Source organism: Budorcas taxicolor, chromosome 5, assembly GCF_023091745.1.
Source record: "Budorcas taxicolor isolate Tak-1 chromosome 5, Takin1.1, whole genome shotgun sequence".
Classification (NCBI taxonomy): domain Eukaryota; kingdom Metazoa; phylum Chordata; class Mammalia; order Artiodactyla; family Bovidae; genus Budorcas; species Budorcas taxicolor.
In genome coordinates, this window is record NC_068914.1 from 31,905,849 (window position 1) to 31,967,585 (window position 61,737).

The window sequence follows — 61,737 nt, forward strand, 5'->3', positions numbered from 1 at the left end:
CCTCTGCCAAGGGACCTGGACTCTGTTGATTGTTTTGCTAGCGCCTAGAACAGTGCAAGTCACATGCTCAGTATGTGGTCACTGAATGGATGGATAAGAAAAATCCACAAGCCAGTTGAATAAAGGGGAAAACCTCAAAGTAGGCAATTTCAGGGCGGGCGGGGGGAAGCCTTTTTAAATCTCAGTCTCACTCATAATTAAAGAAATACAAATTAAGTCTGCAATGAGACCATTCTCAACTATTAGAATGTATTGTCGGGGAATTGGATGCTGTCCTGAGCCTATAACTTGGACCATCTCTTTTTTTCTTTATAAAATAATTGGCGTATAGAATTCATATAAGGGGTTTCCCAGGTGGCATAGTGGTAAAGAATCTGCCTGTCAATGCAGGAAATGCAAGGGAGGCGGATTTGATCCCTGAGTTAGGAGTATCCCCTGGAGGAGGGCATGGCAGTCCACTCCAGTATTCCTGCCTGGAAAATTCCATGGACAGAGGAGCCTGGCGGGCTACAGTCCATGGGGTCACAAAGAGTCGGACACAATTGAGTATGCATACACTGAATTCATATAACATAAAATTCACCCTTTCTTTCAAAGTGAACAATTCAGTGGTTCTTAGTATATTCATGGGGTTAATAGAAGCATCATCACTAATTCCAGTACGTTTTCATTACCCCAGAAAGAAACCGCATACCCATTAATATCTACATCCTCTTCTCCTACCCGCCAGCCCTGGCAACCACTATCTATTTTAGAACTCTACAGTGAAAGTGAAAGTGTTACTTGCTCAGTCGTGTCTGACTCTTTGAGACCCCATGGACTGTAGCCTGCCAGGCTCCTCTGTCCATGGAATTCTCCAGGCTAGAATACTGGAGTGGGTAGCCATTCCCTTCTCCAGGGGATCTTCCTAACCCAAGGATCGAAGCTGGGTCTCTTGCATTGCAGGCGGATTCTTTCCTGTCTGAGCCACCAGGGAAGCCCATTTTTACGTCTATGGATTTGTCTGTTCTGAGCATTTCGTGTAGAGGAATCATGCAGGTGCAACCTTTTATGCTCGGTGTCTTTAACTTGGCATAATGTTCTCAAGGTTCACCATGGTGTAGCGTCTACTTCATTCCGTCTTATTGCCACGTAATACTCCACTGTGGGCTTCTCCAGTGGCTCAGCAGTAAAAGAACCCGCCTGCAGCGCAGGAGATGCAGGAGACGTGCGCTTGATCCCTGGGTTGGGAAAATCCCTTGGAGGAGGGCATGGCAACCCACTCCAGTATTCTTGCCTGGAAAATTCCATGGACAGAGGAAGCTGGTGGGCTACAGTCCATGGACCACAGAGTCAGTCATGACTGAAGCATCTGAGCACAGCAATACCCCATTGTATGGATTTCCCACATTTTGTTCGTCCCTTCATAAGTTGATGGATATTGAGGTATTTCCACTTTGTGGCTAAAATGAACAATGCTGCTATGAACATTTGTGTGCAATTTTTACGTGAGCATAACTCCCAAATTTCTTGACTATGTACCTAAGACTGTAAACGTTGGTAATTCTATGTTTAAAATCTTAAGGAACTGACAGACTCTTTTCCAAAGTGCAAAAAAAAATTTGGCAATGACTTTTCTTTTTTAATTGAAGTATAGTTGATTTACAGTGTTATGCTAGTTTCTAGTGTACAACAAGGTGATTCAGTTATATATGTATTCTTTTTCATATTCTTCTCCATTATGATTTATTATAGGATATTGAATATAGTTTTCTGTGCTATATAGTAGGACCTTGTTGTTTATTTTATGTATAGTAATTGTTCTTGTTTAGACGTTAGGTCGTGTCCAACTCTTTGAGAACCCATGGACTGCAGCACGCCAGGATTCCCTATCCATCACTATCTCTCTGGCTTTGCTTGAACTCGTGTTCATTAAATTGGTGATCTCATCCTCTGTCGCCCCCTTCTCCTCCTGCCTTCAATCTTCCCCAGAATCAGGGTCTTTTCTGAGTCAGCTTTTCATATCAGCTGGCCAAAATATTGGAGCTTCAGCTTCAGCATCAGCATCAGTCCTTCCAATGCATAGTCAGGGTTGATTTCCTTTAGAATTGACTGGTTTGATCTCCTTGCTGTCCAAGGGACTGTCAAGAGTCTTCCCCGCACGACAATTCAGAAGCATCTCTTCTTCAGCACTCAGTCTTCTCCATGGTCCAGTATATAGCAGTGTGTCTCTGTTTATTCCAAATCCTAATTTATCTCCCCCTTTCCTTTTTTGTGGTTTGTAACCATCAGTTTGTTTCCTGTGTTTGTCAGTCTGCTTCTGTTTTGTAAGTCAGTTCATTTTTTGGACATTTTAGGTTCTACATATAAGTATTAGATTCCACATAGGATATTTGTCTTTCTCTTTCTGACTTACTTCACTTAGTGAGATAGTCTCTAGGTCTATCCACGTTGTTGCAGATAGCATTATTTCATTCTTTTTTATGGCTGAGTAATTTTCTGTATTATGTACACACCAGATCTTCTTTATACATCCATCTGTCGATAGACATTTTGGTGGCTTCCATATCTTGACCTTTGTAAATAGTGCTGCTGTGAACATTGGAGTGCATGTGTCTTTGAATTATGGTTTTCTCTAGATATGACTGCACAACTTTACGTTGTCACCAGTATTGTGCTAGAGTTCCAATTCCTTAACAGCTTCATTAAGACTTCTTATAGGAGTCTCTTTATATCCTAGTGGGTGTAAAGTGGTATCTTATTTTGGTTTTGATTTGTATTCCTCTGATGATGTTGAGTTTTACGTGTTTACTTACAGTTTGCATACTGTCTTTAGAGAAATGATATTCAGATTTTTTGCCATTTTTATTTTTTAATTTTTTATTAAAAATATTTAATTACATAGTTGGTTATGCCAGGTCTCAGTTGCAGCCTGTGGGAGTTCTAGTTGCAGCATGCACTCTTACTTGAGTGTGGGATCCAGTTCCCTGACCAGGGGTCAAACCAAGGCCCCTGCTTTGGGAGCACGGAATCTTGGAAGCCATTGGTCTACAAGGGAAGTCCCCTCTTTGCCTGTTTCTAAAGTGAAATTATGGCTAAGGGGAGACTACTCCATGTGATATAGAAATGTCTTTTTTTTCTTTTTTCCATTTTGGAGGTTGTATTTTCAATACCTTTATAGTGTTCTTTGAAGCACAAAATTTTAAATTGTCGTGAAATCCAATTCATCTCTTTTTCATTTGGTTGCTTTTGCTTTTGCTGTCATAAGTAAAAAAAACCGTTGCCTTATCCAGGGTCACAAAGATGCTTTTTCTTCGAGTTTTATGGTTTTCACTCTTATATTTAGATTGAGTTAATTTTTGCACACAGTAGCGAGATAGGGGTTCAACTTCGTTCTTTCAAGTGTGGCTCTTTAATTATCTCGGTACCATTTGTTGAAAAGACTATTCTTTCCCCAGTGAAATGCCTTGCTACCTTGGTTAAAAATCAATTGATTATCAATGCACAAGTGTATTTTTGAACTCTCAATCCTATTCCCTTGGTCTATATATAACTAACCTTATGCCAGTATTATACAGACTTGATTACTGTAGGCTTTGTAGAAAGTTTTAAAATGGGAAAGTGTGAGTCTTCCGGCTTCATTCATCTTCTTAAAATTGCTTTTGCAATCCTTTGTTCTTGGTCCCTTGCGTTTTCCTGTGAATTTTAGGAAAAACTTGTCAGTTTCTGCAAAAAAATAAGAAAAGTAGCTAGAGTTTTGGGGTTATCACATTAAATATGAAGATCAATTTGGGGAGTATTGCCATCTTAATAATATTGCCTTCTAACCCAGGAACATGGCTCCATTTATTTAAGGCTAACTCTTTTCCAACTATGTTTTGTACTTTCCAGTATAAAATTCTTGCACTTCTTCTGTTAAATTTATTGCCAAGTATTTTGTTCTTTCTGATGCTGTTGTAAATGAAATTGTTTTCTTAATTTTATTTTCAGGTTGTTCATTACAAGTATATAGTATTACAATTGATTTTTGTATATTGATCTTGTATCCTGCAGCCTTGCTGAACTTATTTATTGGAATTATTGTTCGGCTGTGAATTCGTTCATAGTTGGAGTTTGCTAGGCAGAAAAGTATGGAGTTCTAATTGTGTGCATTTGTGTGTGTATGTGTATTTTTTAAGGAATTTTCATACAAAAGACCATGTCATCTACAAAAAAGATTATCTCACTTCTTTCTTCCAGTGTGGATGTCTTTTATGTCTTATATCTTTCCTAATCAGTTCCATTCAGTTCAGTTCAGTCGCCCAGTCATGTCCGACTCTTTGCAACCCCATGGACTGCAGCATGCCAGGCTTCCCTGTCCATCACCAGCTCCCAGAGTTTGCTCAAACTCATGTCCATCAAGTTGGTGATGCCAGCCAACCATCTTATATTCTGTCATCCTCTTCTTCTCCTGCCTTCAATCTTTTCCAGCATCAGGGTCTTTTTCAAATGAGTCAGTTCTTCTCATGAGGTGGCCAGAGTATTGGAGTTTCAGCTTCAGCGTCAGTCCTTCCAAAGCATATTCAGGACTTATTTCCCTTAGGAGTGACTGGTTTGATCTCCTTGCAGTCCAAGGGACTCTCAAGAGTCTTCTCCAGCAGCACAATTCAAAAGCATCAATTCTTTGGTGCTCAGCTTCCTTTATAGTCCAACTCTCACATTCCATACATGACTACTGGAAAAACCATAGCTTTGACTAGACGGACCTTTTTAATATGCTGTCTGGGTTGGTCATAGCTTTTCTTCCAAGGAGCACACGTCTTTTATTTTTTATTTTTTTTATTTTTTAATTTTTTTTTTTTTTTTACGTCTTTTAATTTCATGGCTGCAGTCACCATCTGCAGTGATTTTGGAGCGCCCCCAAAATAAAATCTTTCACTGTTTCCTAATAGTCCTGGTTAAAACCTCTAGTACAATACTGAATAAAAGTTGAGATCTCTCTTCTTTATAGACATATATTTACAGTTATAACTATCATTCTAAGCACTGTTATCTGCATCCCATAAGTTTTGGTATATTGTGTTTTCATTTCCATTTATCTTAAGTCATTTAGAATTTCCCCTGTTATTTCTTTCTCCAGTGCTTATATAGTAGTGGTTTGTGTAATTTCCACACGCATTTGTGAATTTCCCAGATTTCTTTCTGTTATTGACTCCTGCTATTCCTTTATGGCCACAGAACATACTTTGTATGATTTTAGTTCTTTTAAATTTACTAGAATGTGTTTTATGGCCTAACATATGTATCTTGGGGAATGTTGCATGGCCACTAGAGGAGAATATGTACTCTGTTATTGTTAAATGTGCTATGCATGTCTGTTAGTTCTAGTTGGCTTACTGTGTTGTTCAAGTCTTCTGTTTACAAAATGACCTACTGTCTAGTTGTTTTATCCATTATTGAAAGTGGGATCTTGAAGTCTCAAGATTTTTTTGTTGAATTCTCTGTTTTACTCTTTAATTCTATCAGTTTTTGCTCTTAAATTTGGGGGTTCCATTCTTGGGTGCATACATTTATAATTGTTATATCCTCTTGATGGACTGGCTCTCTTATCATTATAAAATGTCCTTTGTCTCTAGTAACAGTTTTTCTTCAAGTCTGTTGTGTCGGATGAAGTCTGTGTTGCCTGATATTAAAGTCTATTTTGACTGATCCAGCCATTCCAGCTCTTTTGTGGTTACTATTTACATGGGATATCTTTTCCATCCTTTCTTTCAACCTATTTGTCTTGGAATCTAAATTGTGTCTCTTGTAGGAAACATGGTTAGATAATGGTTTTAAATTCATTTTGCCAGTCTCTGGGCTTTAATCGCAGTGTCTATTTTAATCCATATATATTTCATGCAGTTACTGGTAAGATAGTGCTTGCTGTTTGTTTTCCATATGTTATGTTTGTTCTTCTGTTCCTTCATTATTGCTTTCTTTTGTGCTGAGTAGGTCTTTTGTAGTGCCATTTTAATTTCCTTGTCATTTCTTTTACTGTATATTTTTGAGTTATTTCTTTTATTGCTTGGCAGATTAACATCTTTACTAATAACAATATAATTCTGATTAATATCATCTTAATTTCAGTAGTATACAAAAACTTTGCTCCTCTGTAGTTCTGTTACCTCCCCTCTGTTTATGCTCTTATTGTCATGAATTTTACATTTTTATACATTGTGTACTCCTCAGCAATGCTTATAATTATTGCTTTATACAGTTGTTTTTTAATTCAGATAGGAGAAAAAAAGAGTTACAAACATAAAATACATTTGTACTGTCTTTTATACTTACCTAGGGATTGGGGGCAGGAGGAAAAGGGGACAACAGAGGATGAGATGGCTGGATGGCATCACGGACTCGATGGACATGAGTCTGAGTGAACTCTGGGAGTTGGTGATGGACAGGGAGGCCTGGCGTGCTGCGACTCATGGGGTCGCAAAGAGTCGGACACGACTGAGCGACTGAACTGAACTGAACTGATATAGTTACTTTTACTGATCCTTTTCATTTTTTCATCTGTATTTGAGTTCCTGGGCATCCTTTAATTTCAGCCTGAAGGACTTGCTTTAGTAGTTATTATAGGGTGAGCCTCCTAATGACAGGTTCTGTTTTCATTTGCTGGGCAATTCCTTCCTCATTTTTGAAGGACAGTTTTGCTGCATAAAGAGTTGTTGGTTGACAGCTTTTTTCTTTCAGTACTTTGTATATGTTATCCCACTGCTTTCTGCCCTACCCTTCTCTGGTTTCTGATAGGGAATCTACTTGGAGTGTGCTGAGCTTTTTGGTTGTGTAGATTGATGTTTTTCATCAAGTTTGGGACATTTTAGCCATCGGTGCTTCCGATATTCTTTTATTTATTCATTTATGGTTGCACTGGGTCTGTGTTGCTGCACTGACTTTCTCTACTCTTGCCGAGCAAGGGCTGCTCTTCAGCGTGGTGCACGGCCTTCTCACTGCTGAGCCTCCTCTTGCTGCGGAGCACAGGCGCTCGGCACACAGGCTTCGGCAGTTGCTGCACGTAGGCTCCTTGGTGGCGGCAGGCAGTCTAGTATTCTTGTTGCTCCTTTCTCTCCTTTCTTTCTGAGACTGCCGTTATGTACCTGTTGGTATGCGTGATGGTATCTGAGATGGTATCTGTATTTATTTTCCTTCACTCTTTTTAGTTTCTGTTCCTCAGACTGGGTGACATTAGTTGACCTCTCCAGGTTTATCGGTTCTTTTTTCTGCCTGTACAAATTTGCTGTTGAGTCCCCTAGTTAAATTTTCATTTCAGTTACTGTAGTTTTCAGTACTGGAATTTCTATTTTTTTAAATAATTTATACCCTTTTGTTGATATTCTTTATTTGGTGAAGCATTGTTTCCATACTTTAATTATTCAGACATACTTTCCTTAATTCCTTTTTTCCTATTTTATTGAGATATAATTGACAAAATATTGTAAAAGTTTAAGGTATAAACCATGATGATTTCATAGATGCATATTTTTCAAAATGATTAGCACAAAAGTTTAGTTGATATCCATCATGCCACAGTTACAGATTTAGTTTCTTAAAAAAAATTTTTATTTTCTTTGCCCCAGGTCTTAGTTGTGGCATGCAGGACCTTCAGTCTTCATTGCTGCATGCTGAATGTTTTAGCTGTGGCATGTGAACTCTTAGTCATGGCGTGTGGGATCTGGCTTCCTGAACAAGGATCCAACCTGGGCCCCCTGCCCTGGAAGCATGAAATCTCAGCCACTGGACCACCAGGGAAGTCCCACAAATTGTTTCTTTATGATGATAACTTTTAAGATTTACTCTCTTAGCTACTTTTAAATGTACTCTACAGTACTGTTAACTGTAGTCATCATGTTGTAACTATATCCTCAGAACTTATTTATCTTACTGTGAGTTTTTACCTTGTGACTGCTTTGTCAGGATGGTCACTGTGGTATGTTTGTGGCCACTGCATCACATCACACTTGAGTGCCTCGTGCTAGGGGACAGCCCAGCCACCCAGCAGAATGTCCTGAGACTGGTACAGAACATGAAGAGTTGCCCAGAGAAAAGAGTGAGTTGAAATTAGTATGTGAGGTGTGTGCTTTTTAGTTCAGAAAAAGAACCCCACATGTACATGTAAATCATCTCATGAACACAGAAAATTCTGAGTGGCTGCACACAAGATTAATTAATTGTGGATGTCTCTGGGGAGGAGCTGGGACCTGGGGGGGGCACTTACTCTTCCTTGTGTAATCTTTGCATTATTGAGTGTTTTGTCATGAGCATATATTGCATTTTCAATTTTAAAACAGGTAAAATAAACAAGCAAACCAGGCAAGCAAACATGTGAATGCAAGCGAAGACTCTGCCCCGCTCGGCTTTGGTCTCTTCCTCTCCTCTGGGGCCCCGGTGCTGGCTGGGAGAATGACCACTTCTCTGTAGGCAGTGCCCACGACTCCTACCATGCCCCCAGGACAGGGGTGGGACCTGGAGGGGAGAGGGCACACAGTCTGCTCTCAGCTCTGTGACCTTGCTGGGTGTTCTCAGGACAGGCCTCAGGCAGTGAGGGCCAGGATGGGGGTGCTGGCCCGGGGGCTGCAGCTGTCTGGAGTTAGAGGAGAGGGTAGGTTGGTGGGATCCTGCAAGATGCCACGATTCTGGAACTAACTGTGAGAAACCCCTCCTGGGAACGTTTGTGTCTGCCTAGGGACAGGCACACGCACAGAAGTACACACAGGTCACCTTGTGTCCGTTTGGGGTCGGGTCCCTTCCTACCAGCCTGGAGCATCATTCTCTTTGGCTCCAGACAGGATGTGTCTGTGAGGATGCTCCTGGGCAGGCAGCCATGGCCCCTCCCCAGGGAGGCGCTTAGAACTCCCAGAGGCCCCCTGCCTGCTCGCTCCGATCAGCTCAACCAGCCTTTCCTCTGGACTCTGCTCGGGGTCCCTCAGTGAGCCTCCCCTGCTCAGAGGCCTCCCTGTCCATCACAGGCGGCCTCTTCCTGCCACAGGAGAGAGGGCTGGGAGAGAGCCTGGGAGCCTCACAATGGCCCAGGTGTGTTTTCATGGTCGTAGGGTCTCTGCAGGACCTATGTGGTCATGAGGATGGGACAGTGAGCAAGGAAATCAGAGGAAGAACCCAAACTTCCCTCAATATATAAGTAAACTGTCACAAAGCATAATGTAACTCTCCAAAATATTGAAGTCAGCCAAGTAAATAGAGAAGCTCAAGCGTAGGAGACCATGTGTTCTGCTCTGGGTAAAACCTTTACCCGAAGGTGGAATTCAAACGTACCTGAGTCACACCCTGCACACTTCCACCTGCTCAGCTCCCCGTGCCCTCACTGGGTCAGGGCCTCACCCGGCCTAGGTCGCTGCCTACGGTGTGCAAGGAGTGGGTCCCCTGGTGCCTGTGCCCAAGAATCACGGAACAAGTCTCCACTCTCCTCCACCAGGAGAAAGGCTTGTGGTGGTCCCGGGATGTGTGTCTTGATGGCTTTGGGCTGGGACGTGCAGGTGAGCGGGTTTTCAGGGGCTCCTGCAGGGCTGGCTGGTGGGGAGGGCCCCCACAGAGGAGCAGCTCAGGAGGAGGAGAGCCCAGGCCAGTCCAGCATCCTGCATGGAGCCTCTGAGGCCTTCCCTGGGCTTGGCACCAGCTGAAGCTTGGCTGTAAGCAGTTACGTCCTGTTGAAATCCCGGGCCTGGGTCGCTGGGTGCCCCCGGATGGCCTCAGGTGGCCACAGTGAGGGAAGAGGTGGGAAGACTGTTCCAGAGGCTGAGGGGGTGGGGGGAGGCTCAGGCTGGAGAGTTTGTGCCATACCAGGAGAAAAAGAAGTTGCAGATGCAGTCTGCTTTTTATTTTTTAGAAATGTGGATGATAAGAGATTGGAAGGCAGCTAACAGGGGTCAGGGGTCAGGGAGGCTGTGTTGGTAGGTCCAGAGAAGTGCAGAGCTGAGAGGAAGTGGAGACAGAAGCTGCAGGGGAGAGGGGGGTGGGAAGGAGGAGAGCCCCCCGGGGGGCTCCAAGGACCAGCCCACCTGATGGCTAGGGCTCCATCCAAAGGAGAGGATGAAGTGGGAGGGCAGACCGGGAGCCCCAGGGCCTGGGAAGGGGCAGGAGGAGCTCCAGAAGCACAAGTGGGGTTGGGAAGGAGTTTGGGAGCTGGCCAAGGCTAAGGGGAACCCAGTGAGATGGAAGAAGTCCCTCCCTCATATGCTGGCAGCTCTGAATCCTGGCCATCCCCACCCCTACCCCACCAAGCTGGGCTGGTACTGACTCCCTGTCCCCATTCCCCACCCCCACCCCAAGCAGGTCCAAAGCATCCACCCACCCCAGCACACACACACACAGGTGCTCAGGGGATCTCAGGAATGAGTGCTCTGGCAGTCTTCTCTGAGAAGTGGAGTGAGATAACCTTGTGGGTAGCAGTCACTGACTCAGTCCCACCATACCTTCTCTGTTGTGTTCAGTCGCTCAGTTGTTCTGATTCTTTGTGACCCCATGGACTGCAACACGCCAGGCTTCCTTGTCCTTTGCTATCTCCCAGAGTTTGTTCAAACTCATGTCCGTTGAGTCGATGATACCACCCAACCATCTCATCCTCTGTTGCCCCCTTCTTCTTTCTCTTTCAGTCTTTCCCAGCATCAGGATCTTTTCCAGTGAGCTGGCTCTTCTCATCAGGTGGCCAAAGTATTGGAGCTTCAGCATCAGTCCTCCCAATGAGTATTCAGAGTTGATTTCCTTCAGGACTGACTGGTTTGATCTCCTTGCAGTCCAAGGGACTCTCAAGAGTCTTCTCCAGCACCACAATTCAAAAGCATCAGTTCTTTGGCACTCAGCCTTCTTTATGGTAGAACTCTTACATTCATATATGACTACTGGAAAAACCATAGCTTTGACTATATGGACCTTTGTCAGCAAAGTGATGTCTTGGCTTTTTAATACGCTTTCTAGGTTTGTCATAGCTTTTCTTCCATGGAGTAAGCATCTTTTAATTTCACGAAGCAAGTGTCTTTTAATTTCATGGCTGCAGTCACCGTCTGCAGTGATTTTGGAGCCCAAGAAAATAAACTCTGACACTGTTTCCACTGTGTCCCCATCTATTTTCATGAAGCGATGGGACAAAATACCATGATCTTAGTTTTTTGAATATTGAGTTTTAAGCCAACTTTTTCACTCTCCTCTTTCACCTTCATCAAGAGGCTCTTCAATTCCTCTTCACTTTCTGCCATTAGGGCGGTGTCATCTGCATATCTGAGGTTATTGATATTTTTCTGAGCATCCCTAAGAGGTTGCTGCTGAGTCAGCTCCCAAGGGCTTAAAGCTAGTACCTAGCTGCACTGGGACTGCTCAGGGTCTTGAGGGGAGCATCGAACCTTGAACCTTCTGTTTCTTACTTTCTTTTGGGGAAAGCCTCACAGGTAGCTTGGGTCTCCCTGCCCCGTCTCAACTCAGCTGAGCTTCGGAAGAATTCCCAGGAAGCCATAGTGTGCATGGCGGAACAGTGGGTAAAGAATCTGCCTGCCAGTGCAGACACATGGGAGATGCAGGTTTGATCCCTGGGTCGGGGAGATCCCCTAAAGAAGGGAACAGCAACCTGCTCCAGTATTCTTGCCCGGAAAATTCCATGGGTAGAGGTGCCTGGCAGGCTACAGTCAATGGGATTGCACAGAGTCAGACACGACTGAGCACTTCCGCATGTACGCACGCACGTCTCCCACTGCAGGCCCCCACATCAGTCTTTCTTTGGCTCGAGTGCACTGAGCTCCTTCTGTTCTTGGGAGCGTTTGCACTTACTGTGCCTTCTGCCTGGCACGCCCTTCCTGGTACCTTTACCAGGACATTCCCACCCAGCTTAGCAGCCTCTGCTCCAGGCTCACCCCCCCTGCCCAGGGAGGTGGCCTTGGACCCCCAGGCTCTATGCCATCCCTTTCTCATCACCAGCTGGATTTTGTTCTTTTGTTTACCATTCTTCCCTCCCATAACCCTGAGGGTAAACCCTGAGTGCAGGGACAATGTCTCTGAGAACTTGGCACGTAGTAAATGTTCATTAACTTAAAAAAACAATGAATAAGTGAATAGTTAGGAATGCAACATGCCACTCAGTGGTTGAGGAGCCCACCAATGAGGAGCTGGAGGAGTGGTGCAGATCCAGGGCCTTGGTGCCTCTTTCTCCATGCTCTCACCCGAGGCAGACATCACTATACCACACAGCACACGTGACTGATGGAAACCAGACAGGAACTCAGATCTCAGGGAGGCCCTCCAGGGAGCCACTAGCTCTCCTTAAGAGGTGGTGGGACGAAAACTAGGGTATAAGGTGCCATCCAAGGGCAAGGCCCTCGAGCATGCTCTGAGCTTCAGGAAGGCTTCCTGGAGGAGGTGACAGGGTGGACCCAAAAGGCACTGGGACAGAGAGAGAAGAAGAGCCACAGTTTGGAGGATGGGTGATCATATAAGTCGTGGAGGTGAGAATCAAGTGGATAAATCCCCAAGACAGTAAAAATCAGCCTGTACAGGGAGGAGGGTGCCTGTTTGGCTGGCTCCCACAGATTGTCCCTGCCTGGGACCAAGCAGAGCCTTCTGGTCTGCCAGCTGGAGGGAGAAGCTAGTGGGATGTTAGGAGAGAAGCAGCGAGCACTGCTGAGAACATGCGGCAGATCACACTGTCGGTGAGCGAGGCAGCACAGGGCCCTGTCCTGAGGCTGGAGGGTGCTGCTCCCGTTCAGCTGTGCTGCCTGATGCAGCCTTTCCTGATGCCCACCCAGCAGGGTCCATGGGCTCTTCTGATCCTTCATGCTGCCTGGCTGCCCTGGGCACCCTCTCTTCCTTGGTTACACCCTGGCTGGCAGGAACAGGTCTCCCTTCTCTAGGAGCGGTGAGGATGCTCAAGGGGCGGCACCCCCTGGTGGGCTACTGCCAAGCCAGCCCTGCTTCCTACCAGGCATCCTCAGGAGGAGCACCATAGCATCCCATCCTGGTTTAGCAAAAGAACATGTATTTCAATATGCTGATGACAGAGACAGTCATGTGCAGTGGAGAAATTTTGGGAAGTGTTCGATGAAGACATAGAAGAGGAGGCCAGTGGTGGGCAGGTGCCCTGAGGACCCTTTCAGGGTGGATATGCCAGTCTGTGTCATAGGCACATACTCGTGCACAGGGAGGCCACAGGTACATGCATGCACACACGTGTGCACACGTGTACTCATGATACCCACGCACACTCATGCACAAAGAACACACATGCAAATATTGATACGTGCACACAGGCACACACAAGCCTGTGCACAAGTGCAAGATCACGTGTGTGTGCGTAGACCTGCTATACTTTCCACCAGGCTGCCAAGGAGGGGCTGTTGTCCCGCGAGGTGCCTTGTGGAAACCCACCTCTGTCATCCGCTTCTCGCCTTTCCCACCAATGACTCTGACACTCGTGCTAACACCCTGTGCTACGTTAAAGGGTATTTTTGCAGATGGCACAAGTGAGAATTGAGACTCAGGCTTCTGGTTGCCACAAAGCCGCTTGCTCCTGGTAGATGGGCCTCTCCTGTGTCTTCATTTGCAGGCCCTCTGTCTCTCGCTAGCTCTGAGGTGGAGGCCCTGCAGGGCGCCATGAGGACATTCACACCTTGTCCTGGCCCCACTGGCTGGCCTGTTCCCCAGGCAGTCCTCACTCCTCTAGGGTGGGAGCTTTGCGTGGGGCAGGGTCTTTCCCTTTACACCTCCTGCCTTTGCCACCCCTGTGTATCCTCTCGTCAGGCTCCTATGTCATCCCAGGGAGTGAGTCCCTGTTTGGGGTGGGGACTGAGGCTCACAGAAGTGTGACCTTGGCCAGGGCCATCTGCTAATGACTGCAGAGTCCAGGGGCAGCTTGCTGAGGGTCCTGTGTGCTTCCTCATCTACCACCGCCCAGAGAACAACCATCGTCTTGGACAGAGTGGCCGGCGGGGCTCCAAGGCCATGGGGCTGCCCAGCCTCAGGTCACGGGCCTTCTGGAGGACCCAACCTCGGGATCTTCATCCTCTCAGCATGGCCCTGCAAGACCCAGAAGTCTCACCTTGGTCCTGACCTCCACATGACCCCCCCAGGGTCAGCTTCCCCATGGCAAGGCCTCCAAATGGGAAGGTCATGTTCTCTTGGCCAGAGGACTGTTCTCTGATGATAACCGATACTGGAATGGCCTTTTAACATCAGGGTTGCCCATCAGGTTGCCAAATATTTGACTCGGAGGAATGGAAACTTTCGGGGTGCCATGGCAGGTGGGGTCTTGCCACTCTGGTCCAGGGGGAGTCTGTCTGCCCGGGCCAGTAGCCAGGTTCCTCTGCACCTCCCACCGCTGTCACGTGCTGGGGACTCAGGTCTGGGTTCCTCAGGGAAAGGGGTTTCTTTCTCCTCCTTTGCTCTTGGGAGATAAATGCTGGTGGCTGGTCCCACACATAGACCAGAAAACCGCCTCCAGAATCTGAATCGGCTAGGGAGTGTCGCCAGAAGGGAGGCCTGGGTTGTGAGGAACTAACTTATTTCTTGGAGAGCAGGAACCTGAGTGTGGCCTCTCTGAGGCCTGGGGGTGGGGCCATGGAAAGGGCCAGAGTATGGCCTCGGGTGGTCCTCCTGGTACTTGCTTGCTCCTCACCCCTTCCTGGTCCACCCACCGTGGGCACCAGGGCACCAGCCCAGAGGCTCTGCAGGCCCCGCTGGGCTGGTTGCTCCACCTCTGCCTGGTGATCTCTGCCCAGTACTGCCAGCCTGGATTGGTGGGCACTCAATGTGAAGGGGTGGCAGGATTCAGGGGAGCACAGCCAGGGAGGGTTGCTAGGAACTGGTCCCCATTCACTGGAGGACAGGACCAGATATGCTTATGCCCAGGCACCCCTCTTCCTTTCCTTCCTCCACTGAAGGTCCTCACGGATCTCCTCCCGCCTGCCGTCCCTCCTTCTCTGGAAGTGGAAGCCAGGCTTCTGGCACCAAGCATGGAGGGACGGCTCTCCTGATGTACCCAGTTCCCCTTGCAAAGGGCTGGTTCTCTAACGTCTGGCCCCTCCTGGCACCCTTTGTGAGAGCAGGCCCCCCTGCCCAACCCCATGCACCAGGATCTCTGCCTCCTTCCAGCCCTGCCCACTGGGGCACCCAGGCCCCTCCCCAACCCCTAGGACCCTCTGGGTCTGGCTAGGCCCCTGGGGAACTGTCCCCACCTAGCCCGCCTGGCCCTTTGGTTCCCCTGCACCTGGGCCCAGGGAGGGAGCCAGGCTGCAGTTAATACACAACCCTGTGGCCGCCTGAAGTCCCTTCTCCACCTCCTCCTTTCCCAAGCTTGTTGACAGGAGAGTGATGAAGGGCCCGGGTGCAGGGAGCGGCCGCCATCCCAGGTGGTCTGTGCTGTTAGTCATGGTTAGTTACACGCCCAGTTGCACATTTGTGGCAAGTTACACAACCTGGCGGATGGGTGGCTCTACCTTAATCTATTTTCACATAAGACGAAGGGGAGTGCCACAGTCAAGGCAAGCAGAGGCAACGGGAAGGCTTCTTGGGGGATCCTGCAGGGGGCTGCTCTGTTGGCAGAGCAGTAACCTGTGCGGTGTGAGGGGACATCAGAATGGTCTACTCTCCTCTCATTTGCCCTCCCCTGCCCCTTGGGCTCCGGTGGTACCTAAAACCAAATCAGTGTGTTTGTTTCCAACATTATTCTCCAAAGGGAGTGTCCATGGGACAGGGCTAGGGAAGTGCAGACAGCCATGTGTGTTCTCAGTGGACGTCAGCCTGCCTACCTCCTCTGGGTCCCCTGAGGACAGGGTCAGCAGTCAGGTCCTGCCCCAGGGTGTCAAACACACGTGCCCTGAAGCTCACGGGTTAGCGTGGGTGTGAGCTTGGGCAACCCATGACTGCTCAGACTGCTGACTGGCCCTCGGGGCACACCATATCCCACAGGTTCCTGTTAAACACTGTTAGCAAGGGCGTGGAGGAAACTGGAAAAGGCCTCTCCAGAGGTGGTTATGAGTTCAGATGGCCTGGGCTGCCTCCCAGGCCAGGCGGAGAGCCCCTGGACAGCTCAAGTCCTCGGAACTAGAAACTGAGAAGTTTCCAGGGCTTACCACGTGCTTGATTCTCTGGCTTCATGTTTTGCCGGCTGCCCTGTGACCTGGGGGTCATGAACCCTGCTTTATATCCAGGAAATGATAACTCAGAGAGGCGCCTGCCTCATCCATGACACTCAGAGTTGGAGCCGAAGCTCTGCCTGCACGGCTGCCCTGGGTCATAAGTGGCTGGTGGGGAGGGGGCCTCAGCTGGACAGTGTGGGGAGGGGAGTGTGTGCAGGAAGCAGAATCTGACTGTCACCTGCTCCCTCACCAGTGGCGGTCACCTCTATTGGTCCCTCAGGTCCCATGAGACTCTCACCTGAGCCTGCTGGCACCTGCCCCTCCCCCCCCCCCCATGACCCCCACCCTCCCTGGAGCCCTAGCTTCTGAGGACTTAGCCTCCACAGGGTCTTTGTCGTGATGCTGGTCCACACCCCAGCACCTGGGGCCCTGCTCCCTCTGCTCTGCAATGGGAGTCACCCAAGACGAGGCCCCCTTCCATCTTCCAAAACTAAAACCTTGCAGGCTGTACCTTTTTAAAGGAAGGAAGTTTTTACCCAGAGAGGCCTTTGGTTTTGGAGAGAATGAAGAGAGGGAGGCAGAGACCACCTTAAAATGCCCCTTTCCCCAGTTCTGCTTCTCTGAGTTGCGGCTCACAACACACTTGGAAGGGTCTTGGGGCTCAGACAGCTTTGTCCTGACTGGCATGTTATTTCTTCTTCTTCTTCTTTTTTCTCTCTCCCAACTTTTTTCTAAACATAAATTGTTCTGAAGTGTCATGTACATATAGCAAAGTGCATGATCACAAATGTTGCAGCTCAGACTTCTCTTGGGGTGAATACATGGGTGATCAGTACCCAGCCCCAGCAGACCCCTTGGCTCCTGATTAGATGTTCTTTCGCATCTGGTTTCTTCTGCTCCACGTGATGCTGGTAAGACTGATCCTGGTGTGTCCACTCTTGTTGATGGTGGCGCTCCCAGAGTGATTCTACCTCCTCACTGTGGAGGGCAGCCAGCTGGTTCCCAGTATAGAACCATTGTGGACAGTGGTGCTCTAAACACTGCTGGATGGGTCTTCGGGTGTGAGTATGTAAGCATTTCTGGTGGTTCTGCACCCAGCGAGGAGTTCTGCAGTCTGTGTACACTTGGCTTTCTTAGGCACTATTGGTCCGTCTTCCCACGTAGCTTTACCAGTTCAGCTCTCACCACCAACGATGGGAGTTTCTCTTGTGCCACACCCCTGTCAGCACCTGGAATTTTCTGCCTTTCCATTTTAGCCACCCTGGTGGGCGTACAGCAGTATCACACGGTGGTGTGAAGTTTCCTTCCCCGGATGACTAATGAAATTGAGTGCTTTTTCTTATGTTTATCATCTTTTTGGATATCCTTCTTCAAGTCTTTTGCCTATTTTTAAAAAGTGGGGTCTTCAGACTTTTTGATTTATGTGAGTTCTTCATATATTCTGGACATGAAGCCTGAACTGGATGTATACACCTATGTCTAGCTCTGCACACGTATTCACAGGCATACATACACACACGTGTTCACTCAACAGAGAGGTGTCAAGTGCCCCCGTATGCAAACATGTCCCAGTCCCTGGGGCACAGCAGTGAACAGACCAAGGCCTTGCACTCACAGAGCTCAGTTCTCCCTAGAGGAGACACTGACAAATAAGGAAGTAGAAAGAATATGTCAGACTGAAGTGGCCTTCAGAAGGAAAGTTCAGGGGGAGAGGAAGTGTGGGAGTGGAGGTTAACACTGTAAATATGTCACCAAGAAGGTGACACCTCAGTACAGACTCAAGAGGAAGAATGCTGCACGAAGAGGGCGGGCGAGCAGGGGGCGGATGGGGGGAGTGGAAGGTGGGAGGTTTCCTGTCGGAGCACCCACATGGCCACTAGACCCTGGCTTTCATTTCACTGAGGGTTCTGGGCAGTGGATGGGCAGGACCCAACATAGGTTTTAACAGGGCCAATCGAGCTACTGTGTCAAGGCAGGATGGGTGGAAGCAGGGACATTAATTAGGAGCCTGTAGCCCTGAGTCCAGCCTCCTGTCCCAGTTTCTTGTTGGTCCCAGGTGTCTGTACTTGTGAGGATGTCCAGGGTCACTGTCATCCCGGAATCAGGCTTTGCTGCTCTTTGCTCAGAGCGTCCTCGCATGGTCATGGGATAGATGCCCTGTTCCTGGCCTCATGGCCAGCCCACATCATCTGGGCTGCCTCATCTTCCCAGAAGCCCCCAGCACATGTCTGCTGGCCGCACCACACCTGGTTCCTTTTCTACTTTCTGAAGCCAGCTCTGGCAAGGTTACTGGGTTCCCGTATTGGTCCCCTCAAGCTCTCCCTGTAGCATCTTGCTCCCTGAGCCCAGCCCCACCCACAGCTTCAGGCAGGGGAACAGCCTGGCAGGGGTGAGCCCTGGCAGGCCCATCTCCCTGCCTCCATGGGAACCAGGAAGGATGTGGCTGTGGTCCACGTGCACACATGAATGCTGAGGTCACACCTGTGAGCAGAGGAGAGAGCACCATCCATGTATGTGAGGACATTCCCATCGCAGGGACAGTGGGCAGCGGGTGCTCCTTCCTCCTGGGGAAGCATCTACCTTATCAAGGGGTGCTGGTGAAACCTGTGAGTGAGCATGTATAGAAAGGCGCAGTGGGGCTGTGCATGGGCTCAGCCACCTCCTCTGGACCGCAACACCTAGAGAGGCAGAGGGGAAGGCTTGCTCTGAATGCAGGTGGCAGTAGGGGTGTTAACTGCCCACGTGGACTTTCTGGAACTATACTGTGGCCACCTGAGGGTCTAACTGTCCTGCAGGGCTGTGGGATAGAGCCGAGGACTGTCGGGGGGAGGGTGCCTGGCAGACTCCCTCAGGGCAAAACCCTCCACCCCTCTTGGCACCATGGAGTTTTCTGAAGGGGCAGGGTGGCCAGGCAGGCTCAGGACCAAGGATCCAGGCTGGTCCTGGTGCCATGAGTTCCCTGTGGAGGCCACTGTGAGCTCTGCATCCTCTGACTGGCGTGAAAGGAGATGCAGAAGCAGCAGGGGGAGGATAGTGTGAAAGCTTGTGTGTGTGTTGGGTGGGGGGAGCTGATGTATCTGCAGCCCTGGCCATTTCTGCTGATGTTGCCCCCTTCTACCTAACTGCCCACCCCAGGAGCTGTACAAGACTGTAGCTAATAGTGCAGGTGCTGGAGCAGTGAGATCTGGGCTCCAGTGTTAGAAGAGAAAGTGGAGTGCCTTCCAAACTGCTGTATCCTCTTGCAGGAGACTGGTGAAGGGACTCAGCACAGCCCCTCTTTCCTCAGGACAGAAATAGCCGTCCTCCAGGACTCAGCCTGAGGGCCAGTCTTGCTACTGGTGACAGAACAGGCAAAGGAGAGGGAGTAGCTGAGGCGAGAGATGGCTGTCTCACAGGGCTGCTGCGGTGAGGTGCGGGGCTGTCCAAGGCAGGCTTCCAGCGGAACTGCCTGAGTACTGACAGGGCCAGCTCTTCCCATCCCAGCCCCAGGCTTGCTCATGAGCTCTCCCAGATTCTGCCCTGTTCCCATTCCCAGCTCAGCCTCTGGGCCCTCTGGTTCTAGACCTCCCAGAGAGGACAGCCTTCCCTCGGTCCACCTTTCCCTTTCAGATTCTCAGAGCCTGGGTTGAGGGCAACGCAGGAACCCGGTGGAGGGGCGATCGGTTGCCTGACAGGATTCTTTCTCAGCGCTGGGGCTCCTGAAGGCGGAATGACGCGTCGCTGTGCCGTGTGCCAGGCCCTCCCCGTCCCGAGTCTTAGATTAGTCCTCCCACAAAAGCAGCTGCTGTGTCCCCTGTGTTCACTCAAGGAAACAGGACAGAGTTCCGTGGGACGCTCGAGGCCAGAGCTGTGTGGAGTGAGAACCCCGTGAGGGGAGGCATTCAAGCCAAGCGCTGGCCAAACACCTGCCGTAGCTCTGTAGTGGACATCTAAGATGAGGTGAGGCTGGGGAGGGTGAAGAGAGGCTCGAGGGAGGATACGGGGGCGCAGGGGGCTCTCCGTGAGCTGGATCTCACCAACACGGCCGTTCCCACCCCGCGCGAAGCGCCAACCAGCACGGCGCCCCTTCGCCTAGTGGCAGAGCCCGTCCGGAGCGCCCAGCGCCGACACCCTGCTGTGGCCTCTGTACTGACGCCACGACCCGCTCCCCCTGCACTCCTGGCGCCCCCAAACCCCGCGCCGGGCCTGTGAGCCTGGCCCACGCTGCGCCGGTCCCCGCGCCCCAACCCCTGCGCCTTCCCCACGCCCTCCAGCAGCGCCCCGCCCCGCCCTTGCCACGCCCCCTACGCCACGCCCATTCGAACCCGGGCCCGGCGCCGGGCCCTGCCACGTGGTCCGCTCGGCCCCACCCAAGTCCCCTGCTACCCCTGGGCCCCCTACCTCGGCCCCACCCAGACTCCTAGCTTTCCGGCCCTGCCCCTCCCCGGGCGCCCGCCGCCCCTCGGCCCCGCCCCTGGCCCGGCCCCGCCCCGCGGGAGGAGGCGGGCGTGGGGAAGTCCGCGGGCGGGGCCGGGGTTTGGAGCCGCCTGGGCGCTCGGGCAGAGAGGCAGCCGCACCCGAGACGCCCGGGGCGCCGGGGGACAGCGCTGGCAGCAGGTAGCCAGGATGTTTCTGGAGCCCCAGGTAGGGCTGCGGCGCGTGGCAGGTGCGGGGCGGCGGGTGGCGGAGGCGGTGACGCGGACGCGCTCGCAGGGCAACCCCTTGACTGCAGGACCGCGGGGCTAGGAATTCCTGTGCCGCCGAGCTGCGGAAGCAGGGCTGACCTCCCGGCAAGGAGTGCGGCCACCCGGAGGACATCTTCAGCCAGGCCTGGAAGAAGCTTGCCCTTGGGAGCCACTCCCTCTGTGGGTCCCCGCGGGCAACTGCTGCCAGGTGGGCTGTGCCCAGGGCTCAGAACGGATAGGCAGCCGAGGCTGCCACTACCTTGCCTGGCCCTGCTTGCGGAGGCCAGTGTTAGTCTACAGCTGAGCGGCACCTGCACGGCTGGTACGGACCCCTGTGGGGCGGATAGCGCTGGGGAGGCAGGTGACAGCAGCCCAGCAGCAGGGCCGGCGGGAGGGTGGCTGCCCTAGGCCTGGCACAGTCAGGCGTGTAAGAGACAAGACCACAGTGCATCCTTTTCCCGACTTGAGGGGCACAGAACCACCTGTTTGCCCTGGAGGAGACAGGGGGACTGTAACGAGGTGGGCACGTGGGAGGTGTGTACGTGTGTATGTGTGATGTGTGGGTGAGAGTGAGATTATGTGAAAACCGTGGGATGTTTAAATATGGGATGTGTGTGAGAGAGAGGGAGAAGCACGGAGTGGGGCAGGACACAGACACCTGTGTGTATATAAGGGCAGTGAGCCTCAGGCTAGGGCTTTGAGGGATGTGGGCCCCACGATGAGGGGCAGCTTCTTTTCTATAGGAAGGAAGCTGAGAACCTGTCATGGAATTAATCCTGAGCATGAGGCAGTGTTACATTTCCATGGCTGTTTATTACAGTTCTTCCTTTGAGATGATCGGGTGATGTGATTCAGGTGCTGCTCTTTAAGCCCTCTCAGCTTGGAGCTCATCAGTGTACACCCAAAACCTCAGGGGCCAAGAAGGGGGCTGCAACCGGGACTAATCAAGCCTGGCTGTGCCCAAGAAGCAGGACTCGTTCGTTCTTTCATGTAGTCATTACTCATTTATTGAGCCCCTGCTATGTGCAGGCACTGTGGATTCAGCAGGGAACCAGATACAAACCACAGCTCCTGTCCTCATGGCTCACCTTCTAGCAAGAGAGACAGGGGGAGAAAAAAAGCACAATCAATAAATGAGATATGGAATGTTACATGGTGATACGTGTTAAAAGAGAAAAAGTAAATGAATAGAAAATATCAAGGGTACATCAGGCAGGATAATTTAGATTATCAGCAGTAGCTGAACCACCCCCAAAGCCAGGGGCCGATAACAACACAGTATAATTTCCACTCATTGGCTTGTCTGTGAGGGGTTGGCAGGGCCCCACCCCGAGCCTTCCTCTCTCAAGGACCTGGGCTGACAGGTCCCATGGCAGAGGGGGAGTGAGGTCCTCGCACTGACATTTCAGTGCCCCACTTCACAGTGCCACACATCACTTCCAGTCACTGTTCTTGAGCCAGATGAGTCACATGGCCCCACTCAATCTCATTAGGACCAGCAGTGACAGTTCTCCTCAGCCTGGCGACATGTCCAGTGTGTTTGGTGCCCAGCACATTGACCACCAGTGTGGGGCTGCCTTGGGTAGGGCAGTCCGGGGAGCCTTTCACCTGAGGACCTGCTGGACGAGAGGCAGGGAGATAGTGGCAGGGGGAGCAGCAGTGCCTGCCAGGATGTCAGGCCAAGCTTGGAAGTGGAAGCTGCCCGTGTGTTCAGGCACCAGACTGGAAGCCAGTGTCAGGGGCAGGGCTGGTGAGGGTGAGAGGATAGTCTGGCCAGCACAAGGGGCTCAGGGGCTCAGCTGAGGGAGTGGAGGAGGAGAGAAGGCCCGATTTGATCACACTCTGAAGGTAAAGTGAGAGGCCCTGTTGATGGTGGAAATGTGGGGTGCAGATGGAGAAGAGGCAGCAACTTGAGGAAGGAGTGGTGGGGAAGGATGCAGGTGGGGCAGGAGGGGGCGCAGAGGAGGGAGAGCAGTTTGACACCCCCTGGGGCAATTCACCTGGCACTTGCGGGCAGTATGGAGTCCAGGGAGGGTCTGGCCCAGCTTGCTCCATCCTGTGGGCTCTTGCCGCCTCTTGGCCATGCTGCCTACACTTGTACCTGCCGGTTCAGGACAGCCCGCCCAGGTGCCACGCCCCCATCTTGCTGGGCCTGCCTGCCGCTCGGTTTGGGGGAGCCTCGCGTGAGCTCCACCAGGGGAGGCAAGGTGAATGGAGGGAGCCAGAGCATCTTGTGTCGACCTGGCTGCCTTCTGAGGTGCTGGGGCACTGGAAACAGTCGCATAACCACCAAGACCGGGCCCACAGTGGTGCAGGGTCTGCACAGGCTGGGCCATCTAGGACAGCCACGTGGGGTATCGGCTTTGGTGTGGGTAGGATTTGACCAGGGAGATGGAGCTGAGGTACTTGTGGAAGCCACCTGCACCCTCCACACCTCTGGGCTCCTTGGGAGTCTCCCTCTGGGGAGTTGCAAGTAAGTGAGCAGAAAAGGGCTGGTCCCTCAGGGCTCTGGTGTGAGACCTGTTATGTCTCCCTGTTATTCCTTCTCCTGACCCGCTGGAAACTCCCTGGTTTGGAGTTTCCTTGGAAGCCCACCTCAAGTCCTCCCTGACGTCTCCCTACAGAGTTATACCCCCCACCGCACGCCGTGCCCCCTCAGCACCCAGCACAGACATCTGATCCCGCGTCTCTCATTCACGCTGCGGGGGTGTTACTGCTGCCTCTGCTGGCCGACAGGGTGCTCTGTGGGCTCCTCCAGTCCCGGGTGTGTGGCACAGGTCACAGGACCTCAGGGATGTTTGTCAACTAAATAAGTGGGGGAAGGAAGAAGCAGACACAAGGGCTGGAGCGGCCCCCGGAGACTGCCCAGTTCTGCTTCCTTGTTTTACACATGGGGAGGCTGAGGCCCACAGGGGCTGCGGCTGGCCTGAGTTCAGCCAGGGGTCAGAGCTGGCCCCTTGACCACGATGTCCACTGTCCCAGCTTCTGGGCTGGCTGGAGCCCTGTGGGTTCCAGGACAAGGGGAGCCTGGAGGCAGACAGAATGGAGAGTCCTAGATGACGGGTCAGGTGAGAGCACGTGGATGATGGCCTCTACTGGGGTTCTCCACTTCTTCCCTGCTGGAGCCCTGCTGCCCCCAAGGGCTCTGGCCCCGTGGCCTCAGGGCGGTTGGTGGGCCATGGGGTTTCTCTGGCAAACCCACTGCCTTGTGTCTCGGCCTCCAGTGGAACCACCCCACCCTCACTGTCCTGCTCACCCACGCCTGCCTGGCTGGGGCCAAGCCCACGGCATTTCCCAAAGGTCAGTGTGGCTGCCGCACGAGCCGCCCCTTGCCCATGGCAAGTGTGAGTCAGAGGCCCTGGGAGCCAGCTCTCCGGTCTCCTCTAACCCTCACAAGGTCGCTGTGCCAGTGACCCAGGGGAAGGCTGAGGCTCCACAATGTAAGGCAGCGCCGTGAGCAGACCAGGCGTTCATCCTGGGGCTGGCTGACCCCAGAGCCTGGAGCCCCTGCACACACCAGGCGCCTGTGCAGCATCCTTAGAAGAGGGAAGCGAGTTCCCAGGGGTGCCCCGCCGAGAGGGCAACATGGGGGGCTGTCAGGGGTATGTGGCCAGGAAAGGGGGCTGTGAGTCGGGTGGCTGATGTGGGTGGCAGAGCGGGCCCATTGGGAATGTGTCCCTGGCCAGCGAAGAGCTGGGAAGCCCTAGGGCATGCACACACGCCCACACATGCAGATTCCTGGCTCACACATACCCTCTTCTCTTTCGCCACCGGAGTGAAAACACACATTCCACATGGACTGAGTCGGGATGTTCCCCGAGGAGGTTGATAGGTAAAATATTGATCTTTAAAAAAAAAAAAATGTGTGTTAGGTAATTGATAATTAAACTCTCTTATTAGTTTGAACAGATTTTCAGTTGGGCTCCCTGGAAAACCAAGAATGATTTAATTCATTTCTAATGTATCTTTTAAAAACTTTCTGATCTTACTGTGTTTTCTAAAAGGTACACAGCAGCTTTCAATAATAGCAGTTGTCCTTGGCTTCATCTTCACTTTAATGAAGAGGCCTCTGACGTTTTGCTGTGAAGTCTGAAATTGACCCTAAATTCCAAACAGATATTCTTCATCATGAGGTACACTTAATTCCCATGTTAAGTGCCAAGAGTGTACACCAAGAATGGATATTCATCCGAGGCTTTTCTATATCTGGCAAAATCATCAAATTCCTTTCCTCTTTGGACCTATTAATGTGTTGACTTATTAGCTTTTCTGAGCTAAATCATCCTGTTCCTGGAATAAATCCCACAGGGTCAGGCAATTGTGCTCTGAAATGCTGCTGAGTTCATTCAGCTGATATGTTGCTTGGGGTATTTTTCATCTATATTCATAGGTGAGAATTTATTCGTACTTTTCTATTAGGGTAGATATTTGTCACATTTATAAATCATGGTTATGTTAGCTTCATAAAATGAATAGGAAAGGTTTTCAATATGAATTGTGTAGTTGAAATAGTTTAAATATATAAAATTATCGGACTCTCTAAGGCTTGAAATAATTCATTTTGGAAACTGGCTCAGCCGGAGCTTGCTTTTATTTTTCCCTGAGGTTTCAGTTGGCTGTGAAGTTACTTAATTTGTACTATGGTTATTGGTCCTTTTGGGTTCTAAATATTTTTAGCCTATTTTGGATATTTATATTTTCTAGGTAATATCCCAGTTCAAAATGCTTTCGGGCCTTTTAGCACGGATTTATATCATCTGTCCTTTTAAGGTTTCTTCTCCACATTAGCTTCTCTTTTTCATCCTCTGTCTTTGCGTTTCTTCCTCTCTTCATTCTTTGCTTCCCTCTCTCCTGTTCTGCTAGCTTCCTTCTTTTCTTCCATCCTTTTGTTGATGAGAATTGCCAAAGGTTTATCTTTAAAATTTTCACTTTCAAAAGAAAACCAGCTCTTGAGTGTACAGCAAGTCCTACTGTCTTCCTTTCCTTAAATCCACTAATTTCTCATTTAGTAATTCCTTCCTCCAGTTTGCTCTGCTGAATGTCTGTTTTGTTTAGAAGCTCTTTAGTTTTCTGAATCAAGTGCTTAATTTGTTTTCATTCCCCACCCCCTGTTTATTTAAAATATATTGAAATCTATGAATTTTTCTCTGAGTACAGCTTTGGCCATATTGAATTTCACGGGATTTCTTCTAAGGGTTATTTTTCTGATGTGTCTATAATTGGAGTTTTGATTGCTACTTGAACACAAACATGACTTAGGGAAGCTTTTTATTAAATGGGTGAAATTTTTTTTTTTGGTTTATCGTTTGTTTATTAATATCCAGACGTATCATTCTGTCGCCTGTACGTTTCCATTTAGGAACTCCATCCGGGTTTCATTGGTCGTTTGATGTGTGAGCAATGTGGGTGAGTACTTTTGGACAGAAGGACATACCTTGCTGTTTTTAGGGCATAATATTTCACATATTTTTCTCTTTATGCTTCCATCCCCACGTCCTCAGAGAATGCCCTGCAGTATTTTCATTCCATTCTACCACGCATCCCTTTGGGTCTGAGTCGCGGTGTCAGGAATTGTAGAAAGTTCTAGTTGGTTGTCCTGCCTGTTTCTGGTCCACGAAGAGCCCTATGCACTGTGCTTGGGCGCCGGGCCCATTTCCTGGGCACAGCGGGGCAAGCATGTTCTCGGCAGTGTGCCTTTCACTTTCAACCCTTGGCAGAAAGAACCCGCCTGCAGGCTGAAGCAGCGGGCTGTTCCTGGCTCTGCTTGGCCAGACTGTGTGACCTCAGGCTGTCCTTGGCCTCCTGGGCTGCACCTCATCCCAGCAGTGGTCAGTAACGCCTTGGGGGCCGCTGTGGGGATGTAGGATGGCCCAGTAGGTGGAAACCTTCTGTGAGTGTCACCTACTGGCAGTGACACTGCGGGCTGTTTCAGCTCAGGCCTGGATCTGGCCACCCAGCACGGGGCCCCTTGGGTGCACAGGCACACCTGGCCCTCGGATCCTGCCCTGGCACCCCACAGTGCTGCGCTCACTGGCCCCTCCATGCACTCCACAAGCAGGTGGCTCTGGGCCAGGCCTTGTCCATCTCGCAGGGACCCTGGACGTCTCCCTCCACCTGCCTTCGCCTCGCACCTGCCCTCCCTTCTCTGGAGCCTGCGCTGAATCCTGGGTTTCATAGCAGATCACGGTGGTCACACTCACCGGGGTTCACCACTTTGGAGCTGTAAGGCCTGGGGCTGATGACTTGAACCCTTGGGGCTTTGTTCCCTGTCTGGAAAATGGGATGACAGCTGCTGTGCCAGCCATGTATGCAGAGCGGCGAGTGGGAACGTGCAGTGCCCTGGCGAGGAGTGGAGACAGCTGTGCTGCTGGTGCTCCTGGGGGCCGGCCGGTTCCAGACACTAGGGGGCGCAGGTCAGGCACGGGGCAGGAAAGCTGCTTGTGTGCATAGGGAGTGGGAGATGTTTCTGTTTGAGGGTCAGGACGTGTGTCCAGGTCGTTTCTGAGAGGCCGTGGCCACTGGACAGGCTGTGCTGTCCAGGCCCAGTAGGGAGCTGGGTGCCTGCTGCCCTCCACCCTGAGGCTGGTACACACAAACCTCCAGCCCCTGCAGAGCGGCAGGATCCCAGGGGTTCCACTCTGGGTGTCTGCCAGGAGGATGACAATTCAGGCGAAGGAAATGGATTTTTATTTGTTTTTAAACACAAAGGAAAATCGTTGCTCAGCCTAATTAGATGTCATTTAAAAATGAAAGAACTGTACGTTCTCCCCCCTCCCCACACTCCCAGACAGCCTGCAGGGTGGAATAGAGGCCACTGTCTACTCAGGCCTGAGTGTGGCTTCTCTCTCCAGCCCCTCCAGCCCTAGGGGCCCAGCCTCCCTGTCTCTCAAGGACCCTCAGCTCTGACCCAGTTCCCTGTTGTCCTGCTGGCTCACAGCCATGCCCATGCTGCTCCTTGGGGTCCTTCCTGTGTGGGGTACCGGGGGAGCCTTGGTCAGATGTTCCCTTCTGGAACCTGGGGTCCTGACAGGAGGCAGATTTTTGCAGACTTTTTTTTTTTGCCCCAGATTTTGCTTCACATACTAAGCACCAATCTTAAGTGGACGTCCTGTAGAGGAAGGAGATCCCAGAGGTGGGATTTCAGTGGAGGTGAGGGGCTGCACAACGCCTTCCTTGGTGGCGCTTTGAGGACAGGAGTGCCTCCTGAGTCTGTCTCATCTTCCTCCCCCTTCTGTCTGAGGCTGTGCCCAGCTCAGCCTCCAGGAGTCTGAGTCACCTGCCCACGTGCAGGAGTGCACCGTGACCCTTGTGGAATCTGAGGCCAGAGGCAGGATGGGGAGGCCCGGGGCACTATCCTTCTGCCCTGGGGGCCCTGAGTGGGAGGCTGGCATGCCAGCAGCCCGCCCTCCAGGAAAAGGGCAAGGATTCTCTGAAATCCTACCTGCTCCTCCCTGGGCCCCTCAAGGCTCAATAATGGGATGGTTATTGGTGGACAATGACATTTTGTCCCTTGAGCAGCCACCAGAAGAAGCTGACTGGGCAGAAAGGGAACGAAGGAGGAGGAGGAAACCCGGACTCGGCAGAATCAGTATTTAGGAGGGTGAAGAGGAGATGGCAAGATTCCTTTAGTCAATTCAAATAGGATTTGGTAATAGGAAAGAATTCAGAAGGAGAAGAAAAAAATGAATCATGCATCTGTAACAAAGCTTTAATTGTTGGCATCTCTCCGAGGCCGGGCCTTTGTGGAGAAGGCGCCGAGGTGCTGCGTGGCTCCGTTCCCATGGCAGCCACCTCCTGGCTGGAGTCCGGCCCACAGCCCTCCACCAGCCTCAGGGACTGCCCTGGCTGGCCCAGAGGGTGCACCGAGGTAAATACGGCTCTTCTTCCTGGCATTTGTGAATATGATTTCTTGAAGCTTGGTTTCTGTGAAAAACGCCACCCCTCGCCCTCATTCCCCGCCAGATCCATCAGGCTGGGAGGATGGGAGCTGCACAGAGCTGCACAGCACCCTGCCTGCAAGGCTGGGGCCAGCCATGCCCTCCTGAGGGCTTCCCTGCTGGGAGGGCCATGGGGGTACAGGGGTGAGGACTAATGAAGCCTCTACACAGAGGCATGTCACCCCTACCACTCTCCACCCCAGGTAGAGCAGCCACCTCAAAGGTAGAGCCAGTTCTTTTATTTAAATTTTTTTTTTCAAAAAAGTTTGGCCATGCTGCAAGGCTTATAGGATCTTAGTTCCCTGACCAGGGATTGAACAGTGCCCTCAGCAGTGAAAGCACTGAATCCTAACCACTGGACACCAGGGAAGTCCCTAGAGTCAGTTCGGAGCCCCACATGCCGGGACAGGGCAGCATGGCCAGGCAAGTGGGTCTGCTGGCCCAGAAGGAGAGGCGGCTTCCCCCTACTTTCTCCCTGTCTGCATCAGGGGCCCAGCGGCTATCTGGAGTGTATGTCCAGAGGGGAGAGGGCTCCAGGGAGGGGTCAGGAGAGGGGCAGTGCCAGCCCCCATAACTGTGTCTGGAAAGGCAGTGGGGACCCTGGAGAACAACTGTCCCTGGGGCCTACAAGTGTCCTCCAGTTCTGACTCCACCGAAACCAACCTGTACTAAGCCTGTCCCGTGCATAGTGGCCTCAGGTCACACTCAGTACCATCTGTGAGGCCTCTGCTGGAGGTGCCAGCTTGTAGGGGAGGTTGCTAGCTCCCAGCTCAGGGCTGGCCAGGTATCACTCCCAGCCTGCTGGACCCCCAGCCTATTTTTGCAGCCAGACCCTGAGTTTTTTTAGTATATGGTCCTGGCAGACAAGACTAGGGTTGCAGGAGCTTAAGAGACACATTTGAGCTCAAAGGTAGGAAGATCTGAAAGCCAGGATTTGGGGAGGGGAAGAACCGCCCCCAAGAGAGAGCTGTCTGCCTACTTGTGTCTGAATTCAGGCTGGCAGCTGCTCTCCTGACCTTCTCCTCTTCTTCCTCTTCTGGAGGACTGATCTCCTTTTAACCCATAATATCATATCCTTATCTGTATAGTCACTGCATCCCAGCCACAGCCTGCCCCAAGGGGCTCAGTAGGGACAGAGACCCAGTTTCCTTCATTGGTAGGTCTCCAAGGTGTGGGCGGGTCCTTGGTAACACTTGTGAATGAATGAATGAACGAGTGAATGGTCAGTTGGTCAAGGAGTGAGGGCTCTGTGGAGCACCCACCTCTTACCCACCTCCAGCGCGAATGACATCAGAGAACCAGACAGTGAGCCCTAGAAGGGTGAAGGGCTCCATTTGGCAGATGTAGGAGGCCCAGCCTCAGCTGCCCCAAGGTTCCCAGCAGAGGTCCCTGGGCCAAGCAGCCAGCATGGATCTTTCCTTAACTGTGGCTTCTGAGTGCTGATGGGGCTACTGCCCTGCTCCCACCAAGCCTGGCTTTTTCTGGAACTGGGATGGAACCAGAGACAGCCCCACGTATGCAGTCATTCTGAAATCTCTGCCAAAGTTTGCCCTCTTGGTTGAATGGTCCTCCAGGATGGGGGGCCAGGGCTGGCACCCAGTTTACCCCCAGGAGCACTTGCTCTCGCTCTCCTCCAGTCAACAGAGGGGAGACTGGCAAGATGTGTAATTTTCAGTTGCTAATTGTGATGCCCTGCAGCTTGCTGAGCTAAAAATAGTCTCCATTTTGTTGAGTAGGTTAAAAAATAGAAGCCCATGTGCTGCCTCCAAAAAAGCACCCCTTGCAAAGCCTGGCAGAGGCAGGGGGCTGTGGCACCCCTCCTCCACCTCCCAGCAGCTCCCTGGGGGCTCATGCAAGATGGGCCCTCAGGGCCATTTTTGTCCCCGTTTTCCAGGAAGCTGGGATGCTTAACTTGGCATCCATGGATGAGCTTCCGGGAGCCCGTCAGTCCCTGAAATTTTATGCAGAAGGTCATGGGAAGGTGCACTTATCCATGTGCTCAGGGCGAGGGCCTCAGTGTTCATCTGATGCTCAGAGGGTCAAGCCCTGGCCAGGCACAATGATGAGCTGGAAAGACAGTCTCCAGATGGAGCAGGGAAGTGGGGCAGGCAGGCCTGGGCACACCTACTCACCGCCACCTGCCTGGGCAGCCTTGTACAAGTCATTGGCACCCTCATCTAAGAAATGAGCATCTCCACACTGCCCCCGGTGGGTTGGGGGAATTGGACTGGATGAGATGTAACACCCAGCACCTGGCTGGGCTCCCAACTCCCAGTGATAAACATCTCAAGTACAAAAGGTTAGGATTCCCTGGTGGCCCAGTGCTTAGAATGCTGTGCTTCTACTGCAGGGGCATAGGCCCAATCCCTGGTCGGGGAACTAAGATCCCATATGGGGCACGGCCACACACACAAAAAGTAAATTAAAGAGAATATATAGAAGGTTAATCAAAGAAAGCTTATCCCTGCCTCTCCATTTAGAAACTTCCGGAACTGCAGACTCCAGGATTGAACTGTACCCTGGGAATCTGGCCTAGACAGCTCCTCCCCTTCAGAGCTGAATGGAGGCCTGACATTGTTCTGTCCAGCTGCACAGGAGTCTGTCCCCTCCCTGGGCTGTTGACCTCCCTCTTAGCTGGGCAGACCCGGTGGACAGTTATTCCTGGAGCCACCCTCTGACTCCTCCCTCTGGGGCTGAGAAACGTGTGTCATGCAGACCCCCCTGGGGTGGGGGCCATGCATGCCCATTGGGCAGTGCCTTCCCTTTCCTGGGATGCGTCCTGAGAGCAGAGTTAGGAACAGGTAACTGGGCATTAGAGGCCAGGAGGCTGGAGGACCCCTGAGAGCCCACAGGTGGGGTTCTTCCCCAGTGGCTCCTGAAGGTTGAGGTTCCTGCCCCACCTCTTGCCCCAAGTCCCTTCCTGCCCTGCCCTTCCACCCTACCTTCCTGTCCAGAGCTTGGGGCATTGAGCCAGGGGGCTGACTAGTGCCCCACAGGCCCTGCTCCTGGGCAGGGACCATCGCCCACCAGGGCTGGGAGGCAAGAAGTGAGGCAGGAGCAGACCTCAGGTATGGGAACACCTCCAGGAGGGTGTGCAAGGTTGCCCCAGACAGTCAGGAGCATGCACAACCCTGCACATGGATGCTGCAGTAACTGGATGTTTGTCTAGAGTCAAGTGTCACTTACATTCTTTAGCCAAGTATATTTAAGTAAATTGTTTGTGATAGCTTCAGCTGTGGAAGTCTTTTACGAGACCACTGGGCAGGGTTAGGCCTCCCCCAGGCCTTGTTTGGTCTCTCATACCAGAAGCAGGAAAAGCACCTGGGAAAGGCCTTTACCCAGGCCTGGATGAGGGTGCAAGTGGAGGATGTGAAGATGTGCGAAGGAGTAGCCATGGGCTCATCCGGGTACACGGAGCGGGCTCTGGCTGTCTTAGTAAGGCCAGCAGCCCTGGGCCTCTGCCACAGCTGCAGCTCCCAGAGGTGCAGGGTCTCTGAAGGCCCTCGTGGGCAGAGCTGGAGTTTGTGAGTGGAAGGACTGTGCCTCAGGTCACAAAAACTGCGCACATGTGGGTGTCTGGAGTTTGCATGCGTGTGGCCAGCGGCAGATACCCTCCTCCTGGACTCCCCTGTACCAGGGCCACATTAGAAGGCATGTAGCAGTGAGTGGCCCCCAGATCTCTAGCTAAAGTCTCTTGAAGACGTTGCGAAAGGGAATTTCATTCATAATCTTCTGCGGAAGAGTCCTAAAACCCCTCTTTTCCCACCTTTGCCGGCATCTCTCACAGCACAGGGGCTGCCCGAGGTCTCCTCTTACTCCCCGACTGTGCCTCCCTCACCTCCTGGCCCTCAGTCCAGGGGTTTCTATGTCCTTGATGCTTTGGTGCGGTGTGTTTCTTAGAAGGTGTGCATGCGTGTGTGTGTGTGTGCGTGTGCAGGGCAGCTGCACATACTCAGAAGCTAAGCTTTTTGGCTGAGTCCCTAAAAAGGGCCTTCGACCTGAGTTGTGTGGACGCAGTGTGCTGTGTGAGCACTTGCATCCGATTGCCCCTGGACTGTAGCCCGCCACGGTCCTCTGTCCCTGGGATTTCTTTAGGCAAGAGTTCTGGAATGGGTTGCCATTTCCTACTCCAGGGTATCTTTCTGACCCAGGGATGAGCTCCCACTTATACCCTGTGGGAAGGATCCCGTGTTCAGAGTCCTTGGCCTGGCTGAGCAGTACCCAGGGGACGGCATTTACTTTCTGAACTATGACACCCCTGGTGTGTGAGCTCTTGTTCTAGGCTGAAGACAGGTTCCTTGTGGTTCTCCCCTCCTGTACACCCACACCGGGAAGTTTGGGGACCAGTATCTTGTCTGACAAACACGGCCAGGGCTCACATAGATGGAGTAACTTGCCCCAAACCAGCACCTGGAGGGAGGCATGGACCCAGCTCGAGGGGTGTCGGCTCCTAAGCCCTGGCCCTCAGGGCACTTAGGAGCCGCTGGGTCTCATTCAGATGTGGGGAGTTGGGGCAGGGGTCTGTGTGGAAACCAGAAGAATAGCTGCCCTTCTCTGAACTCAGCCTCCCTAGAGATGGAGGCAAGGCTAAGGTGCGAGCGCTTTACTGGGGAGCTGGGCCCGGGACACAGGAGGGAGGAAGGAGAGCAGCCAGATAATGGTGCTGAGTTCTGATGGTCAGCCTTACTTCAGTCTTTGGAGGCTCTGTGAAGCCTGTGATCTGAGTCTGCCTGGGGTTTTCACCTGGCTCCGTGCGGACGGACGGCTGGTTGTGTGCATGCGCACACCCACACGGGCCGCGGTGGAGCCACAGGGTCTCCCTGCCCGCTCCCAGCCCACCCTCGGCACCCACTGGTGCCCGCAGTGCCACCACCTGGCTGATCACTGAAATGCAGGGCGTTGAGTCCCAGCCCAGGCCTGCCGGGTCATGCCCGCACTTTCCCTGGACGTGCTTGTCCCTTTGAAAGTTGAAGCCTCCAGGTGACAAGAGCAGCTCTGCCCTCGGTGCTGCTCATCCCTCTGCCGCTGCTCTGCCCTGCTGATGGCTGTCAGGCTGCAGGTCAGGAGTGGTGGCGGGCGGTGCTGGGCCATGTGGGTGCCACCGAGGCAAGGCACAGATGCGAGAGGCACACAACGGCCCCGGTACCACTCCCAGGGACGTGTTTTCCCATCTAGCCTTCATCCCTACCCAGCAAGGGAGGAGGCGCAAGAAACTCTAGGCCCATTTTACAGCTGAGGAAACTGAGGTTTAGAGCGGCTCAGAATTTTCCCTACGGTGTGGAGACCGTGTCTCCTGACTCCAGCCTGGACTCTCACCGGCTCCCAGTACTGAAACCGCAGGAGAGGACTCAGCAGGTGTGTGTGCGAAGGTCACAGGTGAGGGTGCAGGCAGGGGGTGTTAAAGGAATGTAGTTTCTAGGAGGCCGCGGGCTGGGCTGGACCGTGGTGTAGGGGTAGCTGGTGTCTGGCTCTGGGCGGCAGCAGGAAATGGAGCCTGGGGGGCCAGGACAGCCTGCGGTCAGGCAGTGGGGCAGCCCAGGAGGGCTGGAAAGGGACAGGGCAACAGTACAGCCGCAGGAAGCCCTTGTGCCCCATTGCTTGGCCCACCCGGCCCTCCTGACCTACAGCCAGCCCGCTGGACACTGCTGGTGGCTGCCTATCCAGGCAGTAGCAGAGGGCCCCTTAGGCTCAGCCTTTGCCCTACCAGACCTCTCTGCCCGCTCCCAGCCCACCCTCGGCACCCACAGTGCTGCTCTGCCCGTGCAGGGGCACCTGGCACCCTCTGAGGCTTGGCCACGGGGACTCTGGGCCCAGTTAAAGGGAGGACCCTCTTCCTCCACAGTGCCCCTGGAGAGTCGGGTAAACCCATGTGTGAGACAGACAAGTGCTGACACACGGCAGCTGCCTCTGCACTCGGTGCCAGTTCGCTCCCGAGCTGCTCCTGGGCCTGCCCGCGTGCCCACCTGCACCTGTGCAGGAGGTGGGAAACTTGAGGGCCTGGCTTCCAAGAACCAGTGAATCAGTTTCACCGGCCTGACTGTGAGTCGATTGCATCTATAATTAGAAGGTGCTGGCCTTCCTGCCAGAACAGAGGAAGAGCCGTAAGGCGTCAGAGGAGGCAGTGCAAGTCCGTCTCCCACTCCTCTTAAAAGGCCTGCTGCCTTGTCCAGACCAGTACGAGCTGACTAGGGCCAGAGGTGCAGATCCCTGGGAGCTCCATCATTGTCCCCCCAACCCTAGCTCCGTCTTCCCCCTGCCTCGTTCTGGCCTCTGGAGGCTTCCAGAGAGCTCCACCAGTGTCTGAGTCTGCAGCCTTGAAGCAGGTCTGGCTGTAGGCAGGAGCAGCAGAGGCAGGAGAGAGGCTCTGTGTACTTGTTGCTTTGCCCTTTTCACCTGGAAAGCCTTGAAAAACACTAGTGCCCAGGCTGTACCCCCCGCCAGATAGAACTGTTGCGGTGGAAGCTGGGCAAAGTGGTTTTGTAAATTCTTCAGGTGATTGTTATGCAGCCACCAGAGGCACTGACCTAGGTGAAGCTGCTCTCATCACCTGGAGGCTAAAACTTTCAAACGGACAAGCACATCCAGGGAAGGTGCGGGCATGACCTGGCAGGCCTGGGCTGGGACTCAGTGCCCTGCATTTCAGTGATCAGCCAGGTGGTGGTGTTGTGGGTTGGGCCACACCAGGTGCAGCAGCTGCTATTGTTTAGTTGCTAAGTTGTGTTGGCCTCCTGAGACCCCATGGACTATAGCCTACCAGACTGCTCTGTCCATGGAATTCTCCAGGCAAGAATACTGGAGTGGGTTGCCATTTCCTTATCCAGGGGATCTTCCCGACCCAGGGATCGAACCTAAGTCTCCTGATTGGCGGGTGGATTCTTTACCACTGAGTTACTGGGAAAGCCCACACTAGGAGCAGCAAAGCTTTCTAAAGGAGAGGATCTGAAACTTCAGAGAACAGTGAGTTCTGACTCGGGGAGGGTGCACTGCTGCCGCCGCCAAGTTCTTGGTGGTGCTGACCCTGCGGCTCCAGCTTTGCGTTTGTTTTAGAGCATCCCTGCAGGGTCTGACTCCCCGGGGGCCTGTGTGTCTAGAGTGGCCTGTGTGGGGCATGGAGTAGGTACCTGTGTGGGAGTTTGCTCCTCAGGTGGGAGGTGGTACCGCGTTCTTGTGCGCAGTGCTTTACCCCAGTGAGCACACTCCGTCCTCCCAGCATACCTCTGAAACCGTGTTCCCTGTGCCCATTTACAGATGAGGTCATTAAGGCTCCGTGAGGTTGAGGGTCCTGATAAAGCCACAAGAGGCTGATCCGGGCACAGACGCAGGCCTGCCTGACCGCCTTTGCTGCCATCCTGGCCCTGCTGCAGTCGCCCCCATCTTGAACTCGTCTCTGTGTCTTCCAGCATCTCCATGCCTTCATCATCATCACCTACTGAAGGTTTATCAGACTTGTCAATGGCAGCTCTGAAGCCCCCACTGTATCTGCTTCCTTGGATTATCTGCTGTGTGACCCTGGACAGTTACGTGGCCTCTCTGTGCCTTGTCCTCACTGGCAGCATGCAGAGAGTGGCGTTTGCTCACTTGGGGTTATTGTGAGGATGAATGAGATGGTTCCACTCCAGCAATAGTGTCACTGGTGGCACATACAAAGTACTCAGAGTTTTAGCTACTGTTATTTCATTAAAAAAAATTTTTTTATTGACGTGTAGAGAAGGCAATGGCACCCCACTCCAGTACTCTTGCCTGGAAAATCCCATGGACAGAGGAGCCTGGTGGGCTGCAGTCCATGGGGTCGCAACTGAGCGACTTCACTTTGACTTTTCACTTTCATGCATTGGAGAAGGAAATGGCAACCCACTCCAGTGTTCTTGCCTGGAGAATCCCAGGGATGGCGGAGCCTGGTGGGCTGCCGTCTATGGGGTCGCACAGAGTCAGACACGACTGAAGAGACTTAGCAGCAGCATAGTTGACTTACAAGGTTGTATTAGTTTCTGCTCTACAGCAAAGTGAATCAGTTATACATATACCTGCATCCACTCTTTTTTTAAGATTCGTTTCCCATATAGATCATTACTTAGTATTGAGTTGAGTTCTCTGTGCTATATAGTACATCCTTATTAGTTATCTATTTTACATACAGTAGTGTGTATATAGGGCTTCCCAGGAAGCACTAGTGATAAAGAACCCTCTTGCCAATACAGGGGATGTAAGAGAGGCTGGTTCGATCCCTGTGTCAGGAAAATCCCTTAGAGGAGGGCATGGCAACCCACTCCAAGAATGTACATGTCAGTCCCAACCTCCCAATTTATCCCTCCCTTTCCTTCCACCCCCCCGGTAGCCATAAGTTTGTTTTCTACATCTGTTATTTTTTTCCTTACCATTTGTACCATTTTTAAAGATTACACTAATATAAGCAATACATAGTATTTGTCTGCCTCTGACTTCACTCAGTATGACAGTCTCTGTGTGGCTGCAAATGGCATTAATTCATTTGTTTTTCTGGCTGAATTATATTCCATTGTGTGTACACACACCACGTCTTCTTTATCTGTCCCTCTGCCAATGGACATTTAGGTTGCTTTCATGTCTTGGCTGTTGTAAATAGTGCTGCAGTGAACATTGGGATACGTGTGTCTTTTTGAATTACGGTTTTCTCTGAATATATGCCCAGGAGAGGGATTGCTGGATCATATAGTAGAGCTGCGTCTGGTTTTTTTAGGGAACCTTCTTACTGTTCTACATAATGGTTGCACCAATTTACATTTCCATCAACAGTGTGGGAGGGCTCCCTTTTCTCCACATCCTCTCCAGCACTTTTTTTTTCTTTTTGTTCCTCCTGTGTCTCTTGGTTTTCCAGCTCCAAACCCAACTTTCCACTGAGTTTGGCGACCAGGCTTTGGCAATTACCATTCTGGACAGCTGGTTTCCTATCAGGTTCTACCAGCAGGGGTCACTGTAGGGAAACTAGCCGCCAGCGGAGCTCTCTGTTCTTCCATATCCCGCACCAGCGGTTCCCGCCTCCAGCACTTTTGATGATGGCCATTCTGATTGGTGTAAGGTGATACCTCACTGTAGTTTTGATTTTCATTTCTCTAATAATTAGTGATGTTGAGCATCTTTTCATGTGCTTTTTGGCCATCTATATGTCTTCTTTGGAGAAATGTCTATTTAGATCTTCTGGCCACTTTCCGATTGAGTTCTTTTTTGTTATTGAGCTGCATGAGCTGTTTGTGTATTTTGGAGATTGATCCCTTGTTGGTAGCTTTGTACACAGATATTGTCCCCCATTCTGTGGATTGTTTTTTCGTTTTGTTTATGGTTTCCTTTGCTATGCAAAAGCTTTTAAGTTTTATTAGGTCCCATTTATTTATTTTTGTTTTTATTTTCATTACTCTAGGAGGTGGATCCAAAAAGATTTTGTTGCTATTTATGTGAGAGAGTGTCCTGCCTATGTTTTTCTCAAAGAGTTTTATAGTATCTAGTCTTACATTTAGGTCTTTAATCTATCTTGAGTTTATTTTTGTGTTTCGTGTTAGAGAGTGTTCTAATTTCATTCTTTTACACACAGTTATCTAGTTTTCCCAGAGCTACTTACTGAAGAGACTGTCTTTTCTTCTTTGTATACTCTTGCCTCCTTTGTCATAAATTAGTTGACCATAGGTATGTGGGTTTATCTCTGGACTGTCTATCCTGTTCCATTGACTTATATTTCTGTTTCTGTGCCAGTACCATACTGTTTTGATTAATGTAGCTTTGTAATATAGTCTGAAGTCAGGGAGCCTAATTCCTCCAGCTCTGTTTTTCTTTTTCAAGATTGCTTTGGCTATTTGAGGTCATTTGTGTTTCAACTGAACTGAACTGTGTTTCCTTACAAATTGTAATGTTTTTGTTCTAATTCTGTGAAAAATTCCATTGGTAATTTGATAGGGATTGCATTAAATCTGTGGATTGCTTTGGGTAGTAGTCTCATTTTCACAATATTGATTCTTCCAATCCAAGAACATGGATATCTCGCCATCTGTTTGTATCATCTTTGACTTCTTTCATCAGCATCTTACAGTTTTCTGAGTACAGGTCTTTTGCCCCCTTAGGTAGGTTTATTCCTAGACATTTTATTCTTTTGGATGCAGTGGTAAATGGGATTGTTTTCTTAATTTCTCTTTCTGATCTTTCATTGTTGCTATATAGGAATACAAGATATTTCTGTGTATTAATTTAGTATCCTGCAACTTTACCAAATTCACTGATGAACTCTAGTAGTTTTCTGGTAATGTCTTTAGGATTTTCTATGTATAGTATCATGTCATCTGCAAACATTGACAGTTTTACTTCTTTTCCAGTTTGTTTCCTTTTATTATGATTTTTTTCTGATTGCCATGACTAGAACTTCAAAAACTGTATTGAATAAAAGTGATGAGAGTGAACATCCTTGTCTTGTTCCTGATCTTAGAGGAAATGCTTTCAGTTTTTCACAGTTGAGAATGATGTTAGCTGTGGCTTGATGTATATCTTTTTTATGGTGAGGAAGTTTCCTTCTGTGCCCAGTTTCTGGAGTTTTTGTCATAAATGGGTGTTGAATTTTGTCAAAAGCTTTTTCTGCATCTATTGAGATGATCATATCGTTTTTATTCCTCAGTTTGTTAATTGTGTTATCACATTGATTGATTTGCATATATTGAAGAATCCTTGCATCCCTGGGATAAATCCCACTTGATCACGGTGTATGGTCCTTTTAATGTGTTGTTGGATTTGGTTTGCTAGTATTTCGTTGAGGATTTTTGTGTCTATGTTCATCAGTGATATTGGCCTGTAATTTTCTTTCTTTGTGGTATCTTTGTTTTTGGTATCAAGGTGATGTTGGCCTTATAGACTGAGCTTGGGAATGTTTTATCCTCTGTGATTTTGGGGAAGAGTTTCAGAAAGATAGGTTTTAACTCTTCTCTAAATATTGGATAGAATTCGCCTGTGAAGCCATCTTGTCCTGGACTTTTGTTTGAAAGTTTTTTAATCACTTTTAATGTTAGTACTTGTGATTGGTCTGTGCATGATTTCTGTTTATTCCTGATTTGGTATTCGATGGTTGTACCTTTCCGAGAATTTGTCTATTTCCTCTAGATTTTTCTTTTTATTGGCATATAGTTGTTTGTTGTTGTCTCTTATGATCTCTTTGTATTTCTGTGGTGTCCACTGTAACTTCTGTTTTTTCATATCTCATTTTATTGATTTCAGCCCTTTCCCTTTCCTTCTTGATGAATCTGGTTAAAGGTTTATTAGTTTTGTCTATGTTTTCACAGAACCAGTTTTTTCTTTTTTAACTTCATTGATCTTTTCGATTGCTTTCTTCGTCTCTGTTTCATTTATTTCTGCTCTACTCTTTATGATGCCTTTCCTTTTACTAACTTTGGGTTTTGTTTGTTCTTTCTCTCGTTTCTTTAGATGTAAGGTTAGGTGGTTTATTTGAGATTTTTCTTGTTTTGTGAGGTAAGCTTGTATCACGGTAAACGTCCCTCTTAGAACTGCATAATATTTGGATCATCATGTTTTTGTTGGCATATGTTTCTTGGTGTTTCTGATTTCCTCTTTGATTTTTTTCCGTGATCCATTGGTTGTTTTGTAACATGTTGTTTAGCCTCAATGTGTTTGTGTGTTTTTACTATTTCTTTCCTGCAATTTATTTCTAATCTCATAGTTTTGTGGTTGGAAAAGATGCGTGATATTATTTCAGTTTTCTTAAATTTACCTAGGCTTGATTTGTGGCCCAAGGTGTGATCTATCCTGAAGAATGTTCCATGTGCACTTGAGGAGAAAGTGTATTCTGCTTCTTTCAGGTGGAATGCCCTATAAATTTCAAGGAAGTCCATCTTGTCTAATGTGTCATGTAAGACTTCTTTCCTTACTGATTTCATGTCTTGATGATCTGTCCATTGGTTTAAGTGGGATGTTAAAGCCCCCGTTATTGTTGTGTTACTGTTGATCTCCTCTTTTATGGCTGTTGCCATTTAAATTGTATATTGAAGTGCTCCTGTGTTGGGTGCTATATATTTACAGTTGGTATATCTTTTTCTTTGACCGATCTCTTTTTCATTGTGTAGCGCCCTTCTTTGTCTCTTGTAATAGTCTATTTATTCAGTTTTGGCACTGCTGTCTTCATTGCTCTGCAGGCTTCTCCCTGGTTGTGGCGAGTGGGGGCTGCTCTCTAGATGCGGTGCAAGGGCTTCTCGTTGCAGCGGCTTCTGTCTGTGTGGAGCACGGCCTCTGGGGCATGCAGGCTCTGACAGATGTGTCTCATGGGCTCACTGGTTGCGCTTCCTGGGCTCCAGAGCAGACTGAGTGGTAGTGGCACCCGGACTTAGTTGCTCTGCGGCGTTTGGGATCTTTCTGGCCCAGGTATCAAGCCCGCATCTCCTGCGTTGGCAGGTGATTCTTTACCACTGAATCATCAGGGAAGCCTCTACTAGTTGTTTCAGTTCAGTTCAGTCGCTCAGTCGTGTCCGACTCTTTGTGACCCCATGAATCGCAGCACGCCAGGCCTCCCTGTCCATCACCAACTCCCGGAGTTCACTCAGACTCATGTCCATTGAGCTCGTGATGCCATCCAGCCATCTCATCCTCTGTCGTCTCCTCCTGCCCCCAATCCCTCCCAGCATCAGAGTCTTTTCCAATGAGTCAACTCTTTGCATGAGGTGGCCAAAGTACTGGAGCTTCAGCTTCAGCATCATTCCTTCCAAAGAAATCCCAGGGCTGATCTCCTTCAGAATGGACTGGTTGGGTCTCCTTGCAGTCCAAGGGACTCTCAAGAGTCTTCTCCAACACCACAGTTCAAAAGCATCAATTCTTCAGCACTCAGCCTTCTTCACAGTCCAACTCTCACATCCATACATGACCACTGGAAAAACCATAGCCTTGACTAGATGGACCTTAGTGGGCAAAGTAATGTCTCTGCTTTTCAATATGCTATCTAGGTTGGTCATAACTTTTCTTCCAAGGAGTAAGCATCTTTTAATTTCATGGTTGCAGTCACCATCTGCAGTGATTTTGGAGCCCCCAAAAATAAAGTCTGACACTGTTTCCACTGTTTCCCCATCTATTTCCCATGAAGTGATGGGACCAGATACCATGATCTTCATTGTCTGAATGTTGAGTTTTAAGCCAACTTTTTCACTCTCCTCTTTCACTTTCATCAAGAGGCTTTTTAGTTCCTCTTCACTTTCTGCTATAAGGGTAGTGTCATCTGCATATCTGAGGTTATTGATATTTCTCCCAGCAATCTTGATTCCAGCTTGTGTTTCTTCCAGTCCAGTGTTTCTCATGATGTACTCTGCATATAAGTTAAATAAGCAGGGTGACAATATACAGCTTTGACATACTCCTTCTCCTATTTGGAACCAGTCTGTTGTTCCATGTCCAGTTCTAACTGCTGCTTCCTGACCTGCATACAGATTTCTCAAGAGGCAGGTTAGGTGGTCTGGTATTCCCATCTCTTTCAGAATTTTCCTCAGTTTATTGTGATCCACACAGTCAAAGGCTTTGGCATAGTCAATAAAGAAAAAATAGATGTTTTTCTGGAACTCTCTTGCTTTTTCCATGATTCAGCGGATGTTGGCAATTTGATCTCTGGGTCCTCTGCCTTTTCTAAAACCAGCTTGAACATCAGGAAGTTCACGGTTCATGTATTGCTGAAGCCTGGCTTGGAGAATTTTGAGCATTACTTTACTAGCATGTGAGATGAGTGCAACTGTGCAGTAGTTTGAGCATTCTTTGGCATTGCCTTTCTTTGGGATTGGAATGAAAACTGACCTTTTCCAGTCCTGTGGCCACTGCTGAATTTTCCAAATTTGCTGGCATATTGAGTGCAGCACTTTCACAGCATCATCTTTCAGGATATGAAATAGCTCAACTGGAATTCCATCACCTCTACTAGTTTTGTTCGTAGTGATGCTTCCTAAGGCCCACTTGACTTCACATTCCAGGATGTCTGGCTCTAGATGAGTGATCACACCATCATGATTATCTGGGTCTTGAAGATCTTTTTTGTACAGTTCTTCTGTGTATTCTTGCCACCTCTTCTTAATATCTTCTGCTTCTGTTAGGTTCAGACCATTTCTGTCCTTTATCGAGCCTATCTTTGCATGAAATGTTCCCTTGGTATCTCTAAATTTCTTGAAGAGATCTCTAGTCTTTCCCATTCTGTTCTTTTCCTCTATTTGTTTGCATTGATCGCTGAAGAAGGCTTTCTTATCTCTTCTTGCTATTCTTTGGAACTCTGCATTCAGATGCTTATATCTTTCCTTTTCGCCTCTCTTCTTTTCACAGCTATTTGTAAGGCCTCCCCAGACAGCCATTTTGCTTTTTTGCATTTCTTTTCCATGGGGATGATCTTGATCCCTGTCTCCTGTACAGTGTCACATCTATTTCTCACTTCCACTGTATAATGATAAGGGATTTGATTTAGGTCATACCTGAATGGTCTAGCGGTTTAATTAAAGTCTACTTTGTCTGATATGAGTATTGCTACTCCAGTATTCTTTTGATTTCACTTTGCATGGAATATCTTTTCCATTCCCTCATTTTCTGTCTGTATGTGTCCCTAGATCTGAAGTGGGTCTCTTGTAGACAGCATATATAGTGGTCTTGTGTTTGTATCCAATCAGCCAATCTGTCTTTTGGTTGGAGCATTTAATCCATTTATATTTAAGATAATTATTGATATGTATGATTCTTGATCTGTATTATTCCATTTATATTTAAGGTGATTATTGATATGTATGATTTCTTAATTGTTTTGGATTTGTTTTCGTAAGTCTTTTTTTTCTTCCCTTCCTCTTTTGTTCTCTTCTTTTGTGATTCGGTGACTATTTTTAGTGTTGTGTTTGGGTAGCTTTTTCTTTTTGTGTATATATCTATTGTAGCTTTTTTAGTTTGCATTTCCCACTGAGAGAAGTTCCTTTAGCATTTATTGTAAAGCTGTTTGATGGCACTGAATTCTCTTAGATTTTGCTTGTTGTAAAGCTTTTGATTTTTCTGTTGAATCTGAATGAGAGCCTTGCTGGGTAGAGTATTCTTGGTTGTAGGTTTTCCCCTTTCATCACTTTAAATATATTGTTACTCCCTTTTGGCCTGCAGAGTTTCTGCTGAAAAACCAGCTGATAACCTTATGGGGATTCCCTTGTACGTTATCTGTTGCTTTTCCTTTTTTGCTTTCAATACTTTTTCTTTGTATTTAATTTTTGTCAGCTTGATTACTGTGTGTTTCAGCATGTTCCTCCTTGGTTTTATCCTGTATGGGCCTCTCTACACTTCCTGGACTTGGGTGACTGTTTCCTCTCCCATGTTAGGGAAGTCTTTTTAGTCTCTTCAAATATTTTCTCAGGCCCTTTATCTTTGTCTTCTTCTTCTGGGATCCATCTAATGCAAATGGTGTGTTTAATGTTGTCCCAGAGGTCTCTGAGACTGTCCTCAGTTCTTTTCCTTCCTTTTTCTTTTATTATGTCCCATGGAAGTTATTTCTACCACTCTTGACTTCCAGCTAACTTACTCATTCTTCTGCTTCTGCTATTCTGCCATTGATTCTTTTTATGTACTTTTCATTTCAGTTATTGTGTTGTGTATCTGGTTTTGGTGTTGTTTAAATCTTCTCTTTGTCAAGTATTTCTTGTATTTTCTCAGTCTGTGCTTGCATTCTTTTTTTGTTGTTGAGATTTTGCATCATTTTTACTGTCATTTCTCTGAATTCTCTTCCAGGTAGTTTGCCTGTTTCCTCTTCATTTAGTTGTCCTTGTGGCGTTTTCTGTCTTGCTCCTTCATCTGCACCATATTTCTTTGTCATCTCATTTTGTCTTTCTTTCTGTTTGTGGTCCCCCTTCTGCAGGCTGCAAGATGGTAGTTCCCCTTGCTTCTAGTGTCTGCCCCCTGGTGGACGAGGTTGGTACTGGGGCTTGTGCCGGTTTCCTGATGGGGCGCCTGGTGTCTTCCCTCTTGGAGCTGGGTCTTGTCCCTCTGATAGGCAGGGCTGTGTCAAGTGATGTGTTTTGAGGTGGCTGTGAGCTCAGTATGACCTCAGGCAGCAGGTGGCGCTGTGCTCCTGTCTTGCTGGTTATTTGGCCTGAGGCGTTCCAGTGCTGGAGCCTGCAGGCTGTTGGCAAGGTCAGGTCAGCTGACCTCTGCCTCCCCAGGAGAGTGTCCAAGATCCCTAAGTATGTCTTGCCCAGGTTCTTGTGGAGGTACTGCTTTGGTCTTGGTGTACACAAGACCTTGTATGTGGCCTCCAAGAGTGGAGTCTGTTTCCCCCAGCCCCGTGGAGCTCTTGTACTCAAGCCCTGCTGGCCTTCAGGGCTCAATGCTCTGGGGCGGGGTGGGGTGGGGGGGGGATCTTCCCAGTGCCAGACCCTCAGACTCTCTTGGTGGGATGTGTTTAGGAAGGATCATCCCTATGTGGGTTTAATATTTTTGGTGTGAGGGCTCTTTTTAGTTTGGATGTCTGCCGCCTCTTTCCTCGTGTATGCTGGCCGTGACCCGCTTGATGAGGCATGTGACTGATGTGGAGACCAGCCCCTGCCCTGGGTGTTGAGCAGGGCCTCCCCTTGCTGTTAGGGTTAGCGTGGGAGGTGGTGTCTCCTCCCCAGCTGTGGCTGTAGAAGCCCCCGGATCTGTTGCTGATCTGTTTCTTAGCTGTGTTTCTGATCTTTTGTGTGCCGCAGGGAGGGTTGGAACACGCCCACTGGAAGAGAAGTCGCTCAGTATCGGTTTTCTGGAGCCGTTCATCCATGAGCACGCTCTGTTGTGCCCCCTCTCACCCGTGATGTGAGCTCTCGCGTTACACCATAGTTGGTACTGCTCTTTTGCACGTGTGCGTGCTTAGTTGCTTCAGTCGTGTCCGACTCTTTGCGACCCCACAGTCTGTAGCCTGCCAGGCTCCTCTGTCCACGGGATTCTCCAGGCAAGAATACTGGAGTGGGTTGCCATGCCCTCCTCCAGGGGATCTTCCCGACCCAGGCATCAAGCTTGAGTCTTTCATGTCTGCTTGCATTGGCAGGAGGATTATTTACCACTGAGCCACCAGGGAAGCCCCTACTCCTCTCCGCCCCACCTTAACCCTGTGTGCGCCGGCTGGTGGCCCTGGTGTTGCTCAGGCATTGTTTTCATCAGATCCCCCCAGGGCCCGAGGCTGCGGTGTCATGCACTTAGACCTGCTTGTGGGGACAGCTCAGACTCTGGCCTGGCCCAGCCCCTGGGTGTGCAGCCCACGGGTCTACAGATGCTCAAGGTAGACTCATCTCCACCGTGGGCACACTGCTTGTCTATTCAGATGTTTCGCAGGCACTGAGTTTATAAAGCAGGTTGTGGGGATGTAAATCTGTGGAGATCATGAGGAGAGATTTCAGCTCTTCCTCCCTTGCACAGCCCTTGGGGCTCAGTGATGGTTTCAGCCCCACCTCTGCGTGTGGACCCCTTGCTGGCATCTGCTCCCAAGGCTGCCCCGGAGCACCCTCACCCATCCAGGCAGGAGGGGACGGAGACAGTGACCGATATGGGGGCACATGCTCAGTCCAGCAGGAGCAGGAGCCCATCCTAATAGCTACTGTACTCCTGCTTGCAATTGCTCGTGCTGTGAGTTCCCTCCTGAGACAGGAGCCCAGATTTCCTGGTGCTCTGCTCTGAGTGGCTCCTGCCTGAGAGGAGGTCCAGTCAGGGGCGATGGACACACAGGTGTGTGGCTCTTGCTGGAACTGAGAGGAGGGCCTCACGGGTAGGAGCAGGAGGGACCACAGCGGGCTGGGATGGCCAGCAAAGATGCCAGGCAGAGGTCTCAACAGGGGTGGTCCTGCCATCATCCCCATTTGACAGCTGAGGAAATCAAGGCTGCTTAGATTCGTCTAGGAGCAAGGACCTGGCCTCTTGCAGAGCTGGGATTCAAACCCAGGCGTGATCTAAACTCCTGTCCTGGAAGACCCACTCAGGGAACCTGTCTCCTCCCACTTGGCACTGAGCCTGGAGACCCTCCCCAAGGTGCTCATAACCAGGCAGGGATGGGTTCTCGTAGGGACTGGGCAGGGGCCAGTAAGGAAGGGGCTCTGGGGGGTGGTCCTCAGGATCCACAGGGCTCAGTGTACAGAGGAGGGGGAGGAGGCTTCTGGTCAGGGAGATCGGGCCCCAGGCTGGGTCCTAGGGTAGGGGACAGGCTGGGGTGGTCCCACACAGCCCCTGTGGGCTCTCCCAATTCCCCGAGAGCCCACCTCACAGGTGACTTGCTGGATGGGGCCATGCTTCTGTCTGAAGACCCAGCACCTGCTTATTGTGCCTTATGCATCCATGCTAAGTCTCTTCAGTCGTGTCCAACTCTTTGCGACCCCATGGACTGCAGCCCGCCAGGCTTCTCCGTCCATGGGATTCTCCAGGCAAGAATACTGGAGTGGGTCGCCATGTCCTTCTCCAGGGGATCTTCCCAACCCAGGGATCGAACCCATGTCTCTTACGTCTCCCACATTGGCAGGCGGATTCTTTACCACTAGCCCCACCTGGGAAGCCTATTTTGCCTTTATAAAAAGTGCTGATTTCAAAACTCAGCTTCTTTGCACTAAAAAAGAAAAGTTATTTTAAAGATGACAAGATAGATGTGCCATTTAGAAACGTTATCAGGTAGCTGACAAATGTGTAGAATGGAAAGCAAGTCCCCTCCCTCCTCTGCTCCCTTGCAGTAATCTCTGTGATGAGCATGGCCAGGGGTGGCTGGATGTCCTCTGTGCATTTATGTACGTGTCACAGTCACATCTGCTGATGTCATTTAATGACTGATATGGGGTCTTGTGCACCTGGTGAGTCCAGTGGTGGGGTCACCACTGTGAGAGGGGTCACCACCCCAAGCTGGAGGGATGGGCCTCACCTGGCTGCTCGTTCCCATGACCTCCTGGGCTGTGCGTAGGCAGGTGCTGGGGCACAGTCTCTGGGGGAACAGAGACCCTCACACAGGAGGGGAGCCTTGGGGTAGGAGCAGTGTGATGAGTCCAGGACACGTGGACGGGGGCCCCACCCCTGGGTAGGTGACTCCACCCTGAGCGTCTGCCCCTCATCTGTCAAGGGAGACAGTGAGTGCTGAGGCTCCCAGGGAGTGGTGGCCTGGTGCCCAGAGTAGAACTTGCCCCGTGGCCTCCTGCTGGACTCGTCCATCCCCTTATGGGTGGCAGAGCTGGGGGCGGGGGGTGAGTCCCCAGGCTGGCTTCCCACTGGCTCCTGACCTCCTAGCCCCGGGGCAGGTGTCCCTGCAGGTGGCCTTGCCCTGTGGGGGATCGGGTGGGGACTGTGCAAGTTAGCAGGGCTATCAGCGTGCCCCCTACGTAGCACCTCCTGATCAGAGCAGCTTACTCCCTCCGCAGGTGAGGGGCCAGGGGCCCTGGAAACGCCATCTCTGATGGCCAAGAAGCTTGGGGTCAGGATGTCCAGCTGACCACAGTCACCAGGCTCAGGTCACCTTTTGAACCCAGAACTGTGTGACCGTGGGAAAGTCACCCCACAGCGGTGGCCCCTCAGCTGAAGCTCTGGGGTCCAGGTCCCCTCCGGAGCTAGTGGCAGCAGCAGAGCAGCCACCAGGGCACCCACTGTTTCCTCCCCCAGGTGATTCCTGAGTGTGGCTGCGGGCCGGGCTCCAGCCAGACAGGAAGACGTTGAGGTGGGTGACCAGGCACTTCTTGCCTTGTGGGTCAGCAGTCCAGGGGGTAGCCCAGGGGAGCTTCCTAGAGGTGGTGGCACCTAGGCTGAACTTGGAAATCCTAGGGATCCCTCAGTTGAGTTCCTTCTTGTGGAGCCTCTGATTCATTATCTGAAAGATGAAGAGTTTGTCCGAGTCAGTGATTCTTTGACTTGAGTGGTAAAGAAGACCCAACCCAAATTTCTGACCCAGTGGGGCCTGGGAATGTTCATTTTAACATGGGTTGCGGGGAGTGTTCTGTGAGTCTGAACCCGTGGAGCAGGGGCGGCATGGAGCCTGGGGGACAGGCATTGCAGTCCTGGCCTTGGCCCCGGGGACTTCCCTTGAGCACTTGCCCTCATCTCAAAGGATGTTCTGAGAGTTCTAAGGGGACCCCCAGGCGTTTGGCAGGGAAGCCAGTGTCATTTGACCCAGGGCCCCTTTCACCCTGGTGTGAGGCTCGGCTTATGTGCTGTGGGGCGGGAGCAGGCTCTGCTGGTAAAGCTCTTGGAAGGGTCCTTTGTGGCAGTAAAGTAATCGTGGCTGCTGTTGGCTCTGCACGGTGGGGAAGCTGAGGCCGGAAGGGCTCCAGGGCTGGCCCTGGCCCCAGTGAGAGAGCAGACCAGGTCCGGTTGAAGGCAGCATCCCTGGCAGGCTGGCCCTGGGGGCTCTTTCTGCTTCCCAGGGCTTGGAGAGGTCAGTGTGGCTGCCTGGGGAGCTGGGCGTGGGGTGGTAGCCCCTGTCTGCTGGTGACCTGAGAGGGTGAGACCTGGCTACAGTCCCCGCAGAGGCAGGAAGGGCCAGCTCTTCCACCCCTACTTCAGTCTCCCTGTCCTGCCTGGGGGGACTAGCCCAGCGGGTGGAGTAGGCCCCCCTCCACCCATCCAGGGAGTAGGAAGGAAAGTGTACCCACGGGTGCTGGTTCCCAAGCCTCGGGTTGGCAGGTGTGTACCCGCTGACATCGCAGAATCGGCTGCCTGGGCAGAGAGGAAACTGAGGCACAGAGGGCTGCAGAGTGTCCCAGGCCTCAGGAGAGCCTCCAGCAGAGCCTGGCTGCCGTGCGAGGGGTTACCCTCAACCGTCACACTGAACCCCAGACTGCTGCCCAACACCTGCATCTAACAGGCATTTCAGATCCAGCGAGTCCAAAGCAAGTTCCAGGTCTTTCCCCAGACCCCACCCTCAGAGCCCTCCCCCATGCCGGTCAGTGGCTCAGGTCAAAGACCATCCATCCCAGTGTCCAGAGCCAACCCTGCCCCACTCCTCTGTCACCTGACCTGAGCCATCTCTTCCAGGGTCTTGTTATGGCAAAGCCCAGACCAGTTGGTTTTCAGATCTCTCCCTCACTGGTCTCCACACGGTGGCCACAGTGACGGTCCCCCTGAGTCAGGTCACGCCTGTGCCTGGAGCACCCACGCCTGCTGGATCACTCACTGGCTGCACCCTGGGCCACCAGTGTACAGTCAGGCTGGTCACTCCCCAGACTACTCTCCTGCTGATCCCCTCCCGCGTCCTGGCCTCAGGACCTCGGCACCGGCTGTGCCTTGTACCTGGAACATCCCTCTTCTATGCCGGAAGCCGCGCAGCTCATGCTCAGCCTGCCTCAGGGCCACCTCCCTGCAGCTGCCGCAGACCCCCCTACACACTTGGTGTTCCCCTGGTGCTGTTTTTACTTCTTCCCCATGGTTTGGCTTTTCTGCTGGGACGGAACCCCAGGAGGCAGAGTGCTGTGTGTCCAGGTCGCTGGAATGAGGCCTGGTATGCACAGAGCAGATGCTGAGGAAATGCTTATCAGACATCTTGATCGGTGGCTTCAGGGCCACTGAGGAGCCTGTCCTCTGCCTGCGCTGACATCTGATGACCCCCTCCCAGCCCTGCTGGGGCTCAGGCCCTCCCTGCGGCTGGCCGGGAAGGAGGGCCGGGTAGAGGAGTCTTTGATGTCTGACCGTCCCATTCCTTCCTCCCAGGAAACTATGCCCCAGACGTCCGTGGTCTTCTCCAGCATCCTCGGGCCCAGCTGTAGTGGACAGGGGCAGCCCGGCATGGGGGAGCGAGGCGGTGGGGCCGGCGGCTCTGGGGACCTCATCTTCCAAGATGGACGTCTCATCTCGGGGTCCCTGGAGGCCCTGATGGAGCACCTGGTCCCCACAGTGGACTATTACCCTGACGTGAGTGCCTGGTGACCGACGGGGACGGCTGGGGAGGGAGGCTGGGCTGGGGAGGGGGGCCGGGTCAGAGTGGACAGAGCCGCGGGGGGCGGCGCGGGGCAGCTGGGAGCCCTGCCCTTCCCTCCCCTGCTCTCCTGCCCCGCCCGTCTCTGCCCCTACTGCCCCCAGGCGAGTAGGAGGTGGCCCTGGGGGAGAAGAGGAGGCTCAGGGGGCAGGCCAGTGCTGCGGGGTTCTGGGGAGGGTCCACCCAGCATGGGGCCTATCTCTGAGCTGGGAAGCCGACTTTGTACCCGAGCCGCCATGCTTCAGAATGACTTCCACTCTGGCCGCCTACAGACCCCGGGGCACCTGCCCATGCGGGCAGGGCAGCCCCAGGCCTCCCCATCACTCCAGATGACGTTGGCACGTTCTTGGAAGCGTGAGAGTGTCCCCTGTCGTGTGTGGCTTCCCTTCTGCTGCTGGTAGTGACCACTCATGGCGGAGTGGGCTTGCTCCTGGCTCCCTCTCCAGGCGCCCCTCCGTCCTAGGGGCCGAGTCACACATGGGGCTGCGAGGGAGGGTGGGGAGCAGCCGCTCCCTCCGCCCTCCAGCTGGGCTTCCCGGCTTCCTGGCCCACCCTCACCTGCCAGGCCGCCTCCCTCCCTCCCGGGCTTCTATCCACACCTCTGTCTATCCATCCATCCACCCCATCCATCCTCTCACCCGGCTGGGGCCGCTGTTGGGGGTGCAGGCATGGCAGCCGAGGTTCTGGGCGGCAGAGCTGGGAAGAGGGGACCCCAGGCCCTGAAGACGCCCGGAGCAGGGCTGCAGCCCCCAGGGGTGGGGACCTCCAAGCCCCATGCTGGTCTGTGCCATAGTGGCCTTGTGTCCACGTAGGGGGAGGCTCCCCTCTCAGCCTGTCCCAGAGGAGCCTCTTCAGCCAGCTCCTCCTGTGTTGTCCCTAAAATACTGTGCCCCAGGGTCCCAGCCTGAGTCCCAGGGGAGAGCAAAGGGCAGGTGGTGGCAGAATGGGGTCTCTCCGGTGAGCACCTGGGCTCCCTGCCTTCTCCTCACGCCCCTGCCCTGCAGACCCCTCGGAGACGCCAGCTCCTGCTCTGGGCGCTCCTCTGCCCTGGGCTAAGAGCTCCCAGGTGTGGCCGCCGGGCGGCTTTCTTCACGTTCAAACCCTTCTGCTTCGAAGGGGTCCTTGAGGGTCTCACGCTGACCAGCTGGGACTCTAGTGTCTGCGTGCTGCATAGCCTGGGGACAGGAAGTGGGCAGTTTGGAGTTGTCGGGAGTGGAGGTGGTGGGGGAACGGGGGGTTGCTGGTAGAGGATCCCCTGCTACTCCAGGGAAACCGCCTCTCCCCGTGGCCTCTGAAGGCTGTGTGGGGACCATGAGGGCCTGAGGGTGGAGCCTGGTTCCAGGAGCTGCACACCCAGCACACACGGCCCGGCTGGCATTAGGCTGGAGCAAGGGAGACCTGCTTCTTTGGGCCTAGAGTTGGGGCGGAGGCTCCCGGGCCCCTCAGCCTGCAGCAACCAGGTGAGGGTGGATTACTGTCTGACTAGAGTCCCCGGGAGAGCCCCAAGCAGCTTCCCCACCCCCAAGTCCGCCCTGTCTGCAGGCAGGGGCCTGGCAGAGTCCACATCAGACAAAAGCTTCTGAGAGCTCTGGGTCCTGCCGCCTCTCAGACCACGAGCACCCCTCAGCCTGCACCACAGCCCGGTGACAAGGACGCATGGGCGTGGGACCGGGGGTCCTGGTGTGGCAGGTGGGGGCAAGCCCCGCAGCTGACTGGTGACCAAGGCTTGCAGCAGTTTCTGATGTGGGATCCTGGGGCCAAGGAGAGCCTGCTCTGCCCCACAGACAAGACCCCCACAGACCCCCCCACCACCCAGGCCCTGCCTCACTGGCCACGGAGCATCCCTTGGCGCCTGACCCAGGGAGCACTGTGGCCTGGGCAGCAGGCCCACCCAGGTCCGGAGGGTACCCCCAACATGCACGTTCGGATTTAGTTCCCAGCGTGGGGTTGGGCAGTGGGTAGGGAAGCCTCCCAGCAGAGTAAGAGCACTGGGAGCTGAGCTCGTCAGGGGAGGTGGCGGAGAGCCGCTGCCAAGTCGGGTTTTGTCTGTGCCGTGCCTGGTGGGCAGGATTGGGGAGCAGTGAGGACGAGGAAGGGCATTCAAGGTGAGCTGAGCTATGCAGCCTGTGCTGGGTCTGGGGGGCGGCTGGGCCATGGGGCAGGGTCGGCCGCGCCACCCCTGGGGACCACACCGGGCCTGACTCCCTCGTCACTCTCTCCATCTCTGTCTTCAGAGGACGTACATCTTCACGTTTCTCCTGAGCTCCCGGGTCTTCATCCCCCCTCATGACCTGCTGGCCCGCGTGGGGCAGCTCTGCGTGGAGCAGAGGCAGCAGCTGGAGGCTGGGTCCGAGAAGGTAAAGCGAGCTCCTGACTGTGCCCATCTCGCTCATGCTTGGGCAAGAAGCTGGCTCAGGATGGGGCCTGGCTGAGCCGGCCAGGTGCCCTTCCTGTTGGGGGCAGGTCTGCCTGTCTGGCCTCCTGGCATCGCTGGAGCTGGGCTTCCTAGGGGTCTGCAGGGGCGCACGTGGAGTACACTCCCAGGGTGCTGGAGGGACTGCCGCTGGTGGGTGCCCGCACCCCTCCCGGTGGAGGACCACAGTGGACGGCTCTCCTGCTCCAGGCCAGGACCCCAGAGGGAGAGTCCGGCTTAGCTTGTGGAGAAGGCCGGCTCACCTCCTGAGTCACCGCCCCCTCTAAGGAGGGTAGGCGCGGCACCTGCAGGCTGGAGTTTGCAGTGGCGCAGATAGGGGTGTCTATCACAGTCACGTCTCCTGACCGAGTCAGGCTTTGGGTGGTCAGGATGGTTACGAAATCACAGCTTATCCCTGAGGCCCTGGGGCAGGGGCTGGCAGGCAGACTGGCAAAAAGCCGGCAGGGCCTGTTCCCAATGACCTGTCCCTCCACCTGGCCGGGCCTCCTGCCACCGGAGGTTTGCATGAAGGCTCTTCCGAGTGTCCCCTCGGGGGTCTGTCTCGGGGTTGCTGGGCTGGGAGCGGGACGGGCAGAGACTGCAGTGTGGGGACCAGGAAGGGTTCTTGAAGGCATGGGTGGAAAACAGCCAGAACAGAGTGAGTGGGAGATGGAATCTGAGGTTGAGGGTCAGCAGAGGCCTGAGAGGAGCTTGGGGCGAGTCTGCCAGCCTTGTCTGGGGTGACGTGCAGGGCGGGGCCTCTGAGGAGGGAATGCAGGCCTCCTGTTCTGCTGAGTGTGGGTGCAGCAGGCACCTGGGGGTTGTCAGCAGGGCCTCCTGAAGTGCCGTGACTGCCATGACCTAACCAGGGCCTGGGCAGGGGGCAAGGGTGGAATCAGTGGGCTAAATAAGGCAGGCATGGGTGGCCGGGGGCAGGCAGCTGTGGGGGTGGGCAGTGGGGTCATGAGGGGGCCAGGCCCCGAGGGCAGGCAGGGCCAGGATGGTCCAGGTAGGCACAGGGGGCGGGTCAGGGGCAGGCAGGAGCCAAGGTGGGCCCAGGAAGGGTTTGGGGAACCTGAGCGGGGCTGGCACCGAGCATCCTGTACCCCCTTCTTGAGCTGTGTATGCGTGTGGACCTAGGGAGAGGACGCCTGGGGTGTCTGCAGTCCTTCCTGGCACTTGCCAACCTGCTTTTCACGGAGAGAAGGCAGTTTCCTGCTTAACATTCATAATTTTGCTTGCTTTTCATCATTTTTTTAAAAATACTTTTGTTTTGGCTGTGCTGGATCTTCATTGCTGAGGGCTTTTTCCTAGTTACGGCGAGTGGGGGCTACTCTCTAGTTGTAGAGGGTGGGCTTCTCATTGTGGCAGCTTCTCCCGTGTGGAGCGCGGGTTCTAGGGTGTGCGGGCTCAATAGCTGTGGCTCCCAGGCCCTGGAGAGCAGGCCCAGGAGTAGTGGTGCATGGGCTTAGCTGCTCTGTGGCGTGTGGGATCTTCCTGCATCAGGGATCGAACCTGTGTCTTCTCCACTGGTAGGCCAGTTCTTTACCACTGAGCCGTCAGGGAGGCCCTTCATCGTGTTTTTTATGGGTAACTTCTAATTACAGCAAATGAGACTAGTTTTCTATGTCATGGTGGTCTTTTGAAAATGAATTTAAGTGAAGAAGAGAGCTGGCGTCAGGGGAATGGAAAGTGAAGCAGGGAAAGACAGAACCGCAGGTGGACGAAGGCAGCGGGGGTCTGTCCCTACCCGGTAGCCCTCAGCCCAGTGTCGGGGCAGGGGACGCAGGTCCTTTGAGGATGGGTGGGGGGGCCACAGACCTCACTGTACCTGCCCTGACCCAGGCCAAGCTGAAGTCCTTCTCAGCCAAGATCGTGCAGCTGCTTAAGGAGTGGACGGAGGCCTTCCCCTTTGACTTCCAGGACGAGAAGGCCATGGCTGAGTTGAAGGCCATCACCCATCGTGTCACCCAGTGTGATGAGGTGAGGTCCCTCTCAGACCCTGGCAGGGTGCCTTGTCTGGGGAGCTCTCTACATGGTTCCCTTGGCAGTCACTCTCCTGAAGAGGGCTGCCGGGCGGCCCTATTTGCCTCTCACCCCCATGAGGGCAGCTCAGCTGGCCAGCAACACACAGGCCTGCCCTCGGCATCCTCTGCACATGAACACCCTGTGGCTAGAGTGGGAATGGTCCCAGGCCCCCTCCTCCTGCCATGTGGGCGGGTGCCTAGTGAGAGGTAGGTCCCTGGAGATGAGCTGGGTACCTCCAGGAGGTCCCTCCAGCCCACGACAGCGCCTTCTCCACCCCCGCCCCTCAGGAGAACGGCACTGTGAAGAAGGCCATCTCCCAGATGACGCAGAGCCTGCTGCTGTCCCTGGCTGCCCGGAGCCAGCTTCAGGAGCTGCGGGAGAAGCTCCGCTCACCGGCCATGGACAAAGGGCCCGTCCTCAAGGCCAAGCCTCCCACTGCTCAGAAGGACATCCTGGGCGTGTGCTGCGACCCCCTGGTGCTGGCCCAGCAGCTGACACATATCGAGCTGGTTAGTGTGGTGGACGCCCTTCTAGTGCAGGGCTGGGGGGCATTCAGATGCTCATCCTCTCACCAGCCCCCACAGGGTGCGGCAGGGTCTCCCCTGCTGGTCAGACTGGGGTGTTGGGGGAAGCCCGCATGGCAGCTTTGACCACTGCCTCTGGCAGGCGTGTGCCCACTTGAGCAGCTGGTTCCCCAGATCATGGCAGCCCCGTGTTCATGGCAGGGGCTTCCAGGGGCAGGGCTCTTCCCACTGGCTCTGGTCCCCTAGTTCTGCCTGCGCCCTGGGCTGGGCAGGCACCCTGCATGTAGCAGCCGTGACCCTGAGGCTTCTGCACACAGTCCTGTCCCCCTGCTCCCAGGGGGGCCTTCCAGACCCCTGGGGTACTTCTGGGGGCCCTGTCCACTGGGCGCTCTGAGGAAGGGCCGTGGCTGTGGTGCCCACCCAGGCAGGCAGGTCCTGACTGCTGCTCTGGACACACTCTGTGCGCTGAGGGTGGGGCTGGCCTGAGGAGGGCAGATGGTCACCCCTCCTGTGCTGTCTCCCTGTTGCCCCAGGAGAGAGTCGGCAGCATCCACCCCGAGGACCTGATGCAGATTGTCAGCCACACGGACTCCCGGGACAAGCACAGGGTGAGGGCTGAGGGTCTCTGGAGGTGGGGCTCACAACTGACGCGCGTGGGTCTGGTCTCCTGGCACCTGCTCCAGGGGTGGACGACGGCCATGCAGGGTGATATATCCTGGGCGGGGGGCTGTGTTCCCAGAGGCCTCCAAGCTGATTCCTGCAGGGCTTGGAGGGATCCCCTGGGGGCCCGCCCAGCAGGACCCCCCTCCCCTCCCTGCTTTCACAGTCTCCTCTCCCGGCTCCTTGGTTCTCGGGGTGGGGTGAAGCAGCACCCACAGGCAGGGTCCTTGGGCTCCCTCTGACCTGCCATGTCCCTGCAGTGCCGAGGGGACATGACCAAGACCTACAGCCTGGAGGCCTATGACAACTGGTTCAACTGCCTCAGCATGCTGGTGGCCACCGAGGTGTGCCGGGTGAGTGCTGCACGGCGGCCCCAGTGGGGCGCAGTCTCCTCCTGACCCCACGGTGTCCCCTGCGGCTCTGCCTCCCCTTCCCCACAGAGGATGAAACTTTGTAAGTGGAGTCAGGAAACTTTTATTGCCAAGGCCTTGGAAGTACCACACCCCCGCCCCCACCCCAAAGCGATGACTTAAATTACAACAGTGACCCACTGTGGAAGCACTCTATTGTGCCCAGCATGGTCCCCTCTGCCTGCCCTCCCACCCCTTGGCCCAGCAGCAAACCACCACGGCCTCATCTCCTGCCTCTGCAGCCTGGGCATGTCCCCTCAACCCGGTCCCACAGCCTCTGTGGGCACAGGCAGCTCCCCATCAGGTTGCCCTTCAGGGGCTAGGGCTGGAGGGCACGACCCCCAGTGGGGCCCGAGCTGAGTGGTCTGGCCACCCTCCAGGTAGTGAAGAAGAAGCACCGGACCCGCATGCTGGAGTTCTTCATTGACGTGGCCCGAGAGTGCTTCAACATCGGCAACTTCAACTCCATGATGGCCATCATCTGTGAGTGTGTGGCCCCCGGGGTCCCCCTCTAGTGCTGCGGGGCCCGCCTCCCCTGGCCCTCACCCTGCCTGTCACTCCCTGCAGCTGGCATGAACCTCAGTCCTGTGGCGAGGCTGAAGAAAACGTGGTCCAAGGTCAAGACGGCAAAGTTCGACGTCTTAGAGGTAGGTGTCAGCCTCAGGAGGGGGCTCCCATCGTGCTTCAGCCCCTGTGAGGACGTGCTGCCCCGAGTGCTGTCCGGTGTCGGGCGTGTCAGCAGGCCTGGCCGCGCTGCCCCCAGGAGGCGGGCGGCCCACGCATCCTCGGCTTCGGGACTTCAGTCAGAACCGGCACTGCCTAAAGCAGAATTCTGGGGAGAGATTAGTAGGGGTTTGGCAAAGGCAGGCCGACAGCCTCAGGCTGGGCAAGGCTGACCAAGCAGACTGGCCTGTTCCCGAGGTCCTGGGTCGTCTGGGTGGCCCAGGGGCTGGCCAGTGAGTGTGCAGCCTTGACCAGATGTACCTGATCACAGAATCCAGTTTTGTAAGAGTTTGTGGAGCTGGTCAGGTTTGGGGCTGTCGGCCTCTGCGAAAGGGCAGAGGAAGGTTTTGCAGGAGGTTAAGACGCATACTCAGGAGGGAAGGAAGAGGTGTGCGCGAGCGGCTGAGACTTCTCTCCAGCTCTTCCTTTGATGCTCGGACCCTAAACCAAAGGCCTGGCCTGGTGCACAGCCCGGTGCCCTCTGCGCCTCCCCCGCTGTGCTCACTCCTGGAGACGACGGGCCGCCCAGAGCTGGTTCCTGCAGAGGGCGTCCTGAGCAGGTCTGAGGGCTATGGGGGTGCAGTGCCCACCACATCCTCCCGTCTGCCCACAGCACCACATGGACCCGTCCAGCAATTTCTGCAACTACCGGACAGCCCTGCAGGGGGCCACGCAGAGGTCCCAGACGGCCAACAGCAGCCGGGAGAAGATCGTCATCCCCGTGTTCAACCTTTTCGTCAAGGACATCTACTTCCTGCACAAAATCCACACCAACCACCTGCCCAATGGACACATTAACTTCAAGGTTAGCTCAGCCCTGTGCCCTGTCCCTACCCAGGGAGGGTCATGGCTACCAAGTGACCTCCGGGTGTGCAGTGGCCCTAGCTCTGGGTGGGTGAACTGGTTACACAGCTCGGCGACACAAGGACCCCGGAGAGTGAGGTCAGGAGACTACGTCCCCTTCCCTAACCAGGGTTTTCAAGCTTACAGTGACAAATCTTCTGACCCTTCAGAAATTTTGGGAGATCTCCAGGCAGATCCATGAGTTCATGACATGGACACAAGTGGAGTGTCCCTTCGAGAAGGATAAGAAGATTCAGAGTTACCTGCTGACAGCTCCCATCTACAGCGAAGAAGGTGAGCGCCCCCTGCCCAGGTACACACTGTAAAAGTCACTCTGACATGGGGTGGTTATTCCCATGCTACACGGGGGAAGCTCAGGTCTTGGGAGAGTGCATGAGGGTGGGATGCGAGCAGATGGGAGATGAAGGACAAGAAGAGATCGGGCTCCTGAGAGCCAGGATGGGGCTGGGTCAGCGCTGCGGAACCAGAGAAGTCTCAAGAGTCCCCAGGCAGCTGGGGGCCCCACACAGCAGACCCCTGGGGACCATCCCGGGCCAGCCATCACTGCCTTCTTGGTCTGGGGAGTTCCTTTCTGGGCCTCACTCCACCCTGGAAGGGAGAGTTTGAGAAGGGTATGTGTTGGGGCAGACTGACCGTGTGTGGACATGGCTTCTGAGGGTCTTCTTGTCTCTCAGCTCTCTTCATCGCCTCCTTTGAAAGTGAAGGTCCAGAAAACCACATGGAAAAGGACAGCTGGAAGACCCTCAGGTAGGAGAACTCCAGGAGCAGTCTCGGGACCCCACGACCAACCCCCATGCCTGAGTCTATAAGGAAGGGAAAGGATGAGGTGAGGGAGCATCCCTGAGGACCTGGGGTTTGAATTTCCCTGATCCTCCCTCCATGGCCGGTTCCTGGCAGCCAGACCTCCCCTAGTTGCACAGGCCTGCCCGGGGGAAGGGCCTGCGGCCGCCTGACCATTTCCCCATTCCCTGCCCACCTTTAGGACCACTCTCCTTAACAGAGCCTGAAGGCACGGATGCGGCCTGCAGACGCTGGATGAAGCACACTTATGTACTGAGTTTTAATCTTGATTGATATGGGTTGAGATGAGGAGGCCTCACTGGTTGGGGTCCATTTTGTACATAACTTTTATGAAGAAAAAAATAATTATTTCATGCATCAACCTTTGGCACTTAACAAAGTTCTTTTGTTTACTTTAAATAACAGGGCAGGGCCCTGCTTTGGGGAGGGGTGGGGAAAGAGTATCATGGGAGATGGTGTCCATGATAACATCTTATTCTAATGAAATGTAGATTTTTATTTTCTACTTTTGATTATTAACATCTTACAAAAAAATATTTAAAAAAAAACCCAACCAAAACCAACGTGAGCCCTGCCTCCTTTCCAGCCAGATGTCGGGGTTAGTGCCTTAGAGGGTACTGGAGGCCGGTCTCGCCCGCAGCTGGGCCGCTGGAGGCATCGGGAAAGTGCTGCCCTCAGTGCCCAGGCCTGCGAGGGTCCGGCAGGAAGGGCTCGGGTGGCCGGGGGTGGGGGGGGGTCTCATTTGCTTATTTCTAGAAGTGCACCTTGAACATGGGCTTTCCAAAGTTTACATTTTCATTTTCCTTTATCAGGGATTTATCGGGGTCAGTGGGGAGGGAAGGGGGATACCTGGCAGCGTATTTTCTGTTGGAATATGTCTGGCAAATCACTCAACTACATTTTAGGAAAAGAGAAAATCTCAAATAACGTAAGGAGGGGAATCATGGAATTGTCAGTTTTCCAGGCTGTCACTTTGACACGCTTAGCCGTAATGAAGTGAAAACACAGTACAGTGAAGGAAGGGGACACTGAAAGCCACCTTGAAGTCCAAGTACAAAGTGAAAAGAAGCAACTTACAAATCAGTACCCTCCTTCCCTCTGGGCTGGGGGCCACCCCTAGTGGAACTGAAACCCAAAGGTAGCCAGGCCCGTATCTGCCGGAGCCCATGCACATACGCCTGCCCGACATTTGGAGTTGTTTCCACACCAGGACTCGAGGCGTGCGCTCCATTTTCTGTCTGACTTCCTGGCCGTGGGACCACGACAGCCCTGCTCCCTCCAAGGCCAGAAGTGGGCAGTCCACGCTGACTGTCTCCCTCTTGGCGGGCTTTCATTCCACCCAAGCAGACCTCGAACTACTCACCCTCTCTCCCCCTACATGGCTGGCGTCAGAGCCTCCAGCTGGGGGGCCTGGGTAAGGATGGATCTGTTTTGCCAATTCCCAGAACTCCTGGGAGAGCCTGGAGATGTGACGCCGCCGCCTCAGGGGGAGGTGGCTTTGTGATCTGCTGCTGATGCTGCCCTCAGCCCCGGGTGGAGCGAGGATATTCACACTGTATTGTCACAGTGTTTTTGCACTTTTCAGATGTTCTCGACAGTACATACTGTATACTGATAGTACATACTGCTTTATGTATTTGAGATAAAGGTTTAAAACTTGAGAGTCTATATTTGGAATACAATGTTGGAACCTTTTTTGTCCACGTGTTAAGGAGCTTCCACATCAGTGTGCACTTCACTGGGTTATCAGTTCTAGTGCCGACCTGCCACAGTGTCTACATTTGCTATTTTGTTTTTCCAATTTGATACATACCCTAACTCTGATGTTTTGGTATTTCGAGATGAACTCTGAGTATCAAGCTGTACCATAATGCAGGATGTCAGCTATTGGTGTGACTGGACGTACTTGCATCAATAAAACAACATGTTGCTCCCCTCGTTTGCCTGTTTTTTGTGTGTGGCTGTGAGGATGGTGGCTCTGATGCTGGCAGGAGGCACAGGGGTGCCTGGCCAGAAGGGAGGATGAGATGCCAGGGCCACCACGGCCTTTCAAAGATGAACAGGAACTCTCACCTCCACATTCTCACAAAGGGCTTTTCAAATAATGCAAAACAAGAAAAAATTGTACAAGAGGCAGGTTCTATCCTGCTTTCCTCAAAGACAGATCCAGGAAGGATATCACTAGCAGCCGTGAATTATGCGGTCACGTAAGTTCAGGGCCTACCTTCAAGGACTGCCGAGGTTCCTTTACTGCGGGGCGGACAGGAACCTTTGGTGTTCCTGGGCTCTGGGGGTCTCTCTGGGGGCTGGGGTGCGCTGGCCGATGTGCTTCTCCGTTGCGGTTCTTCTGTTTCAGCGCTAGGAGAGAGAGAGAGTTGTTGAGGGGCACACAAGAGCTTGTGGAACTGAAGGAGAAGTGAGAGGCTGCCTTTGTCTGGAATGTCTCACGGCCAACGTGTCAGGTGCCCAGGCTGGACGAGGTCAGCTCCGCAGACCTGACACTGCTCCTCAGAGCCAGCCCATTAGAGAGCGCTGCCCGCAGAAACCTTTCTGTGCTAGGCGGGACAGAGCCAGCTCAGCCCATTAGAGAGCGCTGCCCGCAGAAACCTGTCTGTGCTGAGGGGGATGCTGTGCTGCGTCATCATCCACCAGTATAGTGGTCACCAGGTGTGCCGAGGGACTGGCACCGAAATGTGGCCAGTGCAAGAGGAACAGAACTCTGACTTATTT

General features: G+C 52.6%; 1 protein-coding gene across 1 annotated transcript; it reads left to right on the forward strand.

Annotated features, from left to right (window-relative positions):
• Positions 1-20,678: 20,678 nt before the first annotated feature.
• On the forward strand, positions 20,679-59,368 carry RASGEF1A (RasGEF domain family member 1A). The gene is made up of 15 exons (XM_052641352.1): positions 20,679-20,696; positions 26,097-26,143; positions 28,469-28,604; positions 50,320-50,520; positions 52,819-52,941; positions 54,843-54,980; positions 55,313-55,534; positions 56,083-56,157; positions 56,470-56,562; positions 57,000-57,102; positions 57,187-57,266; positions 57,956-58,147; positions 58,356-58,479; positions 58,881-58,953; positions 59,189-59,368. Exons 1-15 carry the CDS (start codon positions 20,679-20,681, stop codon positions 59,211-59,213), a joined length of 1,650 nt encoding a protein of 549 aa, XP_052497312.1. The 3' UTR covers positions 59,214-59,368.
• The last annotated feature ends 2,369 nt before the right edge of the window (positions 59,369-61,737 follow it).

Coding starts and splice junctions, on each gene's coding strand:
- RASGEF1A (XM_052641352.1), top strand. Junction 26,144..28,468: donor TTGATGTGTGAGCAATGTGG/GTGAGTACTTTT, acceptor CATCTCTCCGAG/GCCGGGCCTTTGTGGAGAAG. Junction 54,981..55,312: donor GTGTCACCCAGTGTGATGAG/GTGAGGTCCCTC, acceptor CCCGCCCCTCAG/GAGAACGGCACTGTGAAGAA.